General features: G+C 53.0%; 3 protein-coding genes across 3 annotated transcripts in view; 1 reads left to right on the top strand and 2 right to left on the bottom strand.

The window, feature by feature from the left end:
* TMIE (transmembrane inner ear) overlaps positions 1-3,764 on the bottom strand; it is a 19,733-nt gene extending 15,969 nt beyond the window's left edge. The window contains exon 1 of the mRNA XM_009907778.2: positions 3,661-3,764. Coding sequence (XP_009906080.2) covers positions 3,661-3,759 — 99 coding nt within the window. The 5' untranslated portion in view covers positions 3,760-3,764. The remainder of the gene's footprint in view (positions 1-3,660) is intronic.
* Positions 3,765-26,684: 22,920 nt separating this feature from the next.
* On the top strand, positions 26,685-58,265 carry ALS2CL (ALS2 C-terminal like). The gene is made up of 25 exons (XM_009898156.2): positions 26,685-26,791; positions 28,064-28,256; positions 30,466-30,531; positions 31,483-31,648; positions 33,010-33,138; positions 33,446-33,565; positions 35,183-35,259; positions 35,777-35,843; positions 36,954-37,150; positions 39,081-39,146; positions 39,595-39,693; positions 40,831-40,989; positions 41,845-41,956; positions 44,435-44,512; positions 47,197-47,324; positions 48,746-48,919; positions 50,132-50,225; positions 50,805-50,962; positions 53,463-53,531; positions 54,514-54,687; positions 55,135-55,177; positions 55,502-55,563; positions 56,132-56,281; positions 57,447-57,543; positions 57,977-58,265. Exons 1-25 carry the CDS (start codon positions 26,686-26,688, stop codon positions 58,046-58,048), a joined length of 2,856 nt encoding a protein of 951 aa, XP_009896458.2. The 5' UTR covers position 26,685; the 3' UTR covers positions 58,049-58,265.
* A 2,785-nt stretch (positions 58,266-61,050) lies between these two features.
* Positions 61,051-68,370, bottom strand: part of JMJD4 (jumonji domain containing 4) — an 8,269-nt gene continuing 949 nt past the window's right edge. The window contains exons 2-7 of the mRNA XM_054171417.1: positions 68,203-68,370; positions 67,391-67,556; positions 66,021-66,146; positions 64,566-64,833; positions 63,508-63,654; positions 61,051-62,161 (exon numbers count right to left, since the gene is read on the bottom strand). The exon at positions 68,203-68,370 is cut by the window's right edge and continues 467 nt beyond it. Of these exons, the coding sequence (XP_054027392.1) occupies positions 61,850-62,161; positions 63,508-63,654; positions 64,566-64,833; positions 66,021-66,146; positions 67,391-67,556; positions 68,203-68,370 (1,187 nt within the window). The 3' untranslated portion in view covers positions 61,051-61,849. The remainder of the gene's footprint in view (positions 62,162-63,507; positions 63,655-64,565; positions 64,834-66,020; positions 66,147-67,390; positions 67,557-68,202) is intronic.

Below are 68,370 nucleotides of genomic sequence, written 5' to 3'. Positions count from 1 at the left end.
GGGGCAGCTCCCAGCTCTCTGGGCAGCCTGGGACAGGCTCTCCCCACCCTCAGCACAAGAAATGTCTTTCTCCATTAGTCTAAATCTCCCTCTTTTATTTCAAACCACCAGCCCTTGTCCTGTCCCAGCAGGCACTGCTCCAAACTCTGTCCCCAGCTCTCTGCTCAGCCCTTGAAGCACTGAAGGCCTCCAGAAGCTCTCCCTGCAGCCTTCTCCTCTCCATGCTGCCCAAGCCCAACTCTCTCAGCCTGGCCTCCCAGCAGAGGGCTTCCAGCCCTGCCAGCACTGCTGTGGCCTCCCCTGGCCCTGCTCCAGCAGGCCACTGTCTCTCCATTTGGCTTTGGTAGGCTGGCTTGGCATAGATTGAATTATTCAGGATAAGCACACTGTGTAATTATTGGATGCAGAAAGAACTTGCAGCTCTTCAGAGCCACCTGGTATTCATCTGCTTGTGGAAATACAGAGACTGATTGCTCCTTTAATCTCATTTTTGGATAGCTGGCAGTCAAGCTGCCATGCAGCTTGTGTTTTCAGAGCAGATTTGTTCCTTCTGGTCTGCAATAAGTAGACAAGTTCTAATGAAAGGCTGCTGTGAGTACAGCAGGACATGAAATTGCAGGGGGGGTGAATAACAATTGCTAGAATTTCCCCTTTTGTCTCTGTTTTGAGGATAGCTCCTCCCAAGTGTGCAGCTGAGAATCATAGTCACAGAATTATCAGGGCTGGAAGGGACCTCCAGGCTCAGCCAGTCCCAACCCCCTGCCATGGGCAAGGACCCCTCACACTGCAGCAGGTTGCTCACAGCCACCTCCAGCCTGGCTGCAAACACCTCCAGGCATGAGGCTTCCACCACCTCCCTGGGCAACCTGTGCCAGTCTCTCACCACCCTCATGGGGAACAACTTCTTCCTAACACCCAATCTCAGTCTCCCCATTTCTAGTTTTGTTCCACCCCTCCCAGTCCCATCACTCCCTGACACCCTCAAAAGTCCTTCCCCAGCTCTCTTCAGATACTGGAAGGCCACAATTAGGTCTTCTGGGAGCCTTCTGTTCTCCAGACTGAACAGTCCCAACTATCTCAGTCTGTCCTCACAGCAGCTCTAGCCCTCTGTTTATCCTCCTGGCCCTTCTCTGGACACCTTCCAGCCTCTCCATATCCTTCCTGGAACAGAGGCTCCAGAGCTGGCCCCAGAGCTCCAGCTGTGGTCTCAGCAGAGCTGAGCAGAGGGGCAGAATCCCCTCCCTGGCCCTGCTGGCCACACTTCTCTTGCTGCAGCCCAGGCTCTGCTTGGCTCTCTGGGCTGCAAGTGCTGCCTGCTGGCTCCTGCTGAGCTTCTCCTCCCCCAGCACCCCCAGGTCCTTTTCTTCAGGGCTGCTTTCCAGTCAGTCCCTGCCCAGCCTGTATCAGTGCCTGGGATTGCCCCAACCCAGCTGCAGGAGCTTGCCCTTGGTCTTGCTGAACGTCATGAGGTTGTCCTGGGCTCACCTCTCTGCAGCCTGTCAAAGGTCCCTCTGGATGGTCTCCCTTCCCTCCAGCCTGTCAGCTGCACCCCAGAGCTTGGTGTGATCAGCAGACTTGCTGAGGAAGGGGAGCCTCTTCCTTGGTGGGGTGGATGCTGTGCCTGCACAGCTGCCTGGGCTCAGCAGAGCGTGCTCTGGGAAATGTGCACTGTCAGAGCAAGTTCTGCCTCACTTGTCACCTTCAGAGCTGCTGAAGGGCTCGGGAGGGGGAAACAAAAAAGGTGGACAATGTCTACAGCAGGTGTGTGTGTGAGCTTGTAGAGGAGTTTTAGGTTCAGGGCTGGGTTGCTGTGGGTGTTGTGGTCAGACAGGGTAGGCTGGGAAGTGTGCAATGAGGCAGCCAGAGGGTTGGGGTAATACTTGGACCAGGGGATGAGGATATGAAGAAAGGGAAATGAAGCTGGCAAAGAGTCTAGAGCATAGGTCTTGTGAGGAGTGTCTGAGGGACCTGGGGGGGTTGAGCCTGGAGAAAAGGCTGAGGAGAGACTTCTGCCTCTCTACAATGGCCTCCAGAGGAGGTTGGAGCCAGGTGAGGGTTGGTCTCTTCTCCCAAGGAGTTAAGACAAGAGGAAACAGCCCCAAGCTGGCCAAGGGAAGGTTTAGCTTGGACATAAGGAACAACAACTTCTCCCTGAGGGTTGTCAAGGCCTGGCCCAGGCTGCCCAGGGCAGTGGTGGAGTCTTCATTGCTGGAGGGCTTCCAAAGCTGTGGAGGTGTGGTGCTGAGGGCCATGGTGTAGTGGTGTCCTGGCAGTGCTGGGGTCCTGGTTGGACTTGATGATCTTAAAGGTCTCTTCCAACCCAGACTGATTCTATTGGCTCAGCACAATTGCACAGAATGCTTCTGCTGAAATCTGCAGACGAAGGGCTGCAGGCATCAGACCTGGCTGGGTGAAAGGCCAGGTGGGGGGCAGGGCAGACATGGATGGAAGCTTTAATAGGCTGGGAAAAAGGAGTCTTGAAACTAATCCCTTCTTCTTCTGTCAAGCCATCAGAGCTGTGCCTGCACAGATCCATTCTCCAGCAGTTGAGTGTAAGTCAGAGATCTGAGCTGAGCACTCATCAACACCACAGCACCACCCAGCAGCTGCCCCTGCCAGGACTCAGAAGAAGTGGTGAAGGGGTTAAAAACGCCCCAAATTTGGCAGCCTGCCAATTCAAAGCAGCAGAGAATGGCTTGAATTAGAAGATCATCCAGGTCCAACACCCCTGCCATGGGCAGGGGCAACTCCCTCTAGCCCAGGCTGCTCAAGGCTTCATCCAGCCTGCCCTTGAACTCACTCCAGGGAAGGGACATCCACAACCTCCCTGGGCAACCTGTTCCACCCTCACTGTGAAGAATGTCCTCTAAATCTCCCCTCCTGCAGCTCAAAGCCATTCCCCATCATCCTGTGACTGCAAGCCCTTATCTAAAGTCCCTCCCCAGCTTGCTTTCCCTCTTCAGGCACTAGAAGACTGCTCTGAGGTCTCTCCCTGGAGCCTTCCTTTCTCCAGGCTGTCTTTCCAGGCAGGATTCTTGCTTCTGAAACTGGTGCTAGCAAAAGTTCCAGCCCCTGCTATAACTGAGTGCTACAAAGCTGCTTTTCCCTCCTGACTCATCCCAGCTTTGCTGTTGGGAGCTGGGGCCATGGGAGCACCTAGGCATCCTCAGGGGCAAGCTCTGAAATTGAGCTGTGGGTGAGGAACATCCCCTCAGGAGTCAAACTAGAGGAAATGGGGGGGAAGCAGAGGAAGGCAAATGCAGCCCAGGCACCTGGCTTGCCCAGGGACTGGAGCACCTGGCTCATGCTTGGTCCTTCTCTCTTTTGTCTCTGGATCCCTGGTGTGGGGCTGCTGTTGAGCACACTGCACTGGGCTAGGAACCCTTGTGCTCTGACCCTCTGCACCGAGCCAAGTTCTTCTCAGGGGCTTAAAGTAGCTCTGAAGGGCTGACTGTCTTCAGCAGCAGTTAGTGGAGTTCTAGCAGCACTTTGTAGCACTGAACCTGTAGAAATCACCAAACACCTCCCAAGGAAGCTTCTAACTCCTCGGAGCCACCTTAAATTCCCTGCTGTCTGCCCTCCCTGGATAACGTGCATGGAAAACCCACCCCCCCGGGCCCCCCCGAGCCCCCCTGATCTGTAAAGCAAGATGCTCCTTACCTCGATTAACTGTGCCACAGCAGCTCTTGAGCAGGACAAGAAGAGGGAGGAGGACCTTGCCCAGGAGAAAGGATGCTGCAGGGGTGGATCCCACGCCATCTTCTCTTCCCAGGGTATCTGAGTTCTCAGCTGCAGCCCAGAGCAGGGGGAGGTGGTGAATGACCCAGCCAGCTCTCAGCAGCCTTCAGCATTTCACCAGAAGTGGCCACATGCTGCCCTGGTCTCTCTTTCCTGCCTTGCTTTCGGACCCAGCAGCCAGAGCTGACGCTGGGGAGTCATTAATTAATTAGGGTTGGTGTCGCTTACAGAGGGCTCTGCTGCTCCTCACGCTGGGCTTGGAGAAGGGGTGGGGGAGGAAGGCAGCAGAGCAGAGCTGGGAGCTCTTGCTGCTTGCTCAGAGGAAGGCAACTCACTCACTAAGGACCTGGCTTTGCTTTGTTGATGGTTTTTTGTTGGCTTTGTTGGTTCTTTTTTACAGCTGCCTGACTGATTCCAGCTCTCTTGCTCTTGTTCTCCTCTTGGCCTGGCATGAGAATTCTCTTCCCCTGACGAGCAAGGGTTGTAAGCCCAGCAGAGGGATCATCATCACCAGAGCTCCCCTAGGAGTGGGTTTGAAGCTAGAGCAGGGTAGGTTCAGATTGGACATTGGGGTGAAGTTGAGGGTGGTGAGATGCTGGAATGGGTTGCTCAGAAAAGCTGAGGATATCTCATCCCTGGAAGTGATTATGAGCAGGCTGGATGAAGCTTTGTTTAGAATAGAATTAACCAGGTTGGAGAAGACCTTTGAGATCATCCAGTCCAACCTATCACCCAACACCATCTCATCTATTAAACCATGGCACCAAGTGCCTCATCCAGGCTCTTCCTAAACACCTCCAGTGATGGGGACTCCACCACCTCCCTGGGCAGCACATCCCCATGGCCAATCTCTCTTGATGGGAAGAATTTCTTCCTAACATCCAGCCTGAACCTCCCCTGGCACAGCTTGAGACTGTGTCCTCTTGTTCTGATGCTGCTTGCCTGGGAGAAGAGACCAACCCTCACCTGGCTACAACCTCCCTTCAGGGAGTTGGAGAGAGCAAGAAGGTCTCCCCTGAGCCTCCTCTTCTGCAGGCTAAGCAACCCCAGCTCCCTCAGCCTCTCCTCCCAGGGCTGTGCTGCAGACCCCTCCCCAGCTTTGTTGCCCTTCTCTGGGCACCTTCCAGCAGCTCAACATCTTTCCTAAGCTGAGGAGCCCAGAACTGGACACAGGGCTCAAGGTGTGGCCTCAGCAGTGCTGAGCACAGGGCACAATGACTTTCCTGCTCCTGCTGGCCACTCTTCCTGATGCAGGCCAGGATGCCATTGGCCTTCTTGGCCACCTGGGCACACTGCTTTGAGCAACCTGATCCATGAAAGATGTCCTTGCCCACAGCAGGCTGAGAGAGCTGGGGAAGAGAAGGCTCCAGACAGACCTTCTGGTGGCCTTTCAGTGCTTGAAGGGGAGCTGGAAGAAAGGTGGAGAGAGCAGGGCCTGTTGTGGCAGCTTGAAACTAAAAGAGGGAGATTCTCCTAGAGAGAAGGAAGAGATTAGGTTTTTTTACTTATTTTTTTTCCACTGGGGGTGGTGAGAGCCTGGCCCAGGCTGCCCAGAGAGGTGGGAGCTGCCCCATCCCTGGGAGCATCCCAGGTCAGGTTGTCTGGGGCTCTGAGCAACCTGCTCTAGGTGCAGATGTCCCTGCTGGCTGCAAGGGAGTCGGACTGGATGTGCATTAAAGGTCCCTCCCAACCTAAGCCGCGATTCTAGGACCAGCAGGCAACAGAGGGTGGCAGCATCGAGGCAGGGAGTTAGGAAGATGTCACAGAGGAGGTTGTGCAGCTTCCTCCTCCTTTCCCTCAGGAAAATCCAGTCTGGGGCTCTGAGATCCTAAGAAGAGGTTCACTGAGCTGCTTTTAGGGGTTTGGTGGTTGTGTTGTTGTTGGCTGCTTGGTTTTGGTTTGTTTGGGTTGGGTTTTGGTTTTGCTTGGGTTGGGGCTGGGTTTGGGGTTGGTTTGCTTTGGTTTTCCCCAGCTGATTCCTTAAGGGACTTTTAGACATTGTGATGGTGGCTTAGGAGAAAACTTCTTTGGTGTGAGGGTGCTGGAGCCCTCTCCCAGGCTGCCCAGAGAGGCTGTGGGGTCTCCTTGTGTGGAGAGATTCCAACCCCCCCTGGGCATTGTGCTCCTGGGCACTGTGCTGTGGGTGCCCTGCTGGAGCAGGGGGGTTGGACTGGGTGATCTGCAGTGGTCCCTTCCAACCCCAACCCTTCTGCAATTCATTTCCATTCTGCAATTCACTTCACCTTCTTTCCTTGGGACAATGTGAAAATACCTGGAGTAGGTCACAGCAGAATCTGCTGCTGCAGTTGTAGTATTTGCTGCTGGCCTTCTGTTCACAGACTCCTGAAATGGATTGAGATGGAAGGGACCTCTAAAGATCATCTACTGCATCCTCCCTGCAGCCAGCAGGGACATAGAATCATAGAATTGTCAGGGTTGGAAGGGACTCCAAGGCTCAGCCAGTCCCAGCCCCCCCTGCCATGGGCAGGGACACCTCACACCACAGCAGGTTGCTCACAGCCACCTCCAGCCTGGCTGCAAACACCTCCAGGCAGGAGGCTTCCACCACCTCCCTGGGCAACCTGTGCCAGGCTCTCACCACCCTCATGGGGAACAACTTCTTCACATCCAATCTCAGTCTCCCCATTTCTGGTTTTGCTCCATTCCCCCCCCAGCCCTATCCCTCCCTGACACCCTCAAAAGTCCCTCCCCAGCTTTCTTGGAGCCCTCTGCAGATACTGGAAAGCTACAATGAGGTCTCCTCAGAGCCTTCTCTCCTCCAGCCTGCACAACCCCAACTCCCTCAGTCTGTCCTCACAGCAGAGCAGCTCCAGCCCTCTGCTCATCCTCGTGGCCCTGCTCTGGGCACCTTCCAGCACCTCCAGATCCTGCCTGGCACAGAGGCTCCGGAACTGGGCACAGTGCTCCAGGTGGGGTCTTAGAGCAGGCTGCTTAGAGCCCCAAACAACCTGACCTGGAATGCCTCTACCACCTCTTTCTGGGAAGGTGAAGCATTCCTCTGAGCTTCCTGAGTTGTTCTATTTCCTTTGTTTTTCATTGCTTGAATTTTACTTTCATGGCAAGGAGGAGCAAGGAACTGTCCCTGTGCAAGCATCTGCTCCTCACCTGGTGAACTCATTCCTGGATAGTAAAGCTGGGGGGGGGAGAAACCTGAACCAAACCAAAATGAAACAGCAACCAAAACCAAAACAGAAGTGTTGCAAAACTCCTGGATTGAGCAAGGCTGAGGAACTAAGCTCTGCAGGGAGGAAGGAGGGGGAATGGTTTTCTCTTCCCTTGCAAAGCCCTCTCACTGGGCTGGGTTACTCACAGCTGTTCTGCACTCACTGGTTAGTGGAGGACCACCAAGCTCTGGGTGAAACCACAGGGGCTGACAAACTTGCCAGCTGCCTGCCTGTGGCACATGCCTCTTGCCTCTCCTGGGACACTCATCAAATGTGTCCCCAGTCACTGGGGGGCTGCTGGCACTGCAGGGAATGCTGCTGGAGTGGTCTTGGACATGGACAAGCTTGAGAAGTGGAACACCTGAGGCTCAACAAGGCAAACAGGGGAGAGCTCATTGCTGTCTACAACTACCTGAAGGGAGGTGTCCAGTTCTGGGCTCCTCAGGTTAGGAAAGATGTTGACTTGCTGGAAGGTGTCCAGAGAAGGGCAACAGAGCTGGGGAGGGGTCTGGAGCACAGCCCTGGGAGGAGAGGCTGAGGGAGCTGGGGTTGCTTAGCCTGCAGAAGAGGAGGCTCAGGGGAGACCTTCTTGCTCTCTACAACTCCCTGAAGGGAGGTTGTAGCCAGGTGGGGGTTGGTCTCTTCTCCCAGGCACCCAGCACCAGAACAAGAGGACACAGTCTCAAGCTGTGCCAGGGGAGGTTCAGGCTGGATGTTAGGAAGTTCTTCCCAGCAAGAGAGATTGGCCATTGGGATGTGCTGCCCAGGGAGGTGGTGGAGTCCCCATCCCTGGAGGTGTTTAGGAAGAGCCTGGATGAGACACTTGGTGCCATGGTTGAGTTGATGAGATGGTGTAGGGTGAGAGGTTGGACTGGATGATCTCAAAGGTCTTTTCCAACCTGGTTTATTCTACTCTACTCTACTCTATTCCTCACTTTTCCCCCAGAGCAGTGAGCTCCCAAGCCCTGGTGCCAGATGTTTGGACGTTTCCAGGGAGCCAAGTCTCTCAGTTCCCCAACTCCCTTCAGGCCAAGCAAGAGTAAAGAGAGGGCAGCCTCAGGGCAGGGAAGCAGAGCTGGGAGCCAGGAGAAGGCTGGAATGGATTTCCTTTAATCCCCAGAACATGCTGAAATGGTTTTACTTTTGCTTTGCCTTGCAGCTCCCCTTCAGGAATGTCTCCAAGGTCAGCCTTGGTGGGACCCTCACAACCTGATGCAGCCAGAGCTGTCCCTGCTCACTGCAGGGGGGCCGGACAAGGTGGCTTGCAAGGGTCCCTTCCAACCCGATGCCTTGCATCATTTCACGACCCTGTGGCTCTGCTTGCAGGGTGTCCTCTGACCTTGGGAAACCTCCTTTGCAGGAGAAGTGTGGAGGCTGTGTTTCTTGCCAGCCGGCTCTGTCATGGCTTGCCTGCCCTGTGCACCACAGAAGTCAAGAGGAGAGCTGAAGGCAAAGCAGGGAACATCCTTTTGCCCGTGGGGAGCAGCAGCTGCACCTCAGCCTTCTGCTGCTGGCCATTTCCCCTTTAACTCCTCTCAAAGCCATTCCAGCGTGGAGTGGCTGACTGAACCCTCAGGTGGAGCCTGGCCAAGCCCTGGCAGCCTGCCAGGGGTTTCCATGCCTACCAAGAATGTTTTGCAGTGCACTTTGGGAGAGGAACTTCACTTCCTCAATCTAGTCTTCTTTTTTATCCCCTCCTCCTTTCTTCCTTCCTTTCTTTCTTCTTTTTTTTGTCCCCTCCCTTTAAAGTGACTAAATGCAAAAGCATCTGAGGAGGTAGAGCCAGCAGCCTGCAGCAGCAGCTCCTCTTCCCATCCACATGGCTCCGTGTCCTGGGTGACTGCTCAGCCCGTGGTAAGAAGGACTTCTTGCTCAGGTGGTGCTTTGGTTGCCTGCAGATGTGCTCAGGGACATGGTCTGACAGCTGTCTGCAGGGAGCTGGTTGGCTCATGGTTGGACTTGATCTTGAAGTCTCTTCCAACCAGGCAGCTCTGTGATTCTACAAAGTCACATCCCAGGCTGGCTGTGGCTGTCAGCAGCCTGATCCAGCGTGAGGTGTCCCTGGCCATGGCAGGGGGCTTGGAACTGGATGATCCTTGAGGTTCCTTCCAACCCTGACAATTCTGTGATTCTAGGAGGTGGTCTCCTGGGAGGTTGTGGTCCTCTCACAAATGATGATGAAAATCAGGGAGGAACAGGGTGAAATAAACCCAAAGTCTGTTGTTTGGGTTTATGGTTTTATCTTGTAGGGTTAGGGGGGGAAGAAAATGTATCCATGTTTAAGAACCAAGTTTGGGGAGGCTGTGGGTTGAGCAAAATCCTGCCCTCTCTGCCTCCATAAGCCAGGAATGCTGCTCATTTCCTTCTGGAAGCAGGACAAACCCTCACAAAATGCCTCCCAGTGCTGAGAGGGTGTGTGCTGCAGGGCTGGCATGGAGTGGGGTGATTCACCACCAGGCTGTGGGACAAGGTGCCTTTGTTTCTCCAGCACCATGTCTCCAGGTGATGGTAGTGAGGTGGGAGTCAATGTGCTCTCCCAGGAAACAAGCCATGGGCTAAGAGGGAATGGCCTCCAGTTGCTCCAGGGGAGGTTTAGGTTGGCCATGAGGAAGAGTTTCTTCCCCTTGAGGGCTGTCAAGGCTTGGCCCAAGCTGCCCAGGGCAGTGGTGGAGTCCCCATGCCTGGAGGGGTTTCAAAGCCCTGGAGCTGTGGTTTAGTGGTGCCCTGGCAGTGCTGGGTTAACAGCTGGACTTGATGATCTTAAAGATCTCTTCCAGCCCAAACCAACCTATGGCTAATTATGGAACTGATGTGCCTCCTGGCTTCAGGTCACTCCCAGCCCTTGCTGTTGGTCTGCTGAAGGGAGAGGTTGGACACAGTCAGTCAAAGGCAAGGAGAGGATTTTTCTCCTCCTCTGGAGAGATTCCAATCCCCCCCTGGGCATTGTGCTCCTGGGCAAGCTGCTGTGGGTGCCCTGCTTGATCAGGGGGGTTGGACTGGGTGAGCTCCAGAGGTCTCTTCCAACTCTCCCCATGCTGTGACTGCAGAGGCAGTTTTCCTCTTTAGCAAGGCCAGAGAGGGGCAGACAAGGTACCCCAGAGCAATACACAGCCTGGACTCTTGGGCCATGTTGCATTCCTGCAGCCAAGTGGCCATCCTGGCTTTACTTGGCAAAGACTTTCTGCCTTCTGTGTGAACTGCTCCAGAGGAATAATCCTCAGGTAGAGTCCCAGTGGATTTCTTGGTCTGTCCCCACTTGAGAGAGGCTGCTCTCAGGGCTGCTGTTTCTGACTGCTTTGGTCTGTGGAGGAAGAATTAGGATTGCTCTACTGTAACTCCATGGGGTGCCCCAGGTGAGCTTGTGCCTTTTGGATATGGTGTGTGGCTTGGGTGACTGCAGAGGTGCTTGAGAGCTTCTCAAAGTGTCTGTGAAGCATCCAGGCTTCCCAGAGTCCTGAGAGCAATGGAGCACCCTGAGCTCTGGGTGGCAGCTATGGGCAGGTGGCAGGGCACCCTGACTTGCCCCTCTGCCTTCAGTGTAGGAGCAAAGACCACAGGTCACACCTTGGAGTGGTGACCACCTCCATCATGACCATCTAGCTCTCCTGCCCTGGCAGCCTAATCTGCACTGTGTAGGATGAGGGGAGGATGGGACCAGTTGGTGCAGCTCATGCTGCAGTTTCAGCACCACCTCCTTGCAGCTGGAATTTGTCCAGCAGGCTCAAGAACTGGTACAGCTTGACTAGCAGGCACAAGGAGACCTGATACTCTTGGCTACTCTTTGGTCCTTGGATCAGGACCAACATTTTGCCCCCTTATGCTGGTGACCAGTCTGCTTCTGTTTGGTTTTGCCCCTTTCCAGTTCTTCCTTACTCTACCTAGAACCAGATGCTGCCTGGTGAAGGCCAGCAGCCAGCAGCTGCTGTCTGTCCATGCCTTGGATGACTTAAATCTGTTACAAGCTCCTGCTGGTGATAGAGCTTTGCCAGTGCTGGTGCTAAGAACTGCCTGCCACAGCTCAGGCACTGCATGGAGTTGTCATCATAGGTGGCACCAGGACCAGCTGCTGTCTAGCAGAGGAGAGCACAGGTGGAGTGGACTTGTCCAAGGTCATGTAAACAGCTGGGGACGTGGTATTCAGGTCAGGTGAGCTCCAGGGAGGGTGAAGTGCTTGGGCTGTGCACACTTCCAGGGATTAACTCTTGGCTCTTCAAGCTGACAGACTCTGTGGGACCAATACTGGGACACCTGAGCTCTCCCCAGCAGGCATTGAGACAGGAGGTTGTAGGAAGAAGCAGCTCCTTGGCTCTGTGAGGGCCCTTCCCACGTAAGGAAAGGAGTGTGGGAAGGGAAGGTGTTGAGTCCTCATCAATCTCGTTTCCATGTTCTCTTCTTATGCTTGTTCTGTGCCTGCCCTGCTCCTGGCCTGCTGCAGTCTGTCCCTGGTCTTGTCTGCTGGTCTTCTCCCTCTCTAATGGACAGGAATACTCCTGCAGACACAGGATTCTTTGCAGTGCTTGATACCTGAGCTCTTCTGGCCATCCTGACATCAGCCTGGGGAATTTCCAGCAGAGTTTGACCTCTGGGTGGGTGGTAGCTCAGCTGCAGAATCAAAGAATCATTATTGAGGCTGGAAAAGACCTCTGAGATCATCAAGTCCAACCTATGACCTAACACCAGCACACCAGCTAGACCCTGCCACCAAGACTCACCTGTATCCATTGCTGACCCCAGTTCCTCATCCCTGGTTTTCTAATGAGACAGGATCACAGGAGGATAGGGGTTGGAAGGGACCTCCAGAGACCATGGAGACCAACCCCCCCTGCCAGAGCAGGACCACAGAATCCAGCACAGGTCACACAGGAACACATCCAGGTGGGGCTGGAAAGGCTCCAGAGAAGGAAACTCCACAACCTTTCTGGGCAGCCTGTGGCAGTGCTCTGGGACCCTCCTGTATAGAAGATATAGAGAATGAACCAGGTTGGAAAAGACCTTTGAGATCATCCAGGCCAACCTATCCCCCAGCACCATCTGATCAACTAAACCATAGCACCAAGGGCCTCATCCAGGCTCTTCCTAAACACCTCCAGGGATGGTGACTCCACCACCTCCCTGGGCAGCACATTCCAATGGCCAATCTCTCTTGCTGGGAAGAACTTCTTCCTCACATCCATCCTGAACCTCCCCTGGCACAGCTTGAGACTGTGTCCTCTTGTTCTGTTGGTAAACGGAACAAGTGAAGAACTAGTGAAGAACTTCCTCCTCCTGTGGAGGTGGAACCTCCTGTGCTGGAGTTTCCCTCCATTGCCCTGAGCTCACTTCACAGCTGAGTTCCAGAGCATTTTCACTCGAGCTTGCAGAACTGAGAGGACAGAGAGCTCCAGCTCAGAGGAGGGGAATAAAGCAATCTGAGAGCAGTAGAAGATTATCCTGCAAAGTGAATTTGCCTCAAAAAACCCTCCCCACCACCCCAGCAATGTGTGCCATTGCTCCTGCCCTGCATGCCTGCCTTATCCTGTGGGGAAAACCCTGGTGTGGTGAACAGAACCAGGACAAGTTTGAGTGTCTGGGAGATTGTGAAACGTCTTTTGCATGAGATATGAATAATTGCACACTTAGCTCCTGTTTTCATGCATAGTTTCTCAATGGCATGTACAAATACCCTGCTCCTGGGCTTGCAAGGCACATGAGTTGGAGCTCCTGCTTGAGCAGACTCCCACCTCTACGCTGGAGTCCTCTGGGTGAGTGAATGGGAGCAGGTCAGCATGCTGAGCCCAGCTGGGGTGGGGGCTGTGTTAGATCCTCAGCTGGATAAAGTCTAACAGAACCAGTCAGGAACAGTGTGGCCAGCAGGAGCAGGGAGGTCATTCTGCCCTGTGCTCAGCACTGGCTAGGCTACAACTTGAGTCCTGTGTCCAGTTCTGGGCTCTTCAATTTAGGAAAGATGTTGAGTTGCTGGAAGGTGTCCAGAGAAGGGCAACAAAGCTGGGGAGGGGTCTGGAGCACAGCCCTGGGAGGAGAGGCTGAGGGAGCTGGGGTTGCTTAGCCTGGAGAGGAGGAGGCTCAGGGGAGACCTCATTGCTCCCTGCAACTCCCTGAAGGGAGGTTGTAGCCAGGAGGGGGTTGGTGTCTTCTGCCAGGCAACCAGCACCAGAACAAGAGGACACAGTCTCAAGCTGTGCCAGGGAAGGTTTAAGCTGGATGTTAGGAAGAAGTTCTTCCCAGCAAGAGAGATTGGCCATTGGGATGTGCTGCCCAGGGAGGTGGTGGAGTCACCATCCCTGGAGGTGTTTAAGAGGGGCCTGGCTGAGGCACTTGGTGCCATGGTTGAGTTGATTAGATGGTGTTGGGTGATAGGTTGGACTGGATGATCTCAAAGGTCTTTTCCAACCTGGCCTATCCTATCCTATCCCATCCTATCCTATCCCATCCTATCCTATCCCATCCTATCCTATCAGGTCCCAGCTCTGACTGCCCTGTTCCTTGCCAAAGGTCCTGTGGCTTGGCAACAGCAAGGCAGCAAAACCAGCAAGTTGGTGCTAGCTGGGACTGTGGGCTTGGTGCCACCTCAGGTTTGCATTGTCTCCTTCATCTCTTAACTCAGTCTCCTTGCCACCACCATGCATTTGAAACCCCTTGGAATGCTTTGAGGGGGCAGCAAATGAAGCTGCTGAATTTTGAAGTAGCTTTCTGGCAGGAGAAGCAAGCTGTGTGGTGCTGGGCTTTGTGCTAGGAGGAACCAGCTTAGCTAAAACTAGATAAGCAAAGATGTCTTCACTTGGAACTGCTCTGGATGAGGCTGCCCAGAGTGGTTGTGGAGTCTCCATCTCTGCAGATGTTCCAAACCTGCCTGGGCATTGTGATCCTGGGCCACCTGCTGTCTGCTTTGTCTGAGCAGGGGCTTTGGACTAGATGATCTCCAAAGCTCCCTTCCAACCCCAACCATGCTGGGATACCATTCTGTGACTTCTCCTCACACCTTCAACCAGCCTCTGGCTAGGGGCAAGCAGAAGCTGAGGCTTCACCAACTGATGCTGTGGGATGGGAGGCTGCAGGCTGTGTGCTGCTGCTCCTCTGGGCCATGCTTCAGCGACCTCATGTCACAGCTGGTAGAGTCAAGGACATTCTTGTCACTGAGTGAGTCATGAAGCAGCTATTTCAGGAATGGTTGGGTCTTGTAGCATGGTGTGGTGTTGCCCTGCTGAGAGATGTGTTGGCCAACACAGCTGGCTCAGCATCAGTGTCCCCAGAACTCAGGAATTTGCTTGGGACCTGGTTTCAGCAGAAACTGGACTATAAATAGGCTCTGGTCAAAACAAAACAAGATGTCCTTGATGGGAAAAGGCAAGAGGGAAGCAGTATTTAGAGGAATTAGAGGGTGGTGAGACACTTCACTGAGAGGGGATGGAGACACTAGAACGAGCTGCCTGGAGAAGCTGTGGATGCCTTCTTACTGGAAGCATTCAGTCAGGTTGGATGGGGCTTTGAGCCACCTCATCTAGCTAAAGGTGTCCCTGCCCCCAGCAGAGGGCTTGGGTTAGATGATCTTCAAAGATCTCTTCCAACCCAAGCCATTCTGGGGCTCTATGAGAGGAGATCTTTTGTCATGAGGTAGAACCTGGGGTGAGGTTCAGTGGAGGTCTCTGCTCCCATGGCTGAAATTCCTAAGAGGGAGGAGCAAGGGGAACTCCTTCTGTTGGAGTTCTCTTGGTCACTTGGCTGTTTCTGAGGGGGGGTAAATGGTTTTCATTTCATTGCCTGCAAGTGGTTGGATGCCACTTTGCTGTGCCTGCAACAGATTGCCCAAGAGAGGTAGTGGATGTCCCATCCCTGGAAGTGTTCAAAGGCAGGCTGGGTGGGGCTTTGGGCAACCTGGGCTAGCAGGGAGCAGTATCCCTGCTCCCAAAGCAAGGGGCTGGGACTAGATGACCTTTAAGGCCCTGTCCAACCTAAGCCATTCTGGGATTCTAAGGGCAGACCTCTTGGAGGTTTCTTGGTGCCTCTCCCTGATCCTTTGTTTCTAGTGATGGTGCTAAGCTGTCTTTAAGCCACGTTCTGCAGAGCAACAGGTGCAAGTGAAGGAGGCAAAGATTCAAAACTGAGCTCAAGCAGGTGCCAATCGTTGCCTTGAGGCAGACAGTGAGTTATGGGCAGATCCCTCCCTAAGAAGACCCCCAGGAGTCAGGAGAAGTGGGAAGGAAGTCAAGACAACAGAAGACTCTCTCTGAACAAAAGGTGATGGAGGCATCTTTTGTCTCCTTGCTCTACCCTGAGCATCCTCAGCTTGTCCTGAACCCTCAGCCTGAAGCAAGTTCCAGTAGTTTTTGAATAGTCCTTGAAAAGATAGAGGCAGGGAAGAGGGAAGCTGCTGAACTGGAACGTGTTGGCGTGTCTGGGAAGGGAAGAATGGGGCTTTGTTCGTGCCCTGAAGCAGAAGGGGAGGGCACAGGGCTGTTGTTGGGCAGCAGAGCTCCTTTCTCTGGTGTGGAGAGCAAATACATGGTGGCAGCTGCTGCTTGAACAAAATGTCTGTGAGGAGCTTAGACTGGAGAGGAGAAATTCTTTGCAGTGAGGGTGGGGAGAGCCTGGCACAGGCTGCCCAGGGAGGCTGTGGCTGCCCCCTCCCTGGAGGTGTTCAAGGCCAGGTTGGATGAAACCTTGAGCAGCCTGGGCTGGTGTGAGGTGTCCCTGCCCATGGCAGAGGGGTTGCAACTGGATGATCCTTGAGGTCCCTTCCAGCCCAAACCATTCTGTGACTTGCAGATCATTTGGGATCCCTTGGGAAAACGCTTTGGTGCTGTAGGAGGTGGTGGGGGGTGTAGCTGGGCTCTGGTAGATGGGCTGGGGAGGACTCCTGATGGATGGAGCTGGGGTGGTTGCTAGGTGCAGAAGGGGGGATAGTCACTGCTGGGGGAGGAGCAGCAGAGGACAGGCTCGGCATGCTGCATGTGCAGGCTGTCACATGCTCTGAGCAGCAGGAAACCTCCTGTTCCCCAGGCTGGCTGCAGGCTGCAGCCGGCACTCAAGTGGGGCAAGGGGAGCTGGCAGGACAAGGACAAAAGGCAGGACGCAGGGGGGGGACCTTAACCGGGCAGACTGCTCCGGGAACGTTGTGTAGGTGAAAAGGGCTCAGAGCTGAGACACACCACAGCACACAGGACAAATCCCACCCTGCCCTCTTCCCTCCGCAGCTCCATCAGCCCCAGGAGCACAGGACGCGGAGTCCCCGTGCCCCTCGGGGGGAGAAGGGGAAGGCAGAGCCCAAGCTCGGAGCTGCTCTCTCCGCACACATTTCGTAACTGCCTCCCCGGGCTCCCTGGGTGTCTGCACTCCTGAACAGGCCCAGATCTGCGCTCCGGCAGAGGAGGAGGCTGGCTGTGGGAGGAAGAGGTGGGACGGGAGAGCGGCGGCAGCTGGCTGAGGGCAGAGCGGCTCAGAGCAGCGCTGCCCCGGCGCTCGCCACAGGGGAGCTGTAGTTGTCTGCCTCATGCAAGGTAGGTGGCTCTGCACCTCGGCTGTTCTTCGGGGTTGTGTGACCGGTGGTTGGTGGTTGGTTGCTTTCCCACTGATCCCAAGGCTTGGTTTGGAGGCTGAGCCACCCACAGCAGGGGTTTAAGAGCACTGCAAGAAGGATGTGCGACCTGCTGGAGGTGAGCCTGCTTGGTAGGCTCCAGAGGTCCCTCCCAGCCTCTCTCGTTCCATCATTCTGTGATACTGAGGGGCTGGAGCAGGTCCAGGGAAGGGCAATGAAGCTGGGGAAGGGTCTGGAGCACAGGGCTGGTGAGGAGCAGCTGAGGGACCTGGGGATGTTCATCCTGGAGAGAAGGAGGCTGAGGAGAGACTTTCTGGCTCTCTGCAGCCCCCTGAAAGGAGACTGGAGCTAGGTGAGGGTTGCTCTCTTCTCCCAAGGAGTAAGCAATAAGACAAGGGGGAAGAGCCTGAGTTTGCCCCATTAGAGGTTTAGATTGGACATGAACACTTTTACTTTTTCCCCTTGAGTGCTGTCAAGCCCTAGGCTGGGCTGCCCAAGGCAGGAGTGGAGTCCACAGCCCTGGAAGGACTGAAAAGCCCTGGAGATGTGGTGCTGAGGCAGGGGGTTTAGTGGCTACCTGGCAGTGCTGGGTCAAAGCATTTGGTTGCTTGATGTTCTTCAAGGTCTTTTCCAACCTTTCCAGCCTTTTCAGGAGGCTGAAGGGACAATGAAGGAGGCAATGTGCTGTGAGCCAAAGTGCTGAGGCAGAGTGAAGTTTGGCAGTGCTTTCTACAGGCAGTCTTCCCCCTGCAAAGGACTGGATGTGTGGAGGGCATCTTCTGGGGGTGTCAAATGCAGGCACATGCCCCCCTGTGCTTCAGCCAGGCAGCAGGTTGGCCTTGCATGGAGAGGGTGCATGGGCTTCTGAGGTGGCTAATTCCCAGTGTCATCTAGGCTTCAGGCATGAAATCCTCTGCCCTCACCTTGTGCTTTCCAGAAAGGTGCTGGAGAAGAGTGTAGGCTCGTGGTCCTTCTCCTGCAGGCAGCTGCTTGATCCTGTGTGTGTTGAGGCTTGCTCCTGTTTTGAGGGAAGGGTTTTCCACCCGTGCCAGTCTCACCTGGCATGCAAGCCTGGTGAGGTAAGGCTGGAGTGAAGAGAGGAATACCCAACCAATTAGTCACAGTGAGAGAGGCTGAGAGGCTTCCTGAGGTTCCTCCAAGCCATCAGAAGCTTGCAGGTGTCTGAGGGGTGGAGTGAAAAGTCTGGGTCAAAGGCACAATTACAGGAGAAGAGCAACAGGCTGAAGGCTTTCGAGAAGGTCCAAGCAGCTACGTGTTTGGAGTCAGCTGAGCAGGAGCTGCATTTCACAGGAGGGATTGTTTGAAACTCTGGCTCAGTTTATTTTGGACCTGAACCAAGGCATTATCTTTGTCTGTGGAAATTTCCTGTGATCTGGAAGCTCCCTAGACCTCACAGCTGCTCCCTGAAGTTGGTAGCTTCAATAGAACAGAACAGAATTAACCAGGTTGGAAAAGACCTTTGAGATCATCCAGTCCAACCTATCACCCAGCTCTAAACTAAACTAAACCATGGCATCAAATGCCACATCCAGGCTCTCCTTAAACACCTCCAGTGATGGTGACTCCACCACCTCCCTGGGCAGCACATCCCAATGGCCAATCTCTCTTGTTGGGAAGAACTTCTTCCTCACATCCAGCCTGAACCTCCCCTGGCACAGCTTGAGACTGTGTCCTCTTGTTCTGGTGCTGGGTGCCTGGGAGAAGAGACCAACCCCTACCTGGCTACAACCTCCCTTCAAGGAGCTGGAGAGAGCAAGAAGGTCTCCCCTGAGCCTCCTCTTCTGCAGGCTAAGCAACCCCAGCTCCCTCAGCCTCTCCTCCCAGGGCTGTGCTGCAGACCCCTCCCCAGCTTTGCTGCCCCTCTCTGGACACCTTCCAGGAGCATCAGTGCTCCTGCAATGACTTCAGTCCCCAAGAAGCTGCATGATGAGGTGGTTTTTTGGAGGATCTGCAAGGAAACCAGGCGGATTTGTCCTTCAAGACCCTGCCTTCAACTTAGTAATGCCCTCTGGAGACAAACACTGCCAGAGGAGGGATCATGGCACCTCAGGACATGGTTTACCAGGCATAGTGGTGTTGGGTTGAGGGTTAGGCTTGATCCTAGAGGTCTTCTCTAAACTTAGTGGTTCTATGATTCTAAGATCAATTCAGAGACCTCCTGTCTACAGGTAGGCACTAGGGAAAGGGTTGCCCCCTGCTTTGAGGCATCTAATGCAACAGTTGGGCATTGAGGGAATATAAGAGGACCTCAAGAAGTGGCCAAGCTTATGCTCTCTGAAGAACAGCTCTTGTTCTTGCTGCCAGACTAGCCAGGCTGCTGGCCTGGCCTGGCTGGGTATTGTTTACATTCCTGATGAATTGGAGAGGGCTCATGCAAAGCACTTCGGGCTCAACAAACAGGAACTGCCTTGTGAAACAGCTCTGCCAGAGCACTGACCAGCTCTTCAGGTCATCAAAGGGCCTGGCCTTTGGCACTCACATCACCCCAGTGAGCTGTGGTGTCTGAGTGATCAGAGGTTAGGAGGCACAGGTGACTCCTGGCAGGTCTGCCCTGCCTTCAGTGGCTTGGCATTTGTCACCCAAGAGGTCCTGAGGACTTGGATGAAACACTGGCAGCTTCCTTGGGTGAAGCACTTGATGCTTCCTACTGCACTCAGCCTTTGCTAAAGGCCTTATGCACTAGAGGAGACAAGAAGTAAAACTTGGCAGCCTTTCATTTGGGTTTGTTGCTGCTGTTCCTAGACAGGAATGAGGTTAAGGGCCCCAGACAGAGAGCAGACCAATGCTGGGTGCAAGGATTGATCTAATCCAAGCAAGTCTTTATTCTCCACTCCAGTCCCTTTCAGCCCTGCCCTCTTCCTGGCAGCTGGTGAGGAAGATGTGATGTGCCTAAGCTTTGCACAGGTCACTTGATAGGGCAGACCTAGAATCATGGAATGCTTTGGGTTGGAAGGGACCTTTCAAGCTCACCCAGTCCAACCCACCCTGCACCTAGAGCAGGTTGCTCAGAGCCCCAGACAACCTGAGCTGCACTGGTGCCAGGCATGGGGCAGCTCCCAGCTCTCTGGGCAGCCTGGGCCAGGCTCTCAGCCCCTTAAGAGGCTTTGCAAGTGGCATTTTGTTGTGCCATGCTGTTAGCTTTTGGACACTTTCTCTGGCATAAGCAAACAGCTGCAAGGAGGGAGGAGAGGTAAGCAGTGGTATCAAAAGGCAAGGCAGCAAGAGGATGGAGCCAGAGGCTTGCTTGGGAACATGTGGTGGAGCAACCCTCTCCAAATGGGAAGTGGTTTTAAACAGGGCAGCTTCAGGTTGGGCACAGGAAGAAGTTCTTTACTATGAGAGTGGGGAGACACTGGAAAGGTTGCCCAGAGACGTTGTGGACACCTGGAAGTGTTTAAGATCAGACTGGATCGGGCTTTGAGCAACCTGATCTAGGTGGGAGGTGTCCCTGTCCCTGGCAGGGGGGTTGGAACTGGGTGATCTCAAAGGGTGCTTCCAACTGAAGCCATTCTGTGGGAAGTGGCCACTGCCACAGCTTGATGAGGATTTTAGCACAAGGTGAAATCCCCTCTGGTCCTGCTTAGGTTCTGGAGATGCTGAGTGGAGAGCATGGGTCGTGGGCACAACTTTACTGCATGAGGAATTCCATCTCATCTGTGGAGGAGTTCTGCTGCCAGCTCTCCTGCTGTCCCATGGTGGTGTTTGTGCCTCTGTGTTGGTGTGCAGGCTGGAATGCAGACTCATACTCAGGGCATGGATTGAAACCTCCTTGAAGCAGATGGGGATGTGCAATTCTAAACCCCAGATGTGCTTTTTGAGGCCATGCTGGGATCCCCTGTCCTTTGGAAAAGCATAGTGGGAATATGAGAACAAGGGAGAAGAGCTCCTGCAGCTGCTCCCACACCTGTGACACACACCAATTGTGCCTAGATGTTATCTGCTCTCTGTTCCCTTATTCCCACTCCAAAGGAGAATCATTGACTTGATCTTCTTTCCTTTGCTGCCTCCAGACAGCCTGTTGTTGCTTCAGATCTGGCTTGGAGTTTCATCCAGTCCTTCAGTGGAATTACTGGGTCAAAGCAGTTCTGGTTCTGTGCCCATAAGCTGCTTGTAAGTGATAAGGATAATGACAAGGGGAGCTACCAGACATGGGGGATTAAACCACTAAGTAAACACCTCCTCACCTGTAGACCTTGTCATGCCTGCCTTGCTGTTTGCCAAGGCTGCCTGATGTCCCTAATCGAGGTGACAGTGACCTCCTCCAGCCTTAGCTGTCAACAAGTGAAGGGTCTTGCTGCATGGGACCATAGAATCATGTTGGTTGGGGAAGACCTTGGAGCTGTTTCATTCTGCAGCAGCTGGACAGAGACCAGCAGTGCCCCAGGGCTGGGTTGATCTGACCTCACTGTCTGAGGTATTTGCCTCCTGTCCAACCTAAACCTCCCCTGGCACAATTTTAGGCCATTTCCTCTCATTCTATCACTTGATACTAAAGAGACCACCTGGCTCCAACCTTCTTTCAGGGAGCTGGAGAGAACCAGAAGGTCTCCCTTCACCCTCCTTTTCTCCAGGCCAAACAATCCCAGGTCCCTCAGCTGCTCCTCACCAACTTCCTTGCCCTTCTCTGGACCCACTCCAGCCCCTCAGTGTTCTTCTTTGAGTGAGGGGCCCAAATCTGACCCCAGCATTTGAAGTATGGCCTGACCAGTGCCCAGTCCAGGGGGACAATCCCTGCCCTACTCCTGCTGGCCACACTATTCCTGATGGATTCCAAGATGCTGTTTGACTTCTTGGCCACCTGAGCGCCCTGGTGGCTCATGGCTAACCAGCACCTCCATGATAAAGCACACCCCATGCTAAAGCCTAACCCAAGATCCAAGTGACTGCTCCCTTTGCTCTTGTCTCCCTTTTTTATGCTGCTGAGGGTTTTCTTTGGATTTGGAGGTTTATTGTCTTGCTGCTCCATTTCTCCCCAATTACCCCTGCACTCCCAGGCTTTGTGCTTCTGTCTGCTTACGAGGTGGCTCCAGTGAGCTGGACACTAATTCAAGCTGAGGCTGGGCAAGAGCAGGGTCTGAATGGGAGAATTTGATCCAGCATGTTGGTGGTGGTTAAACAGAGTCTGGCATTGTGTTTGCACATGCCAGGGAGGGCTGTGTGCCAGCCTGGGGGCAGACTCAGCTGGAGCGTGGCACGTGAGGGGGCACATTGCATGGGAGCACAATTAGGATGTAGGAGGATAGCTGTCCCTGGAGAAAAGCAGCAAAGGTTGGGACAGAAAGGATTGAATTGAATTGAATTGAATTAAGCAGGTTGGAAAAGACCTTTGGGATCATCAAGTCCAACCTATCACCCAACACCATCTAATCAACTAAACCATGGCACCAAGGGCCTCAGCCAGGCTCTTCCTAAACACCTCCAGGGATGGTGACTCCACCACCTCCCTGGGCAGCACATCCCAATGGCTAACAACTCTCTCTGTGAAGAACTTTCTCCTCAAGCCCTGTGAGGAGAGGCTGAGGGAGCTGGGGTTGCTTAGCCTGCAGAAGAGGAGGCTCAGAGGAGACCTTATTGTTGTCTACAGCTACATGAAGGAAGGCTGTAGCCAGGTGGGAGTTGGTCTCTTCTCCCAGGCAAGCAGCACCAGAACAAGAGGACACAGACTCAGGCTGTGCCAGGGGAGGTTCAGGCTGGATGTTAGGAAGAAGTTCTTCCCAGCAAGAGAGATTGGCCATGGGGATGTGCTGCCCAGGGAGGTGGTGGAGTCCCCATCCCTGGAGGTGTTTAGGAAGAGCCTGGCTGAGGCCCTTGATGCCATGGTTGAGTTGATCAGATGGTGCTGGGTGGTAGGTTGGACTGGATGATCTCAAAGGTCTTTTCCAACCTGGTGAATTCTATTGTAAGGCAGCATGGACAGCCCTAATGTCTGCTCAGTGCTTCCATCAGGCAGCAGCACTGCAGCTTGCATTCAGCTCTTCACACACGAATGCACAGCATGAACTCTGCGTGCCCTCGGATGCTCCTGACTGTTCCCTTGCCCCTCTGTGGCTGAGCTTTGTTCTCTGGCTGATGAACTTCAGCTCTTCTCTGCCTGGCTGGGCCAGAACAAAGGTGCAGATGCTGTTGTCACCGAACTGATGGAGAAAGCCTGGAAATGGTGGCTGAGAGTCACGCTGCCCTGACTGGTGACGTGATTGGATGTGGCAACTTTGGGCTCTCTGTGGTGCCGGAAGGGCTGTTTTGAAAGCTGGCTGCTGTGGCTCTCCCGTTCAGCAGCTGCTCCCAGGCTCCCCTGGTCAGGCAGCATTCAGCCTAGCAATTTACCCAGCAATTTTCCCCACTCTGTGGAAAGAGACCTGGCAGTCCTGGTGGACAAGGGGATGGCTGTGAGCCAGCAATGTGCCCTTGTGGCCAAGAAGGCCAAGGGTATCCTGGGGTGCATCAAGAAGAGTGTGGCCAGCAGGACAAGAGAGGTTCCCCTCCCCCTCTGCTCTGCCCTGGTGATCAGGAGTACTGAGTCCAGTTCTGGGTTCCCCAGCTCTGCACAATGCTGTTACTTGCAGGGGTTTCTCAACCCACTTACTGCACCATGGGAATGCTTTGGGGTCACCCTCCTGAGATCTGAGCTCAGGTCTTCAAGGAGATTGTAGCCAGGTGGTGGTTGGTCTCTTCTCCCAGGCAACCAGCATCAGAACAAGAGGGCACAGTCTCAAGCTGTGCCAGAGGAGGTTCAGGCTGGTTGTTAGGAAGAAGTTCTTCCCAGCAAGAGAGATGGGCCATTGGAATGTGCTGCCCAGGGAGGTGGTGGAGTCCCCATCCCTGGAGGTGTTTAGGAAGAGCCTGGATGAGGCATTTGGTGCCATGGTTTAGTTGATTAGATGGTGCTGGGTGATAGGTTGGACTGGATGATCTCAAAGGTCTTTTCCAACCTGGTTAATTCCTATTCTTCTTCCTATTCGTCTTCCATTATATTCTATTCATGGGTGATGAAGAGAGGCTGTGGAGTCTCTTTTTGTGTAGATATTCAAAACCCTTCTGGATCCAGTTCCAACCCCCTGCCATGGCCAGGGACCCCACACACTACAGCAGGTTGCTCACAGCCACCTCCAGCCTGACTGCAAACACCTCCAGGGATGAGGCTTCCACCACCTCCCTGGGCAACCTGTGCCAGGCTCTCATCACCCTCATGGGGAAGAACTTGTTCCTAACATCCAGTCTCAATCTCCCCACTTCTAGTCTTGCTCCATCCCCCCCAGTCCTATCCCTCCCTGACACCCTCAAAAGTCCCTCTCCAGCTTTCTTGGAGCCCCCTGCAGATACTGGAAGGCCACAATTAGGTCTGCTCAGAGCCTTCTCCTCTCCAGACTGCACAACCCCAACTCTCTCAGGCTGTCTCCAGATCAGAGCAGCTCCAGCCCTCTGCTCCTCCTCGTGGCCCTTCTCTGGACACCTTCCAGCACCTCCAGATCCTTCCTGGAGCAGAGGCTCCAGAACTGGACACAGAGCTCCAGGTGTGGTGTCAGCAGAGTGGAGCAGAGGGGGAGAATCACCTCTCTTGACCTGCTGGCTCTGCTTCTCTTGCTGCAGCCCAGGATGCGATTTGCTCTCTGGGTTACAAGTGCTCACTGCTGGCTCCTGTTGAACTTCTTATCCACCAGCACCCCCAGGTCCTTATCTCCAGGGCTGCTCTCCAGCCAGTCCCTGCCCAGCCTGTATCAGTGCCTGGGATTGCCCTGAGCCAGCTGCAGGACCTTGCACTGGTGTGAGTAATTCAGTTTCCATGAAGCCCTCTGGCTGTGGGGGATGGATGAGGCTTCTCTGGTTGCTTTGATAAGGGTTTGGGGAAAGACTTTCTAAGTTGGGCATCTTGCACCCCTTCTTGTGGTTTTGCACAGGATAAAACATTTTCTGGCAGCACTAAGCAAGGGCAGGGGGGAGACCTCCTCTCATATCAGAGCCCCATGAAAGGATGCAGGATGACTCAGAATCATCTCCCTTCCTTCCACCAAGAACAGACCCATGCATAAAATCCACTAGGTTGTTACTCACTGAGCCTAGTTACAACCCCAGTGAGTGCCTGCTCTGCTGAAGCACACATCCAGCCTGATTTTCCTCCCTGATTAGGCTACTTGATGCCTGCCCATTTCCAGCAAGCTTGAGTGTGTTCTGCAGGACTCATGAGAAACAACTTTGTGTCTGCAAGACAGGAGATTAAACGCTGCTTAAAAACAAAATCATCAGCTTCTCGGCCTTCCCCATCCTCTTGGTGCTCCAGGGTGACATTTGGCTGCCTCCTGATGTGTTTTGCTCCTTCTCCTGGCTCAGCTGCCTGCATTGGGAGGGACCAGGAGGAGTCTGAATTCCAGCTTCTGGACCTGTTTACGTGCTCAGATCTTTCCTCTGGGATGCATCCTGCTGGTGCTCCTGAAAATAATGAACACCTCCCATAGTGCTGCAGAGCCTGATGAGGAACTTGCAAAGCAGAGAGGTTGTGGGGGTTTGCTCGTTTCTTTCTTTGTGGCTGCTCGGTTTTTCAGGTAAATGCAATCCAACAGGCAGTGGCTACCAAGGGGAGAGCTTTGGCATTCACCTGGGAAGCTGCTTGTGCCTGCCAAGCCCAGGCCAGCTAACCACTCAAACTGCAAAGCAGCCTCTGTTCTGTGACCCCGTTTCAGCCCCAGCTCCAGGGTGACCTGGAAAAGGAGCTCCTAAGCAGAGTTTGTTGACGTTAGGGAGGTCAAACTCTTTATTTAGCAAGAGATCCACCCCCATGTGGGGCTTTAAACCCCAGCCGTTCCCACCTAACTCGGCCACCCCACCCCCGCTGACCTTTTGAGCAGGCTGTGCTGAGCTGTTTGAGGTCTTTCTTCCCATGAAGTTTAAGGCAGGGTTAAGCTTTCATGTCTAACTTCCTGATGTCTTAACACAAAGGCAATGACTCTCACCTATTGTTTGCAGCAATCAGGGGAGAGGTTCAGGATGTCTTGGAGGGTGCCACCAGCAGATAGCCTCAGCTTAGCTCTTCCTGGAAACAGTGCAAAGGTTTAAGTCTCCCTTAATAGATAAGTTAGGTCCAGCCTCGTAGCCAAGTGGTTACTGCATAACCTCTGCAGAGCTAAGTTGTCCTTCCCTCCCAAGGCAGCATCACTGTGAGCAAGCTCCCAGTTTCAGGTGGCTCCTGCAGCATACCTGAGGATGCTGTGCCAAGCTGCACCTCTCCCAGGCGTCAAAGCTGGGCCAAAGCCTCTGCCAAGCTAAGTCTTTGCAGCACAATGCCCTGTCCTCGCTGCCTGCCTTGAGTGTGGACCTCAAGCAGGCTGAGGGATCAGTGAGGACAGATCATCTGCAGTTCTTGGCTGTTAAAAAGTTAACAGAAGCCCTGAGTTCTGTGCTTTTATCACCATTAGTAAGAGCAGCTGACCCTGCCCATGGCATCTTCACCCTCATGGCTCTTTTCCAGAGCAGTGTCTTATGACAAGCCATTAGCTGGCTGTGCTCACTTCCTCTGATAGGCTTCTGTTGGGAAGGAGGAAGCTCCTGGAGTTAGCTCCCAGGGGTTTGCTGCCTTTCTTTGAGCACTGCCCACTTCCACTTGAGGCAAACTTTCCTGCCTGACGCAGCAGCTGTGCCACATAAGCAGCAGCGCAGTGGCCTCCTCGGGAAGGAGTCACACCAGCCCTCTGCTCCTTCGGAGGCTTGGATGTCTGGACATGGCCAGCAAGGCTCTGCAGGTCCATGCAATAGCTTTGCATGCCAAAAGGTGCAGCCTGAGGCACCTGGGCAGAAGACTGGTGAGAGAGGTGGGAAGAAGCACTTAGCTTCATCCTTCCCTTCCTTGTACTTGAGAATTGTCTTCTGGGAGAGCAGATCTGGCACGAAGCAGGATTAACGAGCATCAAGCAGTTCAGGGCCTTTCCAGTCGTGTGGAAGAGGTATTGTGGCCCACCTGAGAAGATCTTCAATGTGAGGCATCAGGAAAACAGGCTGTAGCCTTGGTGGTCTTCTGTGCCACCAGCTGGTGTTGAGCTGTTTGCTTTCTGGCTCATCTCCTAACGCTTTCAAATGGTTGTTAGGCTCAGCAGCTGCACCCCTGTGTGCTGCCAGGAGCAGGGAAGGCTGGTGGCTTGTGATGAGCATGGAAGCCTTGGCAGATAGGAGCTCTTTCTTGCTGGGGAGTTAAGCTATACCTTTCTGTGTTGCATCCAGGACATGTGCACAGCTGAAGCAACTGCATCTCTGCTCCAAGTGGAGGAAACCTTCTCAGCATGCCTGGCACGGATAGATGCCCTCATCCTCAAGCCTCTGCTGCAGGCAGGTAGGCTGCAGAAACCTAATTAATTTCTTTTTTGGTCTGTGGTTCTAGCCTTGAGTCATTGACACACCCAGGAAGGGATTGGGAACTGGAACTCCATAGTTGAGGGCTTGCAGGAGGCTGTTTGCTGGAGTAAGTGGTGTGTGGAGATGTTTCAGTTAAGATAGTGAGCTCTTCAGGATGCCAAGCCTAGGCTTGGGGTTCCTGCTGGCTTTTGGGGTGTTAATCCAGATTCTAACCCTGCACACCCCCTCTGAGGCTTGCTTCCAGCATGCTGTGTGGAAACCCACAATGTATCTCACACCTACACGACCCCTAAACAAGGGCTCCTGGGCCACGGCCATGGCTGCCTTTGAAGGGAAAACTTGTGAGTGCAGGTTCTGAGCTGGCAGTGAATCAGAGCAGCTCCACTGAACTAAATCCATCTAAATATTCACTAACCTGTCTGGCCAAAAGTGGAGGGACTGGATTAAGCCTCTGGGGTGGTTTCCTCTCAAGTCACCTCCTCTTTGGTCTAGCCTCCAAGGAGACTGGGAAGAGCCCTTGGGGCAAGAAGCAGGAATTTTCTTCTGGTGCTTGTGTCTGAGCCAGGGCTGAGCCTCATGCCCCACAAAATGAGAAGGATGAAGCCTTTCATCGTGGATAACCTATGCAATTAGTCACAGGGACACAACCCTAAAGCAGCAGCAGCAGCATCTCAGTCCTGTTTGGAACTCTTTCCTTCTCATACCTCTGCTTTCTGGGGAGGGCTTTGGAGCACAGCCCTGGGAGGAGAGGCTGAGGGAGCTGGGGTTGCTTAGCCTGCAGAAGAGGAGGCTCAGGGGAGACCTTCTTGCTCTCTACAACTCCCTGTAGGGAGGCTGTAGCCAGGTGGGGGTTGGTCTCTTCTCCCAGGCAAGCAGCAGCAGAACAAGAGGACACAGTCTCAAGCTGTGCCAGGGGAGGTTCAGGCTGGATGTTAGGAAGAAGTTCTTCACAGAGAGAGACTGGCCTTTGGAATGTGCTGCCCAGGGAGGTGGTGGAGTCCCCATCCCTGGAAGTGTTTAGGAAGAGCCTGGCTGAGGCCCTTGGTGCCATGGTTTAGTTGATGAGATGGTGTTGGGGGATAGGTTGGACTTGATCTCAAAGGTCTCTTCCAACCTGGGTTAATTCTATTCTATTCTTTACACTGGGAACAAACGGGCTGAGCATTAGATGTGAGCAATGTTTCCACAAGATTCTTCATGGAATCAAGGCTTTTCCAATCCTCTTTTCTCCCTCATTTCTTCCTCAAAGAGCCTAATGACCAGAAGGGAAAGGAGAACTTCAAGCTCTTCCAGCTCCTAAACGATCGATTTCAAGCTCTCTGGAACCTCACGGAAGAGAGTTACTGGATACTGAAGCAAAAGTGGAGCACCTCTGAGGCATTCTGCATCCAGGACATTTACACCATCTGGAAAGGAGACTTGTTTCTAAGTGTTTACATCCAGTAAGTACAGAAGCACTCTGGAGCAGTGCATGGGGACCAAACTTCCCCCCTGGCAGCTTTGGCACAATTAATCTGTGCATGGAATCTGTTCGCTTCTGGCCATGAGTGTTCAGGCATTGGGTCAGGGGAGAGCCCTCAGTGCTCAGAAGTGGTGCTGCAGAATGCTGTGTCTGTGCAGGCATCTCAAGGAGCTGCCTTTTTGTTGCTCTAAGTGTGTGTGTAAGAGGCAGAATGTGTTCTTGTAAGCATCTTGCAAAGGGGAAGAGAGCAAAGGGGTAGGATTTGTACCTGGGGGATTTATGAGACAGCAGTTTGAGTTGCCACCAGGGACAGAGAGGTCACAGAATCATAGAACTGCTGCAGCTGGAAAAAGACCTCTAAGACCATCAAGTCCTGCTGTCAGCCTGACACCACCATGGCCATCAAACCACATCCCAAGTGCCGTGCCCCAGGGATGGTGACTCCACCACCTCCCTGGGCAACCTGCTCCTGAAGTTTAAAGGACTCACAGGGATGAGCAGAGAATATTCTAGAATGATAGCCTGAGTTGGTTGGAAGAGCCCTGTCAGAACCCTTAACCCAGCACTGCCAGGTCACCACTTAGTCACATCACTCACCACCACCACATCTTCATGGCTTTGAAACCCCTCCAGGGATGGGGTCTCCACCACTGCCCTGGGCAGCCTGGGCCAAGCCTTGGCAGCCCTCAAGGGGAAGAAATTTTCCCTCCTGTCCAACCTAAAGCTCCCCTGGGACAGCTTGAGGCTGTTTCCTCTTGTGCTATCACTTCTGAGGGAGAAGAGCCCAGTCCCCACCTGGCTCCAATCCCCTTTCAGAGAGCTGTAGAGAGGCATAGAGGAGGTGAAGGTATGTGCTGAGGCTTCAGATGGCCCAAAGGAGAAGTTTATCTGCAGCTCCAATTTCCCTTCATTTCGAAATCAAAGCCTGGCTCCTCCCCACCTCTGCTGATTCACCTTCTGCAGACCTCATCCTACAATGTCTCATGCTTCCTGGAGTGGTTCAAGGGACTGAAATACACAAATAGATGTCCCTAAGAGGTGAAAGAAATGATGAAGAGGCAGGACATGCTACAGGACCCCTCCCAAAACCCCACGGGAAGGAAAGCCTGGTATTTGCTGCCAAAGCAGGGCTCCATCTCCCTCTAGTGTGAGCTGGGACACATTGGTGTGGGACACCTTGGCTTCAGCTTACCACCAGTCACACAGCCCTGAGGCTTTTACTTCAACCAGCAGGAATTCCTTCATCTGAAGGTGGATCTCCCAAGCTCAGCCTTTGCAGGTTTGCTTCCCAGGAGTGCTGGGAGGTAAAGTGAGGAAGCTTGCTTCTGCTTTTGCTGAACACCAGAGTGGTTTAAACTTCCTGTGACAGGAGTGGTGCAGAAGTCAGTGTGACAGTTGAAGCATGGGGCTGGCAAAGGGGGCAGAAGGGGAGTGAGCCAAGGTGAGGAGCAGAGTAGCTCTGTCTCTGCCTGCTTTGTGAAGTTGCAGAATCATGAAAGCCTTTTGTTTGGAAAAGTCTGCTAAGGTCACCAAGGTGATGAACCAACCTAACACCACCATGGCCATCAGGCCATGTCCCACAGTGCTGTGTCTGCATGGGGCTTGGCCATCTTCAGGGAAGGGGACTCCACCAGCTCCCTGGGCAGCCTGTTCCAATGCCTGGCTTCTGCAGGCAAGACCTTGTCCCTAATATCCAACCTAAGCCTCCTCTGGTGCAACTTGAAGACATTTCCTCTCATTCTGTCACTTGATAGTAGGGAGAGGAGACCCAGCCCCACCTGCCTCCAGCCTTCTTTCAGTGAGCTGTAGAGAGCAATGAGGTCTCCCCTGAGCCTCCTCTTCTCCAGGCTGAACAGCCCCAGCTCCCTCAGCCTCTCCTCCCAGGGCTTATGAGCCCCTATCCCACATTGCCCAGAGAGATGGTAGATGCTCCATCCTTGCAACCATTCAAGGGCAGGTTTTCTGGGGCTCTGAGCAGGCAGGAGCTTCGGGGAACACAATCAGATGTTCTCAGACAGCAGATTTGTTCTCTAGACCCTTCCCCAGCCTTGCTGCCCTTGAGGAGTGGAGGTGGAGGACCTGACCTGACATTTTCAAGGAGCTCCTTCCCTCTGTCACTTGACTGTTGCAGGCCATGTGCACCTCTAACCCAGCTCATGGCTGTGCCTCTGCTTTCCTCCTGCCAACAGATACTTCGTCACGTTTGCCAACTACGTCGTGGTGCAGGGCTTCGAGCATGCCACAAAGAGCAAAAGGTCAGTGGGCTGGGAAGTGCTCCTTGAAGGTGCTGGCAGGAACACAGAAATGTTATATGGGCCAAGAGACTAAACCAGAGTGAGCAGCACCGAGTGCTGCACCTTGCAGTCGTCATTTCGTGGTCCAGCTTCCTGCCCCTGTCGTCTTCCGAGGCCACCGCAGCAGCTCTTGAACCATTTCCTCTACCTCTCTCTCTCCATCTCTTTCTAGTCAGGCACAACTCCCTTTGCAGAGGAGGTAAATCTGGGGGTTCAGGTAAGGACTGAGGTCTGAGAAAGGATTCTGTGGGAATCTGGCAGGAAATTTCCACTGTTTGTCCCAGATGATGTCAGAGCCTCATGGAAACAGCAAACAAAAGCATGAGCAGACTCCTGGAATCCCAGCATGATGGGGTTTGGAAGGGATCACCCAAGCCAACCCCCTGCTCCAGCAGGGCACCCACAGCACAGTGCCCAGGAGCACAATGCCCAGGGAAGCTCTCCACACAAGGAGACTCCACAACCTCTCTGGGCAGCCTGGGGCAGGGCTCCAGCACCCTCACACCAAAGAAGTTTCTCCTCCTGTTCAGGTGGAACCTCCTGGGCTCCAGTTTGTGTCCACTGGGAAGAGTCTGGATCTCACTCCAGTAGTTCCTTCCTGGCCATTTAGCTGAGTCTCCCTCTCAGTGTGAAAACCACCATGAAAGTCAGGCTGGAGTCCATTTGTGGCTGTAGGTCCTGTTTGTGCAGACCTCTGGGCCAGAGGCAAGGTGGATGAAGCTCTGGTTTGCCTCACCACCTTGTTTCTGTGTCTGGTCTGCAGAAGTGTTTGGAGCACATTACCTGCTGCTCTTCCAAGGCTTTCCCTGCCCTCTCTGGGAGGAAGCACAGGGAGTTTGGGAGGCAGGGGAGTGGGAATCCATTTCCAGAATTCATGGATGAACCTTTTTGTCTCAATTTCCCATCTTGCAGTGAAGCCTGGAAGCACCACAAGACAGTGCTGAAGCAATTCCTCACAGACTTCACCTCTGAGAGCTCCATGTCACTGGCCTTGTACACTGTTCTTCACAAGCCTATCCGAGATCACATCGAGCACTATGTACAGCTCCTGACCAAACTGAAGGAGGCTCTCCAAGAGGTAGGAAGCTGTAGCTGATGTGACTTGGCTGCCTCATGCTAACACCTTGTGCAGGGCTGGTGGGACTCTCTGGTGGGACTCCTCACCTGCAGTATTATGTCCAGAGATGAAGGGCAACGAGGCTGGGGAGGGGTCTGCAGCACAGCCCTGGGAGGAGAGGCTGAGGGAGCTGGGGTTGCTTAGCCTGCAGAAGAGGAGGCTCAGGGGAGACCTTCTTGCTCTCTACAACTCCCTGAAGGGAGGCTGTAGCCAGGTGGGGGTTGGTCTCTTCTCCCAGGTACCAGAACAAGAGGACACAGTCTCAAGCTGTGCCAGGGGAGGTTCAGGCTGGATGTTAGGAAGAAGTTCTTCACAGAGAGAGTAATTGGCCTTTGGAATGTGCTGCCCAGGGAGGTGGTGGAGTCACCATCCCTGGAGGTGTTTAAGAAGGGATTGGATGTGGCACTTGGAGCCATGGTTTAGTTGTCAGGAGATGCTGGGTGACAGGTTGGACTTGATGATCTCTGAGGTCTTTTCCAACCTTATTGATTCTCTGATTCCATGGGATCCCAACACAAGAGGGACATAGACCTGCTCAGGGGGTCCAGAGGCCCAGGGCTGGAGCAGCTTTCCTACAAAGACAAGCTGAAAAAAATTTGGGCTGTCCATCCTAGAGAAGAAAAGGATCCAGGCAGACTTTAGAACTACAGCTCAGTATCTGAAGGGGACCTACAGGAAGGCTGGGGGAGGACTGTCTAGAAGGGGTTGTAGCAATAGGCCAAGGAGCAGTGGTTTTAAACTGGAGCAGGGCAGATTTAGACTGGACAGAAGGAGGAAGGAGGAGAGTGGCAAAGTACTGGCAGGGATGCAGCTGAGGCCTCGTTCCTAGAGACATTCAAGACCAGACTGGATGTGGCCCTGGGCAGCCTGATCTAGTTGGAGATGTCCCTGCTCACTGCAGGGTGGTTGGACAAGGTGACCTTTGAGGGTCCTCTCCCAACCCAGTGCAAGCTGTGACTCTGTGCAAGCAGGCTGGAAGGAGGATGATGTCCAGGGTACAGCTGGGGTGGTGGCAGTAACCAGCACTGGTGGAGTGCAGCCCACCTGCAGGTCCCAAAGCACTGAAGAGTGTGCTATGAGCTACTCCTCACAGAGAGCAGCTCCAAAGGCTCAGGTGTCTGGCTGAAGGCTGCACACTTCTGCTGGTGGCAGAGAGAATGCTGGAGTTTGGAGGCTTTCCTTGCCAAGGGGGTTGAGGGTTGACTCTCACGAGCCCTTTGGGCTCAGAGCAGCTGAGGTCTTTCTGCAGCTGTAGCCCAGAGAGTAAATGCACTGCACAGCCATGCCTGAAGCATTGCTCAAGCCTTGCCTCCTTTCATCAGGGCTCTGAGAAGGATGTGGTTATCACTGCCATCAAGGAGTATGTGAAGCTGGAGTCTTTCATCAGCCAAGTCCTGGATGAAGCTTGTTTTACCAAGTCCCTGTGGAAAAACCTGAGCTACAAATTCACGGTGAGTCAGGGAGGAGGCAAGTGGCTTGATGATGGGGCAGCTCTTTTGGGTGCCTCACACTCCTGCTTCCACGTGGAGGAGACTTAACAGGGCTCAAGCATTTGAGGCTTGGTTTGGAAGCCAACAGAGCAGGGCAGTGTGGAAGCCTGGAGGAAACCTCCTGGTCAGCTTCAAAAGTGGAGTTCTGTGTCCGGTTCTGCTGGGCTGCCAGCTTGCACCATGAGCCAGAGGGGCTCTGCAGGGCCTGTCAGCCTTCCCAAAACCTGGTGCTTCTTGATGGCTTTGACCTCTGTGGTTCTTCCTGCAGGACATCCTCTGTGTGCCTGAAAGGAGGCTGCTGGAGGACAGCAAAAATCTTCCCATCGCCGCCAGCACGACTCGCTCAGACCGGATCCTGCTCTTTGATGATGTCCTTGTGATCATCCAGGTGAGGCTGCAGCCCTTCAGAGGGGTTGGAAGGACAGTCAGGTTTGGGTTCCTTGGACACTGAACACGCAGCAGGGCTTGGCTGCTGGCCAGACCAACGGGAGCCTGCTGAATCAGAGATGCTCTACTGTAAGCACTCGTGCAGAGCACTGAGCAGGACCTGTCATGGTTGACTCTGCCAGCTCGTGGCACAGCAGCAGAAGTTTCAGGTGTTCTGGGGGCTGTTGCAGGAATTTGGGCCTGGGTGTGGGGCAGACAGGGAGTGCCTGCATCCATGGGCAGCTAGATGAATAACGTGCTGAAGCTGCTCTGCAGCGTGCTAACCAAGGCCAGCCTGGCTTGCTCTGGCTGACAGCTCCTGTAACCCAGCAGGGCTCCCTTCATCTGCACCTTTCCTGCTCTTTAGTCATGTGCCAGCCCCCCAGGTGTCCACACACATGACTGCCTTGTGAGCTGATGTATCTGATGGGGCTCTTCCAAACCTGACCTGAGAAGCCCTACTCAGCTTGCAGGGTCTAAGCCTGAGGGCTTAGGGATTATCTCACCCAGCTTTACATTGTAGATGGCTCAGCACTGCTGTAAGCAAGTGCCCCCAGGCTCCCTTTACAGTCAGGGGAGAGAAGGATGCTCCATCTGGGTGTGGTTTACCTGACCTTGTTCAGGTGCCAAAATTAGGATGAGCTGAATCATGTCCTGCAGTGGGATGAGAGCACAAGGCAGCTCACAAGGAGGGATCTGCACTGTAGATATCTCTCTTCGGTCATGGATTTAGGAGGGGCAGCCTCCCTCCCTCCCCTCTGCCACTAATAGGGTAGATACATCAGGGGTTACCTTGTGGTGAACTCCACAGTGCTTGTAACTAACCTTGGCCAACTAGGTCCTTACAGATGGCAGCTCCCTGGTGTGGGCATCTGGGCTTTAGAGATGGGAGGGAGATGTGACATCACACTTAGGCTTTGCCTGACAGTTCAACCATGTTAGTGTCCTCTGGATTGGTGGCTTCTTGGTTACAGTTGTGACTCCTTAAGTGGTGCACTTGTGAGCCACTACAGGCTGTGCCAGCCAGGCACCAGTGGTGTCCCCCAGCGATCAGACTGGGCCCCATCCTGTTCAATATCTTTATTGATGATCTGGATGAGGGGATTGAGTTCATCATCAGTAAATTTGCAGATGACAGCAAGTTAGCAGCAGGAGTTGATCTGTTGGAGGGTAGGAGAACTCTCCAGAGGGACCTTGCCAGGCTGGACAGATGGGCAGAGTCCAAGGGCATAAGATTGGACACATCTGAGGGCCAGGTTCTGCACATTGGCCACAACAACCCCAAGCAGTGCTACAGGCTGGGGTCAGAGTGGCTGGAGAGCAGCCAGGCAGAGAGGGACCTGGAGGTAGTGGTTGATAGCAGGCTGAACACGAGCCAGCAGTGAGCCCAGGTGCTGTGCTGTTCTATTCTACTCTATCTCCAAGGTCTACCATCACAGTGTGGGATTGATATGTGGACCACAAAAGCAGCAGTTCACAGTGCTGCCAGCCTTGCTCTGCTGCTCAGGGGCTCAGCAGAATGGGGACAGAGTGTGATGTTGCCATCAGTATCAGGAATGTCTTCTCACTTTTGTTCCAGGGAAACAGCTTCCAGAGTTTTGATCTGAAGCTTGTCTGGGTAGATGACAACCACAAGGAGAAATCAGCTCCAGGACTGTGAGTGAAAAATTTCCACTTGGAGGCATAAGTGAAAAGTGTTCAGCTGGGTTGTGAACCTGAGGAAAGGATCCAAACTGTGTATCCCATCCCCTTTGCACCCCTTGGGCTTGGTTCTGGGTAACTCTAGCACCTCTGAGATGGGATCACAGCACCTTGGACTTGTGGTGTTTGCATCTGACACACTGAAATCCATCAGTAATCAGTTGGGTTTGACTCCAGACTGAGAGAATCAAAATGGTTTCACTAGCTGAGTGCCTTCTGAGGAGGGCAAACTGATTCCAAAAGAACCATTAGTTCCTGAGGAGGAAGGAGGAGGGTAGGAGCTGCTGCTCCATTAGCTCCTGAGGAGGAAGGAGAAGGGTGGGAGCTGCTGCTCCATTAGCTCCTGAGGAGGAAGGAGAAGGGTGGGAACTGCTGCTCCATTAGCTCCTGAGGAGGAAGGAGGAGGGTAGGAGCTGCTGTTTGCCTAAGAAATTAGTTTTTCATAGTCACTGTAATGTCTTCTGCTTCACAGGTATGGATTCTCCATCATAACCCCTGAAGAAACCTTCTCCCTCACTGCCAAAGACCCACAGATGAAGGTTAGCAGTGGGCAAGGTGCTTCTGTGCCACCTGAGAAGCCCAGTTTGGAAACAGAAGGATGGCACAGGGGAGATGGCAGCTCTCTAGTGGAGGCAAAAGATTGACTGCTGAGTGGAGGAGGAAATCCTGTTGAGCAAGATCATAGAATGGTTTGGGTTGGAAGGGACCTTAAAGATCATCTACTTCCAACCCCTGTGCCGTGGGGAGGGACACCTTGCCCTAGCCCAGGTTGCTCAGGGCATCATTCAACCTGGGCTTGAACACTTCCAGGGAGGGAGCATCCACACCTTCCCTGGGCAGCCTGGTCCAGTGGCTCACTGACTTTAGCTTCCTGATCAGAAGATGGATTAGTTAGGATTGGTAGGTTCTGCACTTTCCACTCTACCACTCCCCTGCTCTACCGACTGAGCAAGGCTGTGGGCTCAAGCCTGCAGTGGGCAGCAGTGTCCTCCCTTTTATACCCTAGCTGGGCAGGGAGGGGGAGTGGAACAGACTCAGTTTCCCAGGGGGAAAACGCCCTGCAGGCCCTCCCCCCCTGCTTCCAGGATGGGTGTTAACCCATCACAAGCTGGGTGCCTGGCTACAGCCTCCCTTCAGGGAGTTGTAGAGAGCAAGAAGGTCTCCCCTGAGCCTCCTCTTCTGCAGGCTAAGCAACCCCAGCTCCCTCAGCCTCTCCTCCCAGGGCTGTGCTCCAGACCCCTCCCCAGCTTTGTTGCCCTTCTCTGGGCACGTTCAAGAGTCTCAATGTCCTTAAACTGAGGGGCCCAGAACTGGGCACAGGACTCAAGGTGTGGCCTAACCAGTGCTGAGCACAGGGCAGAATGACTTCCCTGCTCCTGCTGGCCACGCTGTTCCTGATGCAGGCCAGGATGCCCTTGGCCTTCTTGGCCACCTGGGCTCACTGCTGGCTCCTGTTCAGCTGCTGTCAACCAGTACCCCAGGTCCCTTCCTGCCTGGCTGCTCTGCAGCCAGATGAGCCATCACTGAGCAGCCAGCCAGCATCCAGCACAGAGTGGAAGGGAGCACAGCAGCTTCCTGCTGCTTCTCCTGCAGCAGCTCTTGCTGGGGAGCCGTTTGGAGCTACGGCCTCACCACCCCTCTTCCCCCAGGCTGTGTGGCAGTGGAAGCTGAACCAGGCTGTGCGGCAGGCACTGAATGGGAAGAGAGATTTCCCCTTGTGGGGCAGGACTGGCGAAGGCATCCAGCCCCCCTGCTGCCGCTTCTTCACCTACCTCTTCAGGCTGGAGGGCAAGTTCCGGAGTGCCACCTACGAGGGCGAGTGGCGCTGGGGAAAGCCACACGGCAAGTAAGGAGACTCTGTTGTGCCCCTCTCCTAAGCAAGGCCATGCAAAGGTGGTCCTAATGTCTCTGCAGCACTACCTTCATCTAGTGGATGGAATAGGGGAGGCATAGGTGCCCCAGAGTGGCTCTGGATATGGGGTGGTCCATCCCATGCTGAGGTCCTGCATCACAGGCTCTGGGTCCACTCCATGCTGAGGTCCTGGATCACAGGCTCTGGGTCCACTCCATGCTGAGCTCCTGGATCACAGGCTCTGGGTCCACTCCATGCTGAGCTCCTGGATCACAGGCTCTGGGTCCACTCCATGCTGAGCTCCTGGATCACAGGCTCTGGGTCCATCCCATGCTGAGCTCCTAGATCACAGGCTCTGGGAATTTGGAATTGAGGATGGACTCAGGGGGGACAATTGGGACACATTTGCCTCAAAGCTTGACTCCTGATGCATGACCTGCTGCAGAAGTCTTGCTGGTGCTGCTGGTTCGTGCAGTAAATGGTAGAGGTTGCCCCAGTGATGTGGTAATGACCACATTGCATTGGATTAAGGCTCTAATTAAGGACTTAGTCTTGAGCTGATGTTTATGTTCAAGATCTCAGCCTGGGGCACGAAATCTTATCATCATGATGACAACAGTGCTGCAGCCAGTGAAAAGCCTTTGCTGGTGAATGTGAGAAAAGTTTGGTCTTGTGCTACCCAAAGCCTTTTTATCATCCAAACCATTGCCAGAGGAATTTGCAAAACATAGAACCATCAGATTGTTTTGGTTGGAGAAGGACTGTAAGTTCATTGAGTCCAACCTTCAACCCAACACCACCATGGCCATTAAACCATCCCCCAAAGTGCCAGTGCCACACATCCCTTGAACTTCTCCAGGGATGGTGACTCCACCACCTGCCTGGGCAGCCTCTCCCAATCCCTGCCCATTCTTGCAGGAAAGAATTTTCCCCTCATATCCAACCTGAACCTCCCCTGCTGCAAACTGCTTAGGTTGGAGGTGGCTTCGCAGATCATCAGGTCCAACCCTCAACCCAGCACTGAAGGTCACCACTAAACTGTGTCCCTCAGCACCACATCCACATGGCTTTGAAACACCTCCAGGGATGAGGTCTCCATTGCTGCCCTGGACAGGCTGGGGCAGGGCTCAACAACCTGAGTAGAGTAGAGTAGAATTAACCATGTTGGAAAAGACCTTTGAGATCATCCAGTCCAACCTATCACCCAACACCATCTAATCAACTAAACCATGGCACCAAGTGCCACATCCAATCCCTTCTTAAACACCTCCAGGGATGGGGACTCCACCACCTCCCTGGGCAGCACATTCCAATGGCCAATCTCTCTTGCTGGGAAGAACTTTCTCCTCACCTCCAGCCTGAACCTCCCCTGGCACAGCTTGAGACTATGTCCTCTTGTTCTGGTGCTGGGTGCCTGGGAGAAGAGACCAACCCCCACCTGGCTACAACCTCCCTTCAGGGAGTTGGAGAGAGCAAGAAGGTCTCCCCTGAGCCTCCTCTTCTGCAGGCTAAGCAACCCCAGCTCCCTCAGCCTCTCCTCCCAGGGCTGTGCTCCAGACCCCTCCCCAGCCTCGCTGCCCTTCTCTGGACATGTTCAGGAGTCTCAATGTCCTTCTTAAACTGAGGGGCCCATTTCCTCTCATCCAGTGTCCTCTTATTCTTTGGGACAAGAGACCTCACTCCAGTCTCCTTCCAGGTAGTTGTGGGGAGCAATGAAGTGCCCTCAGCCTCCTCTTCTCCAGTGCAAACTTACCCTTTGCTCCTTGCAGTGCAAAGCAAGAGCTGCCAGCAGCATTTGTGTCTCTGTCCCCTGGGGAAAAAGGTTTTGATGTCAACCATTTCTAGGCTGTGCCTTGATGCCTTCTGTTGCAGCTGTGGGTGTTGCAGGTCATCTGCCTCATGTAACCCTTGCTTCACATCACAGGGGGACCCTGAAGTGGCGTGATGGACGCAACCACGTTGGGGACTTCAAGGACGGCTTGGAGCATGGGTGAGCCTCCAGATGCAGGCTGTTTCTTAGCTTGTTTTCAAAGCAAGAGATGGCTCTTCCCAGAGGAACAGGGACACTGACACCTTGTAGGGGGACTCTGCTGTTGCAGCCCAATTCATCCAGTCCAACCTATCCCCCAACACCATTAATCAACTAAACCATGGCACCAAGTGCCTCAGCCAGGCTCTTCCTAAACACCTCCAGGGATGGGGACTCCACCACCTCCCTGGGCAGCACATTCCCATGGCCAATCTCTCTTGCTGGGAAGAAATTCTTCCTAACATCCAGCCTGAACCTCCCCTGGCACAGCTTGAGGCTGTGTCCTCTTGTTGTGGTGCTGGCTGCCCGGGAGAAGAGACCAGCTTGGGAGTCTGGAAGTTCCTTAGCTTTCAAACCTCATCCAGGACAACTGAGTCACCTTTTGACCTCTGCCACATGTCCCTTGTAGGTTTGGGATCTGCCTTGTCCCACGCCAGGCTGAAGACCGCTATGACTGCTACAAGTGCCACTGGTATGAGGGCAAGATGAGAGGCTATGGAATCTGTGAGTAAGTAAAACCCAAAGATGGATTCTGGGGGAGGGAAGAGGAGGGGGGGGAAGGATTCCATGTACTTTGTGTCCCCACCTCTCTGTGAAAGGCTTAGTGTGAAACCCAGGGTAATGAAGTCAGGCTCCAGAAGCTTTTCTTTGGAGATGGACAGCAGTGTGGCTACACAAACCTGAGCCTCCTGAGCACTGGAAAGCAGGAGCTGCTCTGCAAGCTGTGACCACTGTAACCCCCTGCCACAGCAGCTTCTGTGCCTTATGGGTGAGGAATTAGGGTAATTCTGCATCCATGCTTGTGGTTGAAGGGAGGAGAGCTCATGGTGAGCCACCAGCCCTGGGCAGACTTGGTGGAGAACACAGCTCACTCTGTCTCCCCCAGCCATCTGGTGTGGTGGTCAGTCTCTCCTGGCAAGGAAAAAGCAACAGGACAAAAGGAAATCACAGAATGGTTTGAGTTGGAAAGGACCTGGCCAGAGGTCTGGAGCACAGCCCTGTGAGGAGAGGCTGAGGGAGCTGGGGTTGCTTAGCCTGGAGAAGAGGAGGCTCAGGGGAGACCTTCTTGCTGTCTACAGCTCCCTGAATGAAGGCTGTAGCCAGGTGGGTGTTGGTCTCTTCTCCCAGGCAGCCAGCACCAGAAGAAGAGGACACAGTCTCAATCTGTGCCAGGGAAGGTTCAGGCTGGATGTTAGGAAGAAGTTCTTCCCAGCAAGAGAGATTGGCCATTGGAATGTGCTGCCCAGGGAGGTGGTGGAGTCCCCATCCCTGGAGGTGTTTAGGAAGAGACTGGATGTGGCACTTGGTGCCATGGTTGAGTTGATTAGATGGTGCTGGGTGATAGGTTGGACTGGATCTCAAAGGTCTTTTCCACCCTGGTTAGTTCTGTTCTGTTCTGTTCTGTTCTGTTCAGCAGTGGTCACTGCAGCCTGCCTCTCCCAAGGCAGAGCTCTGTGTGGAGCGACTGCCTTGAGTGCTTCACGTTCCTGAGAGTGAGCACCAAGCAGCTCCAGGGCTACCAGATGAATATTTGGAATGTTTAGGAGGCAGATGAGCCCATTCTACTCACCCCCCCCTGGCCTCCTGCTCCAGTAGCAGTGATCAAATAGGCACAGCCTTAAATCCTGTGTCTGTCCCCCCGCAGGTATGGCAATGATGTGGTCTACAAAGGTTACTTCAAAGACAACATGCGCCAGGGCTTTGGGATCCTGGAGAGCACCTCAGCTGAGCATCCCTTCAGATACACTGGAGAGTGGGAACATGACAAGAAGAATGGATATGGAGTCTGGGAAGACAAAGACAGGTAAAGGTGATTGAGGCCAGGGCTGGCTTTAGGTACCTTGACAGTTCTGTCCCTCTGCTGGCAGGGCTGAAGCCTCATGTTTTGGTGGGGTGGACTTGGAGATGAAGAGGGAGATGTGTTCAACCTCTGCTATAAGGCTTGGACTCTGGGAAAGCTTTATATGAGTTGAGTTTGTGTAGCCCATCAGGGCACTTGTGCTGTGTGGAGCCTCATACATAACACTTTCAGTTGGAAAAGACCTTTAAGATCATTGAGTCCAACCGGTCTCTAACTCTACCAAGGCTGGTGCTGAGCCATGGCCCTCAGCATCTCTATGCCTCTTTTCAACACCTCCAGGGATGGGGATCCAACCACCTCCCTGGGGAGCCCATTCCAGCTTTTGGGAACCCTTTCAGTGAGGAAGTTTCTTCTGCTGTCCAACCTAAACCTCCCCTGGGGTGACTTGAGGCTATCTCCTCTTGTCCTGTCCCTTGTTGCTTGGGAGAAGAGACCACCCCCACCTGGATCCAGCCTCCTCTCAGGGAGTTGCAGAGAACCAGAAGGTCTCCCCTGAGCCTCATTTTCTCCAGGCTGAGCAATCCCTGGTCCCTCAGCTGCTCCTGGCCAGACCCTTTACCAGCTTTGTTGCCCTTTCCTGGACACACTCCAGCCCCTCAGTGTCATTCTTGGAGAGAGGGGCCCAAGACTGAGCCAATTATTCAAGATGTGGCCTCCCCTGTGCTGAGTGCAGGGGGACAGTCGTTGCCCTGCTTCTGCTGGTGACACTAGGAAATGGTGCATCAAATTGAGCAGGATCTAATACAGCAGGGGAGAAAACCTTAACTGTTTTGGGTTGGTTTTGTTGTTGCCTTCTAGGGGGGAGAGATACATAGGGACGTGGCTCGATGACCGCAAGCACGGCCAAGGCATTGTGGTGACCCAGTCAGGTGTCTGCTACCAAAGGACATTTCATGCTGATAAGATGGTGGTGAGTGCCCATCTGCAGTGGACTTGCTAAAAGGATGGGACCTGGAATTCCCCATCAGGAGCAATGTCAGCCTGAAGCATAGGACCTGGGGGTGCTGGGGGAGGAGAAGCTCAACAGGAGCCAGCAGGGAGCACTTGCAGCCCAGAGAGCCAAGCAGAGCAAGAGAAGTGTGGCCAGCAGGGCCAGGGAGGGGATTCTCTGCTCCACTCTGCTGAGACCACAGATGGAGCTCTGGGTCCAGTTCTGGAGCTTCTGCTCCAGGAAGGATCTGGAGGTGCTGGAAGGTGTCCAGAGAAAGGCCACGAGGAGGAGCAGAGGGCTGGAGCTGCTCTGCTGTGAGGACAGACTGAGGGAGTTGGGGTTGTGCAGGGTGGAGAAGAGAAGGCTCTGAGGAGACCTCATTGTGGCCTTCCAGTATCTGCAGGGGGTTCCAAGAAAGCTGGGGAAGGACTTTTGAGGGTGTCAGGGAGGGATAGGACTGGGGGGGATGGAGCAGAACTAGAAGTGAGGAGATTGAGATTGGATGTGAGGAAGTTGTTCCCCATGAGGGTGGTGAGAGACTGGCACAGGTTGCCCAGGGAGGTGGTGGCAGCCTCATCCCTGGAGGTGTTTGCAGCCAGGCTGGAGGTGGCTGTGAGCAACCTGCTGTAGTGTGTGGGGTCCCTGGCTATGGTAGGGGTGCTGGAACTGGCTGAGCCTTGAGGTCCCTTCCAACCCTGACAATTCTCTGAGTCTATGAAAATGAAAACCTCTTAATCTTCAACATCAAGGAAGACTTTTTTACAGTGAGGGTGATGAAACACTGGCACAGGCTGTCCAGAATGGTGGTAGATGCTCCATCCCTGGAAACCAAGCAGGTCAGGCTGGATGGGGCTCTGAGCACCTGATCCAGCTAAAGATCTCCATGCTGACTGCAGGGGGGGTTGGACTAGATGACATTGAAAGGCCCTTTTCCACCTGAAAATTCTCTGATTTTGAGGGAGAACAGAAAGCACAAAAGTGTAAGCACTGATATTTGACCATAACCACCTTGAAGTACAAAGTGTAGCTTTAGCCTTGTTGCTTGCCATCTTCCTGAGGTGGCAGGTAGGAACCAGAGGTGAGACTGCCACTTCTTGCTCTTGCTCAGGCACCTTCTAGGTCTGGCTGGTCAGCTGCCCATCAGATTACAGCTGGAGACCAGAGCTCCTATGTAAAGCAGTGCAGTTCCATAGGATACTTCACCTACCTTGGAGATCACAAAGCCTTTGCCTCCTCTTTGCCCAGCTGGCTGGCCAGTTCATTGAGAGTTTAGGTGTTGGTGGGGCAAGAAGGGGCTGGCACGGTTTAGGGCCTGGCTTGGAAAGAAAAGCCTCTCCTCTGGGGAGAAAAATACAGGCTTGAAAAAACAAACAACCCCTTCCCCACTCACCAGATTGGGAGAAAATGTTGAGCATGGAAACTCTGTCAGGAGGGCTTTCCATAAAACCCTCCATCTGCAGGGCAGCCAAAAGAAAAGCTCTCTTTTGGCCTGCCAGCAGCCAAAGGCTTCTCTCCCTTCACACAGCTTCCGTGGGGGGAGCAGTCACTTCGGGTTTCCTAGTGGAAAATTGCTCTGGCCAAGAAGCTTCCCTTGGAAACCTTTTATTTTTGCCAGAAAAAGGAGCTTTCCACCAAGGCCAGCATTCCAGTGGAAAATGTGCTGCAGCTCTGGAAGTGCCCACGGGTGGGTTTTTGCTGGCTGCTGGGGGCCTGTTCCAACCTTTGGGCTCCAAGCAGGGGTTAAAACCCCAGCAAAAAGACTCTCCCTCCGCTGGGATCCTCCTCAGGCTGTTCTGCAGCTTGGTGCTCCTTCTCTACAATGTGTGCTAGTGGCATTGGGGAGGGAAGGGAAGGAGTTAGGTTAGGCAGGCTTGGGAGCAGCTCATTAAAGCCTGGTTGACTGCACAGCAAAGGGACAAAGCTGACTGGCCTCAGCAGCCACCTTCCTCTTTCCTCTCTATTGTCCTGCAAAGGATGAGACAAGTGGCTGCAGGCACCTGGAGGTCAGAGGCTTGGGAGGAGCAGGAGTCTGACCCAGGAGCAAATTCGTGGGGACTCTTCTTCGAACAGGAACCCACGTTTTGTTTGTAGGGGAATGGGTGGAAAGCAAAGCCCCTCAGGGGTCCCTGGGGTCTTCATGAGTGAGGGACAGTGGGACCTGAGTGCACTTGCAGCAAGTTTGTAGGTGACACTAAGCTGAGTGGAGTCAGTGCAGTAGGGATGGGATCCACCCAGAGGGACCTGGAGCAGTGGGACCATGTGTACCTCCTGAGGTTCAACAAGGCCAAGTGCAACGTCCTGCACGTGGGGTGGGGCAATCCTTGGTATCAATCCAGGCTGGGGATGAAGGAATGGAGAGCAGCCCTGCAGAGGAGGGCTCTGGGGGGGTGCTGGTTGATGTGGAACTCAAATACTTCAAGGGAGTGACCTTGTTGTGCTTCTGCTTTTAACATGAAGGGTTCTGGGATCCTGCTGTTGGAGGATGACTCTGTCTATGAAGGGAACTTCACGGAGGATCTAACCTTTGTTGGAAAGGTGAGGACCTCTTCCTTCATCTCAGCCTTTCTAGGCACTCATCTGCTTTCCAGAGGGGCTGCTGGACTCAGCTTCAAGGTTCACCCCCACTTCACTTCCCCTAGTCTGCTGGAAAAGATATTCTTTTCCTTGGGTTTGTTTGGTTTGGGGCTTTCCTTTTTTGCACTGTTAGTCTCATTCACAGATGGAAGACTGCAGCTGAGGGAGACCTCAAGTAGCTGAGGGCTGTGTGTGTGTGGTTGTGGTTTGGACTGCTTTGTTTGCACCGAGGGTTTGGGGGTTTTGTGTTGTTGCTGGTGGGACAGTCTTGGTGGTGCTCCCCCAGGGGCAGTTGGGATAATTCTTTTGTTGTTTGGCTTTTTTGTCTTCTTCTCAGAACAAATATTTTCTCTGGAGTGGTTGGGAAGGCAGGAAGTGATGTACAAAGCAAAGGGGGTTGCAGTAGCAGCCCTGTGCTAACATAACCAAGAGGTTAATGTAGCTGAAGGAGTTTTGGGAGCTTGGTTTTGCAAGCTGGGCACTGCACTGACAAGTTCAGTGCTTTGTGGTTATTCAACAGCAGTTGCTGGTCAGAGTGTGCACCGAGTGCCCCAGTGCAGGGGGAACAAGTCCTGCAGCTTGTTACAGACAGCTCTGGAGAGGCTGACAGGAAGAATGTGGTCAGAAGGAGTGGTTGTCACAACTGACACTTGGCAATGATGGCAGATGAGCCTTGCCATGGGGGCAGGAGCTTGGCAGAGGGCTGGGCATGAGGCAGCCCAGGGGCCAGCCAGGCCCACAGCATCCTGCCTTGGAGCAGCAATGCTGTGGCCAGCAGGAGCAGGGAAGGACTTTGCCTCTGTAGTCTGCACTGGTGAGGCCACACACCCTGAAGCCTGGGCTCCTCACTCCGAGGATGGTGAAGGGCTGGAACGTGTCTGGAGAAGGGCAATGAAGCTGGTGAAGGGTCTAGAGCTGGTGAGGAGCAGCTGAGGGAACTGGGGGTGGTTCAGCCTGGAGAAAAGGAGGTTGAGGGGAGATATTCTGGTGCTCTCCAGCTCCCTGAAAGGAGGTTGGAGCCAGGTGGAGGTTGGTCTCTTCTCCCTAGTATCAGATGATAGAATGAGAGGAAATGGTCTCAAGTTGCACCAGGGGAGGTTTAGGTTGGGTACTAGGAAGAATTTCTGTACTGAAGGAGTGGTCAGGGATTGGCACAGGCTGCCCAGGGAGGTGCTGGAGTCCCCATCCCTGGAGGTGTTAAAGAAAACCTCTGGCCATAGCACTTTGGGACATGGTTTAATGGCCATGGTGGTGTTAGCTTGACTGTTGGATCTCATGATCTTAGAAATCTTTTGGTTGGAAAAGACCTCTAGGATTCCATTATCTTCATCAACCAGAAGAGTTGCAGAGACTGATTACAGTGCTCAGACAAAGAGTAGGTTTATTCTTCTACTATCTATTCTTCATCTAAAGAGGGAGTCCCTCCTGCTTCGAGGTGTGGTGCTGAGGGCCATGGTGTGTAGTGGTGACCTGACAGTGCTGGGTTAATGGTTGGGCTTGATCTTTTCCACCCAAAATGACTCTCTGATTCTATTAGCATGGCTCCTGCCATAGAATCATAGAATCAACAAGGTTGGAAAAGACCTCAGAGATCATCAAGTCACCCAACACCTCATGACTACGAGCCCATGGCACCAAGTGCCACATCCAGTGCCCTCTTGAACACCTCCTACTTGCAGCCAGACCCTGTTAGGTTATTGTTTGGCTTTGGATGTGATTTTAATTACAACTTCTGAGTCAAGCTGCTGCATGCTTCTGAATTTGTCTTGGAGACTTACTAACGTTGTTCTTGGGAGCAAAGAGCATCTTGAAAGCATTGATGGTGAGGATCATGCGGTGGCCCTCACCTGTGAGGCCAAGCTTGCTTGTGGTTTGAACAAGGAGATGGAAGAAAAAAGAGCAAAACAACAACAACCAAAAAAACCCAGAGGAGAAAGGGAAGCTTCATGTGGGCACTGGAGGGTGGAAGTAATGAGTCAATTTAAGCCTGAAAATTGGATGGCTTCAAGGGATTGTTTGTTTCATAGAATCAATCAGGTTGGAAAAGACCTCAGAGATCATCAAGTCCAACCTGTCACCCAGCACCTCCTGACTGAATAAACCATGGCTCCAAGTGCCACATCCAATCCCCTCTTGAACCCCTCCAGGGATGGTGACTCCACCACCTCCCTGGGCAGCACATTCCAATGGCTAACAACTCTCTCTGGGAAGAACTTTCTCCTCACCTCCAGCCTAAACCTCCCCTGGCACAGCTTGAGACTGTGTCCTCTTGTTCTGGTGCTGCTTGCCTGGCAGAAGAGACCAACCCCCTCCTGTCTACAACCTCCCTTCAGGTCGTTGCAGAGAGCAAGAAGGTCTCCCCTGAGCCTCCTTTTCTCCAGGCTAAAGCACAGAGCAAATGTTTTCCTCTTGGGGTGGGTTGTGGTGGTTCTTTCCCCTCCTCAACAGCAAGGCCATGTCTTCTGCAGAGACTTGCCACCTTACTGAGTGCTTGATGAAAATGGGCACCTCCGTGCTGGAAGGTGTCCTCAGCTGCTGTGGCAGCAGCTGGCTCTGCTGCAAAGAGAACTGGAGCTCTGAGTCCAGCTTGTTTCCTGTCCCTAATGAGCTCTTGGCAGAATAACCCTTTGTTTTCTCCACTGCAGGGAAAGCTGTCCTTTGCCAATGGCTTCATTCTGGAGGGCACCTTCACTAACAAATCAGGCCAAGGTCTTCAGACCCACGGCATCCTGAACACGTCCCACGAGCAGCTGGACGACAGCATAACCAAAGCGTGAGCAACAGCTTCCTGGGCCAGGGCTTGGGTTGTGGCTCTGCCTAGATGAATACAGCTCAAAAGACAAAGGGTTCAAGGCAGCTTTTGCCTGGAAGGCTTGATCTTAAGTGCTGGGTCACTGTGGTCACAATAACCCCTTGAATGCTCCAGGGTGGGGGAAGAGCGGCTGGAAGCGGCCCGGTGGGAAAGGACCTGGGGTGTGCTGGTTGACAGCAGCTGAAGATGAGCCAGGGGGTGTCTAGGAGACCACAAAGGCCACCAGCAGCCTGGTTTGGATCAGTAATAGTGTGGCCAGTGGGACCAGAGCAGAGATCATCCCCCTGGGCTGGGCATTGCTGGGTTGCACCTTGAATTTCAGGGTCAGTTTTGGGCCCCTCACTCCAAGGACTCCAAGGTGCTGGAGTGGGTCCAGAGAAGGGCAACAAAGCTGGTGAAGGCTCTAGAGAGCAAGCTTTCTGAGAGGTGCCTGAGGGTGCTTAGGGTCATGGTTTTGTGGTGGCTTGGCACTCCTTTGAGGGAGCTGGAGAGAGCCAGAAGGTCTCACTTCAGCCTCCTTACCTCCAGGCTCAACAGCCCCAGGTCCCTCAGCCACTCCTCAGAAGACTTCTCCTCACCAGCTTCTTGGCACTACTTGGGACACATTGCTCATCCTCTGAGGGGGGAGTTCCTCTTCCAAAACTCAGTTCATTTTGCTCCTTTTTCCTCTGCAAATCCTTTCCAGTCCATCAGAATCTGCCTGGTGCAGAAGCTTCCTGTGATTTCCAGGCAGAAATAGAATCATAGAATCAATAAGGTTGGAAAAGACCTCAGAGATCATCCAGCCCAACCTATCACCCAACACCATCTCATCAACTAAACCATGGCACCAAGACCCTCATCCAGACTCTTCCTAAACACCTTCAGGGATGGGGACTCCACCACCTCCCTGGGCAGCACATCCCAATGGCCAATCTCTCTTGCTGGGAAGAACTTTCTCCTCACCTCCAGCCTAAACTTCCCCTGGCACAGCTTGAGACTGTGTCCTTTTGTTCTGGTGCTGGGTGCCTGGGAGAAGAGACCTCAGTAATAACTACTGGTGGTAGCTGCTCAGCTGTCCCAGACTTCTCTGTAGGCTTTCAGTTGAAAAACAATTAGTCTCTGTTCAGAAACATCCCTAAGTAGAAATCCTGTCTTCAATTCACCAGCAAAGATGCAGGTGATTCATGGTCCACACCCCAGGGATCCTCCTTCAGCCAAAGTACCTCACTGTCAGGACAACAGACCTGAGCTGCCTTTGGTGCAGTGACCCTTAGGTGCTGCTGGTCCCACAGTTCTTGTGCTCATATCAGGCTGTGGAGAACCTTCCACGTCCCAAAGTGAAGCCTTGAAACAGCTGAGGAGGGCTGGGGAAAAGCTTAATGGCTTGTTGTGGTTTGCAGTCAGCTGGGCCTTGAGGAGTTCCCAGTGGAGAAGAGATGGAAAGGAATTTATGACCAGTTCCTGGAGTTCATCCACTCTGGCTGCAAAGAAGAAATGGAAGAGTCCTTCACAGGGTTCCACGTTCAAACCAGCAAGGAGCTGAGGAAGTCTCAGGAGTACCTCTTCTGCCAGAGGTATGAGCGTTGCACTGCAGCTGGGGAGCCCCCTTGGGTAGAGAGGGTAGTGCTCTGCATTAGGGTCTGCCATGTGCTGTGAGCCCAAGCACTGTCCACTTCTTCCTGCTCACAGAACCACTGAGGCTGGAAAAGACCTCTGAGCTCATCAAGTCCAACTGCTAGCCCAACACTGCCCACTCCACCGCTGAGCTGTTTCCCTCAGCACCACACCGACATGGCTTTGGAACCCCTCCAGGGACATCACTGCTGCCCTGGGCAGCCTCTGCCAGGGCTTGACAACACTTTGGGGAAGAAATTGTTCCTCCTGTCCAACCTAAGCCTCCCATGGTGCAACCTGAGGCCATTTCCTCTTGTGCTGTTGTCCTGTCCTGAAGAGACCAACCCCCACCCAGCTCCAACCTCCTTTCAGGGAGTTGTAGGGAGCCAAACTCATCTTCCTGTAAGAAAACATCCACAACAGATCAGACAGCTATGGGCAGCATGCAGCTCAGGCTGCCTGCAGTGGGAGCTGAAGGCAGGGGTAAGCCTGAGGAGCAATTCCATGGGGAAGGGTAGAGAAAAACTAATTTGTCCTAATAGCCTTGGTGCCCCCATGGGGTCTACCTGCAATAGCTCTTCATCCCAGCACTTCATTGGGTGGCTTTCATCCTCTTCTTTCATTTCAGCACTGGTTAGGCCACACCTTGAGTCCTGTGTCCAGTTCTGGGCCCCTCAGGTTAGGAAAGATGTTGAGATGCTGGAAGGTGTCCAGAGAAGGGCAACAAAGCTGGGGAGGGGTCTGCAGCACAGCCCTGGGAGGAGAGGCTGAGGGAGCTGGGGTTGCTTAGCCTGCAGAAGAGGAGGCTCAGGGGAGACCTTCTTGCTCTCTCCAGCTCCCTGAAGGGAGGTTGTAGCCAGGTGGGGGTTGGTCTCTTCTCCCAGGCACCCAGCACCAGAACAAGAGGACACAGTCTCAAGCTGTGCCAGGGGAGGTTTAGGCTGGAAGTGAGGAAGAAATTCTTCCCAGCAAGAGAGATTGGCCATTGGGATGTGCTGCCCAGGGAGGTGGTGGAGTCCCCATCCCTGGAGGTGTTTAGGAAGAGTCTGGATGAGGCTCTTGGTGCCATGGTTTAGTTGATGAGATGGTGTTGGGTGATAGGTTGGGCTGGATGATCTCAAAGGTCTTTTCCAACCTGGTTTATTCTGTTCTGTTCTATTCTATCTTTCCAGGGGGACTGAGGAAGTGTCCTGGAAGATAGAAGATATTCTAGAGGAGCTTGTCTTGCACCAGGAGCTGGAGTCCCTCCAGAGCTATTTAGAGAAGGTAAAGTTTCCAGCTGTGACAATTCACATCATCCTTCACACCCACCAGCATCTTTCTGATGCTTCCTGCTAACAACTATGATGGAAACAGTGACTCTGAGACTCTTCTCTAAGCTGTGTGAATACCTCTGCCTGGGGAGAGGAGGGCTAACCCTCATGGTTTTTAGACACTCACTTTATGTGAATCAATCAGGGCCAGGAAGTGATGATAGAGCTTCAGTCCTGGCCCTCAAACCATCCCAAGGAATAAACCAGTGGCTGGAAATGATTCATGAACTTCCATGGGCTCTTGGTGGTTGTTTTTTGCACTCAACCTACCTTTCCCTGGAGCAGCCTTTGCTGTCTCCCTTGACTAGCCCAGCAAATCTCCTCAGAAGAGCATTTCTACTAAGCACACTTGTGTCTGGTGATAGGAGGGGAAGAGGCTTATGGCAGCAAAACCAGACCCAAGTTACAGCTGGTTGCCTCTAGACCTGTTCTCCTTTGCTGACAAGAGGAGGCTGGGTGGCCTTCCACAGTTGTTGTTCCCTGCCAGTGGCAAGGGCTGGCTTGTGAAATCCAATTTTCCTCTGTTATGCAGGCACTGAAGTCCTCCCTACACCCACTGGGAAAGCTGCTGAAGGCCTTGACCATAGCTTTCCAGGCAACATATTCTGGGATTGGGGCCAACAGACACTTGCTGACCATGGCACAAGAGGAAGTCAAGTACTATGCAAAGAAAATATGGGAGTTCTACCAGTAAGTGAAGAGTGCTGAGTGCTGGCATGGGTGTGAGCATGGAGGGCTTGGGGAGCAGCCCACTGGCAGCTGCTTTGCACAGAGTGTTGCCTGGGAGAGCTGCTTCAGGATGGTGCCAAACAAAGGGTTACTTGCAATGGCTCTTTAGAAGAGCAGATGGAGAGGGGATCTTCCAGGGGAGGAGAGGCTGAGGGAGCTGGGGTTGCTTAGCCTGGAGAAGAGCAGGCTCAGGGAAGACCTCATTGCTGTCTACAACTCCCTGAAGGGAGGTTGTAGCCAGGTGGGGGTTGGTCTCTTCTCCCAGGCAAGCAGCACCAGAACAAGAGGACACAGTCTCAAGCTGTGCCAGGGGAGGTTTAGGCTGGAGGTGAGGAAGAAGTTCTTCCCAGTGATTGGCCCTTGGGATGTGCTGCCCAGGGAGGTGGTGGAGTCCCCATCCCTGGAGGTGTTTAGGAAGAGCCTGGCTGAGGCCCTTGGTGCCATGGTTGAGTTGATCAGATGGTGTTGGATGATAGGTTGGACTGGATGATCTCAAAGGTCTTTTCCAACCTGGTCTGGTCTGGTCTGGTCTGGTCTGGTCTGGTCTGGTCTGGTCTGGTCTATTCTATTCTATTCTATTCTATTCTATTCTATTCTATTCTATTCTATTCTATTCTATTCTATTCTATTCTATTCTCAATGCTGATCAATATCTCAAGGGTGGGGGCAAGAGGATGGGGCCAGTCTCTTGTCAGTGGTGTCCAGGGACAGGGAAAGGTGGCAGTAGGCACACACTGGAACCCAGAAGGTTCCATCTGAATGTGAAAAGAAACTCCTTTGGTGTGAGGGTGCTGGAGCCCTGGCCCAGGCTGCCCAGAGAGGTTGTGGAGTCTCCTCCTCTGGAGAGATTCCAAACCCTCCCTGGGCATTGTGATCCTGGGCAAGCTGCTGTGGGTGTGACCCTGCTTCAGCAGGGGGCTTGGACTAGGTGGGTCCCCTCCAAGCCCCATCATAGAGTCAACCAGGTTGTAAGAGACCTCCAAGACCATCCAGTCCAACCATCATTCAGTGTGATCCTGTAACCTGAGGTCCTAGGGACCCAGCTAACCCTTGCTATGCTCCTTGCTCACTTTTAACCCAAGGGCTTTAACATGGCTAAATCTCACTGGGTTGTGGCTGCTCAATGAGCTGTTGCTCAGAAGAAGACTTCACTTAGAGAAGCAGAGATATAAGGAAGCATCCTCACAAGGTATCAAGGACAGTGAGGCCTATCAGAGCCCCCAGCAGTGGTGTTTGATATCAGTGTTTGGGTGGAAAGCAGATTTAAGCCTAACATGCCTCAACAGGAGTTAAGAACATGCAGCACCATCTCATGTGGAGGCTCAGCTGATGTGGGTGGTGGCTCTACAAGGAGGATGTGCAGTTGTGTGGTTGTGCCCATGGCTAATTAAGGGCTGGATCAAAGGTGTGATTAGGGTCCTGGTGCTCTTCTAATATCTTTAAGGAGAAGATAGGAGAAATGCCACAGCAGGCAGTGGTGGGGAGCTCTGCCTCTGGCTGAACCCAGGGTGGTGATGCTTTAAAAAGAAGAGGTTGGCTGAAAGCTCTGCTGTCCTCAGCATGGCATTGTGTGCTTGAGGAAGGCTGCCAGCTCTGTGATGAGTTGGCTGTCCTGCAGCAGCCTGAGAACAGCAGCTCAGCTGATAGGAACAAGTCAGATTTGACTCATCTGAGCTGTGCTCATGAAGAGTGCAACAGGGCTAGCACAGCACTGCCTCATGCAAAGGTGCTGCTGAGTTCAGTGCATACCTTGGAAGTCTACACAGAATCATCAAAGGGTTTGGTTTTGGAAGAGACCTTAAAGATCATCTAGTTCCAGCCACCTACCATGGGTGGGAACACCTCCAGCTAGCCCAGGTTGCTCCAAGTCCCATCCAACCTGGCCTGAAATGCTTCCAGGGAGGGGGCATCCACATCTGCTCTGGTCAACCTGTTGCAGTGCCTTGTGTCCCAGGACCTTCCAGATGCAGTGTGGGGAGGGATGCAGTGGGGGCTCTGTGTGCCATGAGAAGTTCCCTAGGCTGATGTGAAAAAGGAAAGCCTCTTCCCAACCCTCATATTGAGATTATGAAGATTTGGCTTGGAAACAGCAAGACAAACCCAAGCAAGAACATCCTCTGATCTTCCCTGATAGATGAGAGAGTAGGTTGGTAATGACAGGTCCTGCAACTTCATGCCCCTTGAGTGGGAATACAAGGAGATGGCTACTCAGTGTGCACCACAGGATCTCCAGGGTGAACACCCTACACTTTGGAAGCTATTTTTGAAGCACTCACTCCTGATGGCTTCTGCTGGCAGTGGAGGAAGCCCTGAGTGCATCCTGAATACCAACACAACACTGCAAGGAGGACAGAGAGCTTTACCAATACTCCACTTGATGCTGGGACAGCTGAGCTCCTCATGTGGGAATGACAAATTGCATGAGGGAGGGAACTAACCCTTCATCCTGCTCCTCTTCTAGGGGTTTGCTCCACCTGGCACTGGAACAGAAAGGCCAACAGCCTGCCCCATGTGTGGATGAAGGTTCAAGGTATGTGTCACCACTGGTTGTTTAGTGTGAAGCTGCCCAGAGGCCTGGAGGGTCTTCCAAAACACACCCAGTGCTGAGCTGATTGGATTTGTCCCCCTGAGACAGGCTGAGTGCTTTCAAAGCAAAGCTTTCAGGAGCTCTGCTTGAAGGATCAGAGCAACTTCTTCTAATCAGGATCTGTAGCAGGTCTGAGTGGTGAGCTGGAGCTGTGGGTGGTACACAGACTTAAAAGGCAGGCTTGGAAATAGAGTCATAGAATGGTTTGGGTTGGAAGGGACCTTAAAGGTCATCTACTTCCAATCCCCCTGCCAAGGGCAGGGACACCTTCCACTAGACCAGGTTGCTTAAGGCCTCCTCCAACCTGGCCTTGAATACCTCCAGGAAGGAGGCATCCCCCACCTCCCTGGGCAAGCTGTGCCAGTCTCTCACCACCCTCACTGGAAAGAATTTCTTCCTAGGGAAGACATGGAATATCTTGTGGGAAATACCATGAGGGAAACGTGGTAGAGGAGATAGAAGAGAAGATGTTGCTAGAATATGAAGGCAGGAATGATTGTGGGAGGCACAGGCTTAGGGTTTGGAGGGAGGAAGGAACATTGCCCTGCTGTCCCCATTTGGTCTGGATTTCTCCTTGCTGTTATCTCCAAACACCTCTACCTGGGCTGGATGAAGCCAGGAGGTTGGTGAGATGGTGAGAGCTAGAAAGGGGCTTTAATCTGGATTGATTTAGCCTTTGCCCTCTGCTGCAACAGCTCAGAAAGAACAGCTGGAGACAGTGCTCCAGGCTTCTCCCAGAGATGTGATGGCTAACACATTACACTGTCCTACAGCGTAAGATTCACTTTGATGGACTCAGAGGTGGAGGGGAGAACAAGAAGAGCACTTTGCAGTCTCAGAAGCTGCCCCTGCCATTGAGGGCTGCATGGCTCATGGTAACATCAAGGCTGTAGGTCTCACTCTGCATCGCTTTTCTGTGCCACAGTGACCAGAAGGCATGCAGTGTGGTCCTGCCACTGATCCTGCCCTGCTTCTACCCCGAGCTTTCCATGCTCTACATGCTCTATCATGAAAGGGAAGATGACCTCTACTGCCAAGGCATTGTGGACCTTAGCTTGTTTCCTGACATCAAGCTGCTGGAGTTTCTGGATGTGCAGAAGTAAGTGCCAGGCTGCAAGCCCATCAGAGCCACTGGGAAGGCAACAGCCAGGGCATGTTCTGATGGAAAGGACACACAGCCTCTTCCTGGGCCCATCACTGGCTGTGGAAAATCTTCTTTTCTAGCTCTTCAGACAAATGGTTTGCTCCAGCCCAGGACCAATGTGGCTTAGTAAAGGGCTTTAGTCCACCCAGTGGTACCCACTGGAACAATGTAGGCACATGGTCTCAGGACAGGGGAAAGGGTTTGGATGCAGATGTTGTTTTCATCCATCCCTGCAGATGGATCCATCTTTGGAACTGATGTGTGCAACAAGAGGAACAAACTCAGCCTCATGCACCCACAGGACTTCAGCATCACAAGGAGACAAAAATCAGAGCTGACTTAGAGTGGAGTTCAGATGTGGGCAGCTGCCTTCTAAATCTTCTCTTTGTAATCTCCTTTCAGACACCTCTGGCCTCTGAAGGATCTCACCCTGACAACCAACCAGGTAAGAAGTGATGCCAAGAGCTATCTTGGGGGTGGTTAGTGAGATGGGCTTGGAGCTTCATCTTGCTGCTGGCTTGAGACCTTCTTGCACTCTCCAACTCCCTGAAGGGAGGTGTTCAAGAGGGGATTGGATGTGGCACTTGAAGCCATGGTTTAGTAGTCAGGAGGTGTTGGGTGACAGCTTGGACTTGCTGATCTTTGAGGTCTTTTCCAGCCTTATTGATGCTATGATTCTGGGTAGCAAGCACACTGATTTCTGGGGAGCCCCATGCTGGCTCTTGGGGAGTTCCTCCTCTGGAAGGCCAACTCTTCTTCTCCTTTCCAGAGGCGGTCCCTCATCAAAGACAAGTGCTTCCTGTCTGCCACTGAGTGCCTGCAGAAGCTGATGTAAGCCACTGCCCAGAACCTCCAGCTGACCACCAGGAGTGTGCTGGGGTTTGGGGTTGGTTTGCTTGGTTGGTTTTGATGTTGCTGGGCTTATTTTATCTCTGGTGGTTGTTGTTCTGGGTTTTGGGGTTGGGTTTGGTTTGTTTGGGTTGGGATTGGTTTTGGGGTTTGGAGCAAAACTAGAAGTGGGGAGATTCAAACAGGATGTTAGGAAGAAGTTGTTCCCCAGGAGGGTGGTGAGAGCCTGGCACAGGTTGCCCAGGGAGGTGGTGGAAGCCAGGCTGGATGTGGCTGTGAGCAACCTGCTGTGGTGTGAGGTGTCCCTGCCCATGGCAGGGGGTTGGAACTGGCCTTGAGGTCCCTTCCAACCCAGACAATGCTATGATTCTGTGACTCTTTGGTGCAGCCATTTGAGGTGGTGGGTGGATGGATGGATGGATGGATGGATGGATGGATGGATGGATGGAAGTGTTTTTGTAGCCTCCTCTGCTCATTTTCAGTTCTGCTGCTTTATGCCTTTGGCTGTGTGGTGGAAGCACCTTTGATGTGACTCTTGTCCTCCTGGCAGCACCACAGTGGACCCTAGGGAAAAGCTGTTGATCCTTCAGAAGACCTACGAGGAGATAGAGAGCACAGTGTCCCGGGTGGTGGAGAAGGACTACAAGCTGCCCATGGATGACCTGCTCTCTCTGCTGATCTATGTTGTATCTCGAGCAAAGTAAGTGGAAGCTGGCCAACTGGGAGTCAACAACCTTGACTGACTTCCTGGATATGCCTGGCCTCCAAAGAGAAAGGGTGAAATGTTGCCATTTGGGGCCATGAAGTTCATGGTTTGGGGTCTTTTCCCTGCAATCCTGGTGGATGATTCATAGAATCAATAAGGTTGGAAGAGACCTCAGAGATCATCAAGTCCAAGCTGTCACCCAGCACCTCCTGACTAACTAAACCATGGCTCCAAGTGCCACATCCAATCCCCTCTTGAACACTTCCAGGGATGGGGACTCCACCACCTCCCTGGGCAGCACATCCCCAGGGCCAATCTCTCTTGCTGGGAAGAACTTTCTCCTCACCTCCAGCCTAAACCTCCCCTGGCACAGCTTGAGACTGTGTCCTCTTGTTCTGGTGCTGGGTGCCTGGGAGAAGAGACCAACCCCCACCTGGCTGCAACCTCCCTTCAGGGAGCTGTAGACAGCAATGAGGTCTCCCCTGAGCCTCCTCTTCTCCAGGCAAGGTTTGTTTGGTAAGCAGCTGCCTAGACTGTAGGTGAGAGAGAAGGGGAGATAGACTGAAAAAGGGAGGAGCTGACATTGTCTTCTAATTGAGCATCTTTGTTGAGGTTCAGCCATCCTGGATACCTCAAAGACAGCCTCCAGAAGGCTGAGGTGATGCACAAGGGATCATCTTGTGAGCATCTCTGTGAGGAGGAAAGGAGAGGAGAGACCTTGGGGCTGTTTAGCCTGGAGAGGGGATCTCAGTGCTCAGCAAGGCTCTTGTCAGTGGTGCCCAGTGACAGGGAAAGGGGGAAATAGGCACAAACTGCAACCCAGGAGGTTCCACCTGAACAGGAGGAGAAACCTCTTTGGTGTGAGGCTGCTGGAGCCCTGTCCCAGGCTGCCCAGAGAGGTTGTGGAGTCTCCTTGTGTGGAGAGATTCCAAAGCCACCTGGGCACTGTGATCTTGGGCACTGTGCTGTGGGTGCCCTGCTTTAGCAGTGTGGGTTGGGCTCTCCTTCCAGCCCCAGCACCATACTGGGATTGTGTGCATCAAGCTTGAGCTTGCAGAGCCATGCCTCCCCTCCATAACCTGATGTCAAACACACAGACATCAGTGCCCAGAGATTTCTGTAGTCATGACTTCTTGTCTGTTTCTTTCTTTCCCCCTAGAATCCAACACCTGGGAGCTGAAATCCACCTGATCAGAGACTTGATGGACCCCACCAACCAAGGAGGACTCTATGACTTTCTGTTAACAGCACTGGAGGTAAGGAAATGTTTTCAGCAGTGGCACTTGCAAGCTGCCTTGAGTTTCCTGCTTTGGCAGGGTGGCTGGGCTGGGTGATGAGCTCCAGAAATGCCTTCCAACCCCCACACCCCATTCTGTGATTCCTTGGGTGATCCAGACACTGATGTGTCCTGCTCTCATTTGATTGGAGGGCTCTTTGTGTGCCTAGCACAGGTTGGTTTTCTTCTAGCCTGGGGAATCTGCTTCTGTTTAATTCCTAAGCATAGAATGCAGTGGGTTGGAAGGGACCCTCTAAGGTCATCTTGTCCATCTCCCTTGCACTCCTGTGTAGATTTACTCTCTTGGCCCATGCTGGGGGGCAGCACAGCTTCACTTGGTGTGCTAGAGGCCAGAGTTTGGCTTCAAAGCCCCCAACCTCCTCCTTTAATGGGCTGCTCTCTTCCTTTGGCAGTCATGCTACAAACACATCCAGAAGATGAGGCTGAACCAGAGAGACAACTGCCCTGTGGCTCACAGCTCCTGAGCCTGAGGACCCCAAGGGAATCTCCTCCCTCCTGCACTCTCTTGACCCAACACTGGTGGATGAAGAAGCAGTTGTGTCACTGCTCTTCTGGCTGCTGTTGAAAAGGGAAGGAGAGGCCTTCCTCAGAGGAAGGCTTCTTGCTGGCTTTTCTCTTTAGAGTAGCTCATAAAACACAGAGCTGGATGCTGTGGGCTGCAAGTCTGCCCCCAGCAGCCCCAGCTTGTGTGGCTGGGAGCCTCCTTGTAGAAAGTGGCCAAGGTTTCTCTTGCCTTGTAGTTTTGTTTCACTTTCCTGCACGTAGAAGCCTGCCCTGGAAGCTCCTTTAGCCATTGTTTCAGATGATGGTGAACTGACAGAAGGGAAAAGAGTTTATTCTGTGGGAAGCAGTCAAAGGAAACCACCAGCACTATGCTGCTGGGAGACACTTTCTGGTTGGCAGAAACGTGGTGTGGACAGGAGCCAGAACTGTGCTCCTCAAGCTCTGCCTGGAGTGATGTGGATTCTCCTGTACCCCTAAGAGGAAGGTTTGTCCAGCCCTCTGCCCAACTCAGTGCCTCTCCAGCCCCTTCTAAAGCTGCTATGGACTAACTTCTTTGTTTGATGACAACTTCAGAGGGTGCATTTTATACTCTGCAAGACTCTGTGGAACCTCAGGGATACTCACACTTGCACCTTGCCCATGCTTGTGCTGCTTTGGAGTGCTGGTGGGGTTTTGTGTGTGCCCAACAAAGGACCTGGGGAGAGCAGTCTCAAAGCCACCTGGCTTTCTGCACTGACAGAGCTGCAGCCACCACTGCTTTGCCTCAGGGCACAGCTCTGGGCTGACAGCCCACCCCCTGCTGCCAGGGGGGAGCTAATGAAGTCGAGAAGCAGGCTGGGTTTGATGGTGCCTTTAGGAAAGGCAAATGGCTCTTTGGTCTCCTGCTCCCATCAGACAGAAGGAGTCCTGTCTGAGCTGCATATTTGGAGCACACAAAAGGTTCTTTTGGACTATTTTAACCTGCTTTTGGGGTTGGTTTTATTTCTGTGCCTTTTTGTTTTGACACTTTGGACTTCAACTCGTCCAGGGAAACCAACCCCCAAACTCTAGAGGCTGTTTCCTGCTGCTGATCACAAGTGTTATGCTTTAATAAACAGTACACTGGTTACAACAGTTAACATATTGGGATGAGAGGATCCTAAGGGATGGTTTACAGTAACTTGGTATGTAAATAAAGCTGTTGGAAGAGAGGTTGCAGGCTTGCACACTTCTTGTGCCACTCTCACTGCTGTCTTCAGGCATCTGGGAATTCACTCTCCTTTCTCCTTGGTCATTAATGAAAGCAGAGAATGTGAACTGCAGCTTAGATTCCTGAGGCCATTTGAAGAGGGATGGGATCAGCCACCCTGATTTTTGGGTTGCTGTTCCCTGCTGTAGCAATCGGAAGATTCAAAACATTTCAGCTCATTTCCTCTTGTTTTTAACCCTGTTGTCCTGCACTAACCACACTCAGCTTTAACAGGGCTCATGGAGGAGGCCTTCAGGCACCCTCAGAGGTGAGCATCATAGAATGGATTTGGTTGGAAGAGACCTTCTAAGATCATCAAGTAAAACCATGCACCCAGCACTGCCAGGTCACCACCAAATCATGTCCCTCAGCACTGCCACATCTCCATGGCTTTGAAACCCCTCCAGGGGTGGGGATTCCACTCCTGCCCTGGGCAGCTGGGGCCAGGCCTTGACAACCCTTTTAGAGAAGAAAGTCTTTCCTACTATCCAACCTCAGCCTCCCCTGGGCCACCCTGAGGCTGGTGCTTCTTGTCCTATTCTGTGGTGCAGAGAGAGCTTGGGTGAGGAGCAAGTGAAGGTGAGGAGTTGAAACCTCCCTTCTTGAACACCTTTTTAGCCACCCTACCATCCTGGCCTGTCTTAAGTCCTTCATTTTATTCCACAGGGAAGAGGAACTAAGTGCAGAAATGATGCCTTTGCCCCAAGAAGTGCTGCCTGGATTCTGCATCACAGCAAACTGCCAGAATCCACCCATCCCAAGGAGGAGGATGCAGTCTGCTGGACAGTGTCTAAGCTGGTTGTGGGTGTAAAAGCCAGGCTTGTGTTCCTGCTGGTTTCACCCAGCAAAGCCAAGCAGTTCCAGCATCATGGGATGGGAGATGAGGAGTACTGGGCACCAAAGCCAAGAAGCTTTATGAAAGGGCAGTGTTGCAAGTGGGCAGTGCCAGTTCCAGTTGCACAGCATGCTTTGAGCCTGGCAAGCAGCAGACCACCACCACCAGGCTCTCCTACCACAACATCAAGCTGTCAGCTTTCAACCATTGTTCCTCACCTCTGAAATCTCACCTTCCTGGGGCAAGAAAGCTCCAAGCTGCCTGCTTGAGGATGTAAACAGCCAGAAGTACCAGCAAGGAACTTTCAATTGCAGAGGTGCTTAAACCTGGCAGTTTTCCAGAGCAAAGAAACAGCCTGCCAGAAGGCTGAATCACTGAGCCACAGCCACAGCTGCTTAGAGAGGGGAAAAAAAAGTCTGTTTTCTCCATGCTGTGTTCTTCCATGCTCTGGCAGCTTAGCTTCAGGTACCACTTCCTACTCAAAATGCAGAACTTCTACTAGAAAAAGAGACATGCAAAAGGCAGGCCATGGGATTGCCTAGAAAAGGAGGAGGTGATAGATTCTTTTTCAGCTCTACTGAAGATTTCTATTGCACATCCTAAGCCTACAGTGAGCAGCTGCTCTTCCTGCTCAGCAGGCTGAAAACTGAGGAAGCTCTTGAGCAAGAATTCAAGTGAAGCCCTCAAGGGGCACCAAAGGTTAACAGTGTGCAGCCATTTGTGCTTCCAGGCTTTCTTCACTAACCAGTCAAAGCAAAAGGGGAACTTCACTGGAGGTGCTTGGCTTTTTAAGCCCAAAGGTAGCATCCAGGTTGGAAGTTGTGCTCTCTAACCATGCAGTGGTGCTATTTGGGGTGTGAGGAGCATGGCTTGCTTCTGTCTGTTGTTGAGGGGACAGGGTGAGAGGCTGTGTGCCAGCTTCCCTGACTGATCAGATCTCTGCTTGCTAAAGTACTGTGCCTTGAAGGAGCTGTGTAGAAAGGAGAGTACAGCCAAGTTTCTCCTTCTGAGCTTGGGTGGGTCCTGTGATGAAAGTGGCAGATTTGTCACCTGCCCTGCAAAAAGCAGGGCTTCAGCTTCCTGATTGCTGTGTCAGACTGAACCCTGTGTGTCCTGGAGTAGTGTGAAGGCTGAGCCTACCTGAGACTTTCAGCTCTAGAGAGCTATCACTGTACAGGATGGGTACAGCCAGCTCTTCCCCAGCCAGGGTGCAGCTGCTAGGCCAGCCCAGGCTGCAAGGGAAAGCTCAAGAAGAAAAGGAAAAGCTGAGTTTTTTAGGACAGATCTTAAAGTAATTTAGCTGTGAAGCTTAGCTGCTGGGAGTTTGCTGTCTGTGTACAGTGCTCTCAAGCAGAGGGAATATGGTACAGGGCACTGCAGCCTCAGTGTGTAGCCCTGACAGATGTAAACTTGATCCACAGAGAATTTCTGTTCCATTCCCTGAGTGCATAAAAAGCATCAGCAGGGCTGCAAATATTAACAGGATTTGGTTTTGGTTTTTCTCCCCCTCCCCTTTATCTGAGTTGGTTTTGCCCTGAATACTGGCAGAAGGATTCAGCCTTGTGAAGGTGCTCTCTCCCCACTCCCTGCTCAGGCTCTTTGTACTTCAACAGCTCTTAAACAGGGAGGAGCCTGCAGACTTCCACAGCCACCCACGCTGCAGAAGGTTCATCTGACAGAGGGCTGACAAATAGGAAGCTAGAGCAGAGCTGTGTCTATTGCTGCTTTCAAGTGGTGGAGCAGTGCCTCCGGAGGTGGAGAGAGTGAGGTCAGGTCCAGCTTCTTGAAGTCTTCATTAGCACTCAATGATGTCAACACCTTCACAGTCCTCTTCAAATCAAACACAGCATGCAGCATGCCCAAGGTGGAAATGGCAGCTTTGGGGGTGTCCTTTGCTGAAGCTTCATCATCCAGGCCCTTCTCCAAGACAGAAATCCTGTTCTCTGCAATGACTTTGAGGAAGTTGTAGAATTCTTTGTAGTCTATACCCGTGCAGGACTTCATGATCAGCTAGGAAGGGAGAAAAACACCACTGAAAGGCAGCCAGGGCTTTGAAGGCTTATGAAAACATCCTATCACAGAGCCACAGCTTGCAGCAGGCTGGAAGGGACCCTCAAAGGCCATCCTGTCCAAACCCCTTGCGGTCAGCAGGGACACCTCCAACTACACCATGCTGCACAGAGCCACCTCCAGTCTTTTCTTGAATGCCTCCAAGGACAGGGCCTCAACCACATCCCTGGACCACCTGGCCCAGTGTTTCACCCCCCTCACTGTAAAAAAAACTTCTCCTGGTGGCCAACCTGAACCTACCTGCTTCAGTTTCAAGCCCTTGCCTCTCATCCTATCACTACAAGCCCTTGTAAGAAGTCCCTCCCCAGCTTTCTTGCAGCCCCCTTCAGGTCCTGGATGGCTGCTATGAGGTTTCCTTGGAGCCTTCTCTTCCCCAGGCTGAACAGCCCCAGTTCTTCCAGGCTGTCTTTGCAGGAGAGGCCAGCCCACTGAGCATGTTGATGGCCCTCCTCTGCACCAGCAACCATGTTCCATCATGTTTTGTAACTCCCCTATGGCTCTAGAATTCTGTATGACACTTCAAATGCCCCTAGCCCACCCCCCAGTCTCTTTCTTCTAAGCACTAAATGCCTTGGCTTTGAATCTATTCTTGAAGGCTCTCAGCCCAGCAGCAGCCAACAGCCTCCAGAAGTAAACTGCACTGTTGTTTCATGCTTAGGGTTTGGGGAGCACACAGCACACAGCACTGCTCAGTGAGGTTTCATGCTGTGACAGCACCCCAACCCTGCTGCCACCTTCACTTTTGCTTGTTTCAGATTCACTGTCTCAGCAGGAATGGTCTTCAAAGCAGTTCTCTGTGGGGTCTGTGCTAGCCATTCCTCTGCTCACATGAAAAGCCTTTCTAAAGGGCAATGTAAACACTTCAGAGAGGATTGAACTTGATGCAGATATTGGCCTTGAGGGCTGCAGGAGAGCAGGTGAAGCGTTTGAGACACATCCTCAGTTTTCTTGCCATAGCAAATGTGCACAAGACTTCCCCTCTCTCTTACTAACTATTTGATCACCTGCAAAATGAAGCTGTCCCAGTTCCCACTTCTGTATGAAACATCTACCAAGCTCAGGCATGAAGTTAAGGACTTGTGTGTCTTAGAGCATTCATGAAGTGGTGCAAAGCATCTCAGAAACACATGAGCCTCAAACACAGAATCAGGCAGAAGTCAGAATCCATGTCTGGGTTGGAAGGGACCTTTAAAGGTCATCCAGTCCAAGCCCACTGCAGTCAGCAGAGACATCTGCAAGTAGGGCAGGTTGCTCAGAGCCCCAGACAACCTGGCCTGTTGTGGTACCTGGCACTGTAGGTGCAAATCATCCACGGGGTCCTTCCACTCATTGATTTCCCTCTGGACAGCTGCCAGTTCATCCTGCAGGAAGCACCACATGATGGCCACATTGCAGCCATTCACCCAGTTGTGGTTGATGGAAATGGTGTCCTCCTGCAGGAAAGATTGGAAGGGTTGTTAGGCTCCAGGCAGGGTAGTGCAAGAGAACAGCTTAGCAGCAGTGAGGCTGCAGAATTCTCTTCCTCAGCAAGGAAAATGCTCCTTTGGCACCAATAGCACTACAGTGATACCAGAGAAGTTGTGGATGCTTCAACTCCAGCACAGTTTGGATGGGACCTTGAGCAGCCTGGTCTAATAAGAGGTGTCCCTGCCATGGTAGGAGGGTTAGAACTACCTGAGCTTTAAGCTCCCTTCCAACCCAAACAAACCATTCTGTGACTCTAACATCCTCATTACAGAACTGTAGAATGGTTTGGGTTAGAAGGGACCTCTAAAGCTCATCTGCTCCAACTCCTCTGCAGTCAGCAGGGACTGCTGCAACCAGAGCAGGTTGCTCAGAGCCCCAACCAACCTGACCTGCAATGGTGCCAGGACTGGGGCATTTATCACCTCTGGCTAACCTGGGCCAGGGTCTCACCACCTTTAAGAAGCAAAAATACCTTTCTTCTCTCTAGCCTAAGTCTTCCCTCCTTCAGCTTAAACCCATCACCCCTTGTCCTGTCAGACAGGCCCTGCTGAAAAGTCTGTCCCCAGCTTGCTTGCTCTTAAGCACTGAATGGCCTGCAGAAGGTCTCCCTGGAGCCATCTCTTCTTCAAGCTGAATAGACTAGACTAGACTAGAACAGAATAGAACAGAACAGAATAAACCAGGTTGGAAAAGACCTTTGAGATCATTGAGTCCAACCTCTTAGCCTGCCCTCACAGGGAGGTGCTCCAACCCTCTAATCATCTTTGTGACTTGCTCTGGACTCACTCCAACAGCTCCATGTCCTGCTCCTGCTCACACCTGCTGCCTGCTTCTCTCTCTGTGTGGGATGAAAAGGGTGCTCTCAGCTCTCTCTTACCAGGTTGTAAACTTGATGATGCCACCCACTGGGGATGAAGACTATCTCCCCTGCTTCCTGCACAATCTCCACAGGGGGCTGACTTTGGTTGTAGCGAGGGTAAACGCTCCTGTCCTGGAGGCTTGGTGCAGTTACATCAAAGGGCAAGTTGCCATGATGGTCCTTCAGGAACTCCTCCTGCCCTGCAGGGTACAGCAGCCACTTCTTTCTCCCACAGATGTTGGCTGACCAGCTGTAGGAACGGAAGACGTCGGCGTGGAAGGGAGTCCTGTGGGGCAGATCAGAGGTTTGAGAGAACATCTCAGAGCTGTGAGATGAATTCAGGTCTCTGGGAGTCAGATACACACACAGAGAAACCAGCCTCACTCTGCAAATCTGCACTTGCAGCCCAGAGAGCCAACCACATCCTGGGCTGCAGCATGAGAAGCAGAGCCAGCAGGGCCAGGGAGGGGATTCTCCCCCTCTGTTCCACTCTGCTGAGACCACAGCTGGAGCTCTGGGTCCAGTTCTGGAGCCTCTGTGCCAGGAAGGATGTGGGGGTGCTGGAAGGTGCCCAGAGAAGGGCCAGGAGGATGAACAGAGGGCTGGAGCTGCTCTGCTGTGAGGACAGACTGAAGGAGTTGGGGCTGTTCAGTCTGGAGAGGAGAAGGCTCCCAGGAGACCTAATTGTGGCCTTCCAGGATCTGCAGGGGGCTAAAAGAAAGCTGAAAGCTGGGGAGGGACTTTTGAGGGTGTCAGGGAGGGATAGGACTGGGGGGGATGGAGCAAAACTAGAAATGGGTAGATTGAGATTGGATGTTAGGAAGAAGTTGTTCCCCAGGAGGGTGGTGAGAGCCTGGCACAGGTTGCCCAGGGAAGTGTCCAGGTTGTCCAGGCTGGAGGTGGCTGTGAGCAACCTGCTGTAGTGTGAGGTGTCCCTGCCCATGGCAGGGGGGTTGGGGCTGGCTGAGCCTTGAGCTCCCTTCCAAGCCCAACAATTCTATGATTCTATGAATTCCAATTGGTCTATGGAGTCAAAGGCCACTCTGTCTACACAATACTGCAGGCTTTTATATCCTCTGTACCTTCATCACCAGAGCTGGACATCACTTTTGACCAAGGCACCAGTGCACTGAGGTGCTCCAGGTCCCTCAGCTGCTCCTCACCACACCTGCTCTCCACACTCTTCCCCATCTTTGCTGCCCTTCTCTGAACCTGCTCCAGCACCTCAATGTCCTTCTTGGAGTGAGTGGCCCAAAACTGAGCCTAGTCCTCAAGCTGTGGCCTCACCAGTGCCCAGTCTAGGAGGATAATCCCTGCCCTGCTCCTGCTGGGCACAAGCTGACACAAGGCAGGGTGCTGGTGGCTTTCTCAGTCACCTGAGCAGTCACCTGAGCACACTGCTGTCCTGCTGGACAATATTAACCTTAGAACAAAGCAGAGGAGGTAAGGATGGCAGCATCCACTCTGCCTTACCATGAACCTTTAGGTCCCATGTAGACAAAGCGGTAATCGTCCACGGCTACAGCATCCCAGTACTCATTCAGCCAGTCAGAGGAGAAATACACAGGGGTTGTATACACATCTTGAGCAGGGAAAGCTCTGAAAAAGACAAGGTGTGGGCAATGGACCTCAGAAAAATGCAGCATTGCTCCTTCTACCTCAGGTCCCAAAGCACAGCTGCAATCAGGTCTCTAACGGGCTGCTAACCCTTGGCTGTCCTCTGCCTTCAGAGCGCTGCCGAGGCTGAGCTGTGTGCAGGATGCACACTTGGCTGCTCCTCTGTCTCCCAGGAAAGCTGTGAAGCTTAACTGCTGCTTGGGAGACTCCTCAGCATGGCAGAAGCAGCTCCTAACAAACACATGCTCTTTAGGTGAGATGCCTGCAAGACTGGCTGTCCAACTGGATGTCAGGATGGAGGTGTGAGGCTTAGCAGGCGAGGCAGGCTGTGGGATTTTGACAAGTGCCTGGCTTTTTCCCACTGGCTGTGCCACCCCTTCCCCAGGCAGACTTCCTGTCAGAGAAATCAGACAAGCAGGGAGGCAAAGTCTGACAAACCTCTATTTTGAGTTATTGGCACACTCAAAGCAGAAAACAGAAAGTGAGGAAAGAACCAAAGTTGGATGCACTTCAGAGATTTGAGTGAAAAGACACAGAAGCCCTGCATGGATGTGGGGAATGGACAATCCAGCTTACAGGCAGTGAGCTGGAGCAGAGGGAGAGCCAGAACAGGGGGAGGAGAAGTTAACAACTGAGAAGATGAACAGAAAAAATGACTAAAGGATTGTAACTCACACCTGCTCTCTGAATTACATGCAACTAGAGGTGTTCAAGGCCAGGCTGGATGAGGCCTTGAGCAACCTGGGCTAGTAGAAGGTGTCCCAGCCCATGGCAGAGGGCTTGGAACTATATGATCTTTAAGGTCCATTCCAGCTCCAACCATTCTATGATTCTATGCTCCCCTTCTTTTTAAGAAGGAAGATTTGCACTGCAGCAGTCAAACTGCTCCATCCACTTGCTTTCCACAGGGACAGAATCATAGAATCAATGAGGTTGGAAAAGACCTCAAAGATCATCAAGTCCAACCTGTCACCCAAGACCTCCTGACTACAACAGAGAGCCATTTAAAACAGAGTTAAAAAGAGAAAGCTTAGGACTGTCAGTCTCTACAAGCAGCAAGGACTTTGTTGTGTGAAGTACACCAAGAAGAGTGCACTTTAAGACTGGTATTTTGCTGGGGAGGTGCTAACAAACAGCACTGCAGCCATTTAAACACTCAGACAAGAGCATTAAGGCTCCAGGGCAGCTCCTTGCTGTGTGCAGAGGCTATCCCAGTGCTCTCTTACCTGCTCAGGTGCCAGTCCTTCAGGTAAAGGCAGCCTCGGGAGGAGCGGTAGCCATTCCTAATGTACTCTTTCCAGTACTTGATGTACTCCTTGAAGAGCAGCTCCTCCTTTGGGTTGGAATTGTACTCCTTGACATCACAGTTGGCAACAGGAACTACAGCTTCTCCTGAAATATAAACTCTTTGAGCCCATGTGGGGATAGACTCACAGAACAGCTGGGACTGGAAGGGACGTCTGGAGGGCATCTAGTCTGCCCCCGCTGCTAAAGCAGGGTCATGCACAGCAGCTTGCTCAGGATCATAGAGTCACAGAATGATTTGGATTGGAAGGGACTTTAGAGATCATCTAGTTCCCAACCCCACTGCCATGGGCAGGGACATCTCTCACTGAAGCCCAGGTTGCTCAAGGCCCCATCCAATGTGGCCTTGAAGGCTTCTGGGGAGGGGGATCCACAACCTCCTTGACAAGCTGTTCCAGTGTCTCACCACCTTCTTCCACCTTAAAGTCACTGCCCTTCATCCTGGGGCTACAGTCCCTTGCAAAATCACAATGCCCTCAATCCAAAAGCCCAGGTGGGTTTGGAATCTCTCCAGAGAAGGAAACTCCACAACCTCTCTGGGCAGCCTGCTCCACAGCTTCAGCACCCTGACACTAAGGAATTTTCTCCTCATGGTCAGATGGAACCTTCTGGGCTCCAGTCTGTGCCTGTTGCCCCTTCTCCCGTTGCCAGACCCCACTGAAAAGTAGCTGTCCCCATCCTCTGGCATTTAGCAACCCCCTTTTAATTAGGGCTTGAAAACTCCACAACTTACCAAACTTCTGCAGCAGGTGATCAAAGTTTGGCTTTCCATCCCAAGTGACCCAAGTTCTCCTGCTGCCCCAATCCTCAGTGAATTTGGCTGAGAAAACACAGGGATGGTTGGGAATCAAATAATCCCTGAAAAAATCTGAGTAGGTGAATGATTCTACTTTTTCAATGT

The sequence above is a fragment of the Dryobates pubescens genome, chromosome 21 (assembly GCF_014839835.1).
Source record: "Dryobates pubescens isolate bDryPub1 chromosome 21, bDryPub1.pri, whole genome shotgun sequence".
Classification (NCBI taxonomy): domain Eukaryota; kingdom Metazoa; phylum Chordata; class Aves; order Piciformes; family Picidae; genus Dryobates; species Dryobates pubescens.
Note: the sequence above shows the minus strand (reverse complement) of the source record. Positions and strands in the feature narration are given on the sequence as shown.

Bases quoted from the DNA above. Each gene is read 5' to 3' on its own strand.
- ALS2CL (XM_009898156.2), top strand. From the start codon at position 26,686: ATGTGCACAGCTGAAGCAACTGCATCTCTGCTCCAAGTGGAGGAAACC. The intron at 40,990-41,844 runs GTAAAGGTGATT...GTTGCCTTCTAG, and splicing joins GTCTGGGAAGACAAAGACAG to GGGGGAGAGATACATAGGGA. The intron at 57,544-57,976 runs GTAAGGAAATGT...TTCCTTTGGCAG, and splicing joins TTCTGTTAACAGCACTGGAG to TCATGCTACAAACACATCCA.